Source organism: Denticeps clupeoides, chromosome 2, assembly GCF_900700375.1.
Source record: "Denticeps clupeoides chromosome 2, fDenClu1.1, whole genome shotgun sequence".
Lineage (NCBI taxonomy): Eukaryota > Metazoa > Chordata > Actinopteri > Clupeiformes > Denticipitidae > Denticeps > Denticeps clupeoides.
Window position 1 is genome coordinate 35509606 of NC_041708.1, and position 67141 is coordinate 35576746.

Sequence of the window (67141 nt, forward strand, 5' to 3'; positions counted from 1 at the left end):
ACACACCTCACGCGACTTTGTGGTTAAATAATGTGTTACCGCCATCACCACTATGGGGGTGGAAGCAGTCTAGCGGGCCACACACTCTGGCCACGACGTCACCGGTTCGAGCCCCACTTTCGTGCCACCGTGTCCCTGAAGCAAGACACCTAACTGTCCCCTCGCGTCCCTGCAAATAATGACGTCACGTCTCTCCGGATGAAGGGCGTCTGACGAGCGCATTTTGTAAATTGCATTTCGTGCAGGAGCGACGAGCGGCCGGCGTCCGTTCAGCCCCGCACCTGGTCGTGAGCGCGGCGGAGGCGTTTATTTCCATGCCCCGCGGGATCCGGGAGAGGGAGGAGGTGATGAAGGCTCGAACGTAAAAAAAAAAAAAAAAAAAATTAATAATAATAATATCCCCGCTCCGGCTAAATAACCGGGAACTGCGAGCCGCGCGGAAGGAACACGGACTACCGGCCAGCGGCGGCCGAGGGTCCCGACGTCGGTCCGATGCCGAGCGCGGCGCCGCGTGTGTTAAGAGCCGCAAATAAGAGCCGCGAGGTGCGCAGTCGACTTTCGAGTCGCATTTCGGGACGAAATTCGGGCCACGGCGCACGTACGCACGGCGGGGGCGAAGAAAAAAGCGACGATTCGGCAACGGCGAGCCCGGGAAAACGCACCCGACCGCGGGAGGGACCGCGCCGGCTCTAAAACGCGACATAGGCGGCCATCCGAGGGGCGCGGACTCACCATGGTACAAAAAGAGGCAAATTTGGAAACTGTCATTAGGATTTCCATTCGCCCAGCGCCATCTTCCAGCCGACCACGGCGCGGAGGCGTGCAGGACTCCCCCGTGAGGACGGATCGCTCGGTCGGCCGCGGAGTGTAAAAAAACGTGGTCCGGGCGCCGTAACCTACATCGGACAAAAATGATCTCGCAGCCAGCGCCGCACAAATGGCACCATTATTAACGCCGAAAGCGACGGGCCGTGAGCTGAGAAAAACGAACAAGCAAATCCTGCGCCAGCCCTTTTACTTTTGGAACTCTTTTCTATGCTTATGAAGGTCCGAAGACACGCCCTCAGCATGAACAAAATTTATATATATATTTATATATATTTTTTTTCCCAGACTGAAATTCACCCTACATTGTCCAACATTTCACACAATATTTTACGAGCAGCTTGAATGAATATAATTATCAATGCACTCCGTGACTATTCTGGCCGTTTGTTTTTGTTTTTTTTTTTTTTACGTGCAACGCAGTTTTTTTTTTTTATTTAATACCTCAGATTGCAGATACAGTGAACTAATTTACGAAGCGCCGGTTTTCACGGAGAAATAACTTCAAAGCTCTTTACTGCGCCGCGCCGGCCATTTTCAATCAGGCGAGATTTCACGGCGCCTATACTCCGCCTGAGAAAGGGCGCTGCGAGGACCCCGGCGCTCTCTTTCCGCCCGACCCGCCATCTTCCGAGCACACGGGGTGAGAACGTCTCCGCGTGTCGCGCTGGAAACCTTGAAATTCCGACCGAATATATGCGCCCCTCCGAGCCTCCGTGTACTTAAAGCACCCCTCCGACGCTTCCCGCAGCGCTCGGCGGCGTTGCTGTCGGTATGCGGGCCGTACGTCGGGCGGATTGTCGCTGAAGATGTTCGCGCGGCGCTCCATGCGGGCCGAGCGTGAAAAGCGAGCGGCTCGACAATCCGTAAACGACGCCGACAAAAACCTTCAATAGCGCGTTTGTTACCTCATGTACATAGAAGACAAGGTTTATCCGACGCCCGCTACCACGTTCTGTCGGACGATGCACTTGCAGCTACTTTTTTTGTTACGGCTAATGTTGGCGCACCGAGTTCGATTCTTATGGTGTGAAATGTCAGAAATAATTTTTTCCCCCCTCCCGTGTCGTGACTGGCTTTGCTCTTCGCTCTGTTGACAGTAATCTGCCGAAATGACGAACACCAGAGGCAAGAGGAGGGGAACTAGGTACATGTTCGCCCGTCCCTTCCGTAAGCATGGTAAGTATCGCGGGTTTCGCGTCCTTCGGTTTAATTTGCATTCCTGCCACGCTTGATAGCAGATTTAAAAATGTATTTTTTTATTTGCAAAATCGTTTGATTTCCACAGGCCCTGTTCCTCTGTCAACATACATGCGTATCTACAAGAAGGGAGACATCGTTGACATCAAGGTACTTTCATCTTCATGTATTTGGTGGCGTCTCTTTGGAACGCGACTTGATTTCATGGCTGGAATCCTCAGGGCACAGGAACCGTTCAGAAGGGCATGCCGCACAAGTGTTACCATGGCAAGACCGGCCGTGTCTACAATGTCACTCAGCACGCTGTGGGCATCATAGTCAACAAACAGGTCAAGTAAGTACAACTGGGGCATTTGTGTAGTTGGATGGCAGAAATTTTCAGTCACATTCCAGAATAAGGTTTCAGACTTGTGTGTTTTGGGCTTTTGGATGAACCCCATTTTCACTTTGCCATAAGGGCTGCACGATGCCCTCTGTGGTCATTCATTGGGGAAAAGCAACCATCCTTCAGACTCCCCGTCGGACGGCTCGGTGTTTGAACTGGGTTTCTCTGTTAAAGGGCACATTGCAATACACAGCGCGTTCATCTGACTCGTTGCCCCTTTTTAGGGGCAAGATCCTGGCCAAGAGAATCAATGTGCGCATCGAGCACATCAAGCACTCGAAGAGCAGAGACAGCTTCCTGCAGCGTGTCAAGGAGAACGAGAAGAGAAAGATTGAGGCCAAGCAGAATGGCACATGGATTGAGCTGAAGCGCCAGGTATGTAGTGACAGGGTTGCCACCTCTGAAGAGGTTTTAATTAAGAATTTAAGTATTTCTTGGGGTTTGGTAAGAATGTGTACCATTTGTAATTGGAACTACTGACTCCCAGCAATCCTCTATTATAGTCTCAATTTTGCATGACCAGAAACAACATTTTAATTAAGTTAATGACTAGTTCTAAAACTTTTATCTTGTTTATATGATATTAAATTGCTTTATATGTGTGGTTTGTGTGTTACAGCCTGCTGCACCTCGCCCAGCCCACTTTGTCAGCACCAAGAAAAATGAGCCACAGCTCTTGGAGCCCATCCCATACGAATTCATGGCCTAGATTTGCTGATTGAATAAAACTGTTTATACCCACAACATGACTCAAGATTCCTTTTTATTGTGATACAACAGATATGCAATTATGCTTCAGGTAGATGTATTTGCTGTGGATGAGAATACGCTTATAAATGTCTTAATTTTTTATTTTTTTATTGTGGCTTTGTTTTTAAGAGTAAATGTTTCAACCCAGTTTGTCCGTCAATGGGTGCTTGGTGGAACCATTTAAGTATAATATGTGGTCTGCTAAAATGTGTGATAATCTGGAATAAGTTTGACACTATTCAAACATGGAAAAACAGACTTTTCTATTAATATTTTTTTTTTTTTTTTCAGGACTGACTCTTTCAAGGGTTATGGTGGTGGTGACATAATACAGTCCAATCTGTAATTGTTTATTATGATTGTGATGTAAAAGAACACCTGAGAAAAATGAAGCATATTGGTCTCTGCCCTAACATATAAAGTGTCATTGAAAGTAAGGTGCGGTGGTACACTGAGAGTGGATGGGCACGCCCCTCACTAAAAGCTGTCTCCAGTAAAATAAAAAGACAAGTGGAGGGGGTGGGCAGGTTTGGGTAAGTCAAGTAGGAGTAAGCAAACTAGATCAATAGGTAGAAAAATTAATTTATATTGTATGGGGCATGGTTTAGGTTAGTCATTTACTCGGTCGCTTCAAAAGAATTTTGATCACCATGCCAATCATAAAATTAGGCCTTCCTTATTAATTTAGTTCCATTCGTAAATGAGCTGGGTAGTCATTAGCTCTCTATGAATACATCACAACCCCACCCCCCCGCATCAGGTTGTGTGCTGTGTGTCCTTGTGGTTGTAGCTCAGAACGGACGCTAGTGGGCACTGTTGCTCTGTAAACGGCGCTGTGGTTCGGACATGCCAGGCCAATAAATAATATTACCTTCGGTTCTGTGGCACTTTCAGCTCATAATGCTGAGAGTAACGTGCCAAATATAGAAACTACAATTAAAAAAAGTATATTTGTTAAAATATACAAGGAGACACAATTGAATATTGCTGCTTCTTTACTTCTGCTGTAGAAGTAAAGTAACTTGAAAAGACATTTAAAAACACCCCGAGTTAATTATTTTACATTCAATAATGTGTATTTTCACCAATTTAAGTCCCCTAATGGAAGCAGGGCTTGTAATTTAGGGTGTCAATTGGCTGATTGTACGACATGCAAATACTCCCTACTGCCATCGTGAGTGGAATATTAATGGCGGAACGCACCATATTCGCACAAGTTATCTTTACTACATGGAGACAGACAAGTGACTCACAGTTACATAAACCACATTTTCCTGGCCGCACTTGGGGGTCGTTGCTCCACCGTGTTAGGCACGTCAGGCTTGCCGAGCGGCATGGTGTGAGTGTAATGTCCGACAACCCCCCCCCCTCAGCCTACCGTGGCGTGGTGTTTAGTTTAGGGAAGCTGAATGGCTGAGTGGATGCCTGACAAATATGTTATCTCATCCCACCTCAACTCTTTAACCAATATTTGCTTCAATTAGGCACGGCGTGAGATAGAAGGAGCAGCAGGTGTGTGTGTGTGTGTGTGTGTGTGTGAAAAGAAAACATGTAATCTCTTGTTATTTTTAATTACTACCCTGTTAACTAACATGCATGCAGTGATTAGATTGTAATGCAGTTCATGTTAATCGGGGGTTTTCTTCACTGATCATCTCAAAGCTTTTGCCCAAACCCACTATAATCTCAAGGTAAATGTTACAAAAACCTGTCCTGGTATGAAATATATATCATTACATTGCCTCAGATTTTCTATGGCGCAAACACATCGTCATAACATATTCTTTCTGTGAGCAGTTTGTACAGGGGACACAGACACATACACTTTGTCCCTTTTGAGCAGAGGACACGGTCACGTGTGCCAGCCAGCCATGCCATGGTTTAGAGAGTTTAACAGCCCGGATGAATGTGATTAGGCATCGCGAAGGTCAGGATCAATGCAATCAATCAAAAAGGTGACACGCGTGGCCCTGTTAATCGATCACTATGGACACAAAAGAGGAGCACTAATTTTGAACCCAGCGCTGATGGGGCACCGGCCCAGGGACGTCAAAGCTTAACGTCTCCCATCCAGCGCGGCTCAGCGAGTGTCCCCTTCAGCGTCACTCCCTTCATTAAGCGGTCCCTCCGGCGCTCCGGGGAGGCGTTCTCACGCCGAGCAGGCCTCCGCCCGGAGCCCGCCGCGGCGGCGCGAAGCGCTGACTCACGGGAGTTACTGATTGAACGGGGGAGAGAGTAAACACGCCGGGCGAGCGCGGACGGACGGAGCGGGCCCGGGCCGGATAAAAGCCGGGCTGCGGCGCGAGCTCCTCAATCACGGCCGCTTGACACCCGCAGATTGAGGCCGTCAACCCGCGCGGCGGCCATATCGACCGGGCCTGTTACACATTAACCCCCCCCCACCCCCCCGCCGCCAAGGAGCGGAGCAGATAGTGCAAACACTGGACGCGGTGATAGGGAGACAAGGCAGGGTTCTAGTCTGGCTCTCCCCAATCCACCCTGCCTGTCAGACACGGTTTCACTCTCACCGTGACCCCAAAAAAAAAAAAAAAAACCCCGAAGAGGTGAGAAGCGACCGGGAGCAAAGAAATAGAAGCGAGGGCTGATGTCCCACAACAAACACGGAGCCCCCGCCGTATCGCCCGGAGATTGTGTTTGTCTTGTTAGCTTGTTGGCACTTATCGGGGCAGACCATTGCCATACAGATAGGGCGACGGCGGTATCGATCCTGCCCCCGAAACAGGAAGGGCCGAGGCGGCACGGAGACCGGATGAGGAGGCGGGAGGTTGGCAACGAGGCGACAAGGGGTCAGACCAACGAGCCGCTGGAAAGGCAAAAGGGGCTTGGCTCGGGGCTCTCTTTTATCGACTTGTGTTTTCCTTATCGCTTTCCTCCCCTTTCCTCGGGCTGGAGAGAATTTCCCAACTGTGGATGAGCGCTCCGCATCTACAGGCCCGGTTTTGGTGTAACAGAGCGAAGACGGCCTTCTGCCGTGTTTGGGAACATCTTGAGATTAGATATGGTTTACAAGAACACACCAACTCCGTCTTTCCCGTCAACTACACACCGTGTACGTACTTTACGGCACATCCTGGACTCAAGCTTGACCAGATTACGAGACGTCACCCTTTTGCGGTTATTCTTGAAAAATCCCCACAATATTAGATGCTACATCTGCTAGATTTTTTTTTGATTTACCATGGAGTAAGTAAACGTTGCCTTCAATATGTACCGAATCATCAAATGTATTCTTACTTATTAAGACTGTAATGTTATATTTGGACTTTTCCTTGGCAACAATATTGTAATGTAACATCATGAATTGTGATGATCACAAACACCCCGAAGGCAAACTATTTCCCCTATGAAACTTGGATTACACAATGAGAGCATAAATATACACCGGCAAAATCAGATTTACTACGCCAGACATACACATGGCAGACACAACCCCTTCAATTGGAAATACTTTAGTAAACTTGAGACACACAAAACGCCTAGTTAAGAACATTAACAAATTACGTTGACTTCATTGCTTCCCATAAATGAGTGTTTATTTACACTGGACAATTGACTGCGGAAAAGCAATATGAATATAATTTCATATTAATGTAATTTTTGGTAAGGAGTCATTTTCCCCTTCACCATTGGACCTAGTGTCATCTACTGACCATATTTTCGCATCTATTACGAGTAAAATGACTATGATCTGAATGGAGAGCGTGGATGCTGTAAGATATGGAAAGGTGGTATTTATTCGTGCATTGAGCAAGCTGGATCACCTTGGGACAGGCCGTGGAAGAGCATTGGATTCTGGTTAGCAGTAAATCACGCCTATCAGTAAAACGCATAAGCGTTGTTGATAAGCCCTGATTACGGCCGTAAATTCCGTGTGATGGAGACGGATTGTCTCTCCAACTCGCAACAAAAGTCCCCGTGTACAAACATGCCGGAAGGAGCCACCGTGGCTCCAGTCTCTGTCGAAACGGAGTGAAAGATCATGCCTTTACATATCAATACAATATTGATATACTCTCGCCAGCCACATTGTTTAAAAGGTCGTGGGTCACAACCTTGGTGATTGGGGGGGTGATGTGATTCTCATCCGACGCAACACGATCCATCCTGTAATAAGGAACCGGCCGCAGGATGAAAGCCAGCAGCCACTTTCAACCGGCTCGTCCAGATCAAGGTGGAGCTGGTCACATGATAGCAGCTGCACTATATTCTCTAAATCTAAACCCAATACGTGATTTAATACCAGGCTTTACAAATCTCATATATATTTATATACAGTACAGGCCAAAAGTTTGGACACCTTCTCATTCAATGTGTTGTATTTATTTTCATGACCATTTATGTTGGTAGATTCTCACTGAAGGCATCAAAACTATGAATGAACACGTGTGGAGTTCTGTACTTAACCAAAAAAGGTGAAATAACTGAAAGCATGTTTTATATTCTAGTTTCTTTGCTCTGATTACTGCTTTGCACACTCTTGGCATTCTCTCGATGAGCTTCAAGAGGTCGTCACCTGAAATGCTTCTCCAACAGTCTTGAAGGAGTTCCCAGAGGTGTTTAGCACTTGTTGGTCCAGCTCATCCCAAACCATCTGGACTGGGTTCAGGTCCGGTGACTGTGGAGTCCAGGTCTCCACTTTTTGTTAAGTACATAACTCCACATGTGTTCATTCATAGTTCTGATGCCTTCAGTGAGAATCTACCAACATAAATGGTCATGAAAGTAAAGAAAACACGTTGAATGAGAAGGTGTCCTGTACTGTACACACACATAATAACTCTTCATAGGTCATGTCTGATGCGTGTTGGGTGACAGGGGGACCCCCCCACCCACAGGAAGGAGCCAAATCGGAAATGTGGCCACATGGAAGCCGTAGTCAAAAATCGGTGCATTTTGCCGCAGTAAATGTGTTTTTCATTGTTGTACGCTGTTGTTTTTTTTGTTTGTTCCTTCTGAAAGAGGAACGTTGAGAACGTAGTTTTCGGGAGGGTTCCCCGGTGTCCTCTGGCGGTAGTACCTTCCACTACGGATAAAACCAGAACGCAGGCGGCACGTAACTCCTGCTAGACACAAAATACGATTAAAACAAAACACCATAAAACCATGGGAGAGAAGTTGCACGATCCGCGCAAGAACTTTGTTTGCTCTTTCCTGAACTGCAAAGCGTCTTATACCAAAGCGTGGAAGCTGGACGCGCATCTGTGCAAACACACCGGACTGGTGAGTAGCGTTCTGCGCGCGTCCGGCGGCGACTCCGCGTCGCTCAGGTGTCCCTCAGGTGTCCCTCAAGTGTCCCTTCCTCCTGGCGACAGAGGCCGTTCGCCTGCGAGGACTGCGACAGGAGCTTCTGCGCCCGGCGCCAGCTCGCCCGCCACCGGCTGACGCACGGCGGAGAGCGGCCTTGCGTGTGAGACGAGCGTCGGCGTCCCGTCCCCCCTCACCTCGGGTCCCCGGGTCCCTCACGGTTCTCCCCTCTGCCCTCCAGGTGCTCGGCCGCCGCCGGCATGAAGAGCCACGTCGCCCAGGCCCACCAACGCAGCAAGCGTTACAAGGTCGGACCTCCAGGACCAGCCTTTGCACCTCTCGTTTAATAGCCCAGTTGTTGTTTTTAATGGACTTGTACAAAGCTCACAAGTTCATTCCTAGTTCATAATTAGGCGTTTTCAGCTGCAACAAAACACAATAAAATGTCCTGGACGTTTTACATTTTTCTTTCCCCTCCAGTGTGATCATGAGGGTTGTACCAAGGACTTCCACAAACGAGGCCAGCTGAAGGGCCACAAAATCGTGCACGTTCAACTTTTCGATGTACAGTGAGTACGACGTGCTGTGCTGGGCCCTCAGCCGGAGTTGCCAGATACAGCTCCATATCCCCCCAAAAAAGAGTCTGAGGTTTTGTTCTCTCAAGTTTAAGTAATAGATGTTTCAACCACGGTCTTAAATGGCCGACACATGGGTCTCATAAATCAAATGCGGCCTTCTCGCTACAAAACTCTGCCACTGGACTACCAGCGGCTTGCAACACAGCCCAATGGCCATTTTTTTACATCATGCATTCTTCAGCTATGCTGTGTAGTCTTTGCCTTCCCTCAGTTTATAGCCGAGCTCCTTTTCGTTTGGGGCTCCTGGGTAGTGAAATGTGTTCATGTAAGATCTGGGGGCTTCAGCGGCCCAATCTGGCAACGTTTGTTGCTTTTTTTTTTTTTTTTTTTTTTAATCTATTTTATGTGAACTTCTGAAGATGCAGTTTTGAGGGGTGTGGCCGGAGCTTCACTACGTCCAAACTCATGACACACCATCTGAAGGTCCACAAAGGTGACGTCACATGCTCTTCAATATGCACACTTACTGCTGAAGATTTGAGGGGCAGCGGTGGCCTAGCGGTTAAGGAGGCAGCCCCGTAATCAGAAGGTTGCCTCTTCGAATCCCGAGGTGCCACTGAGCAAAGCACTGTCCCCACACACTGCTCCCCAGGCGCCGGTCATGGCTGGGTGGCAAGGGCGATTGGTTACATGCAGAGGACCCATTTCGTTGTCACCGTGTGCTCTGCTGCACTGTTTCACAATGACAATCACTTCATGTTTAAGTTGATATTTATTTATTTCATTTAAAAAAAATTTTTAGGCTACCCTTGTGGAGAAGAGGACTGTTCTTTTCAAGGGAAAACCTGGACCGAATATCAAAGCCACAAGAAGCTGGAGCACAGATGTAAATGTCCTTTTCTTTTAAATTAAATCTGATAATCTAGGCTCTCCTCTCCTCCTCTTTTATTTTATTTATTTATTTATTTTTATAACTACCTCCCCCAGTGAACCTGCAGTGTGACCAGTGTAAAAGGGTGTTCCACAAGGCCTGTTTCTTGCATGCGCACCAGAAGCGCGTTCACTCGGGTGAGCGTTGCGTGTTCAGGTGCACCACGGAAGGATGCCAGCAGAGCTACACGACCCGCTTCAACCTGCAGAATCACGTGCGGTCCTTCCACGAGGGCACGCGGCCCTTCTCCTGCCCACATGCAGGCTGCGGAAAGGCCTTTGCCATGGAGGTAGGTGCATCATTCAACCCTAGAACAGATGGAATAATTTCACCTGGTGTGTTACACAGATGGACGTGTAATGTGGCCGGGGTCAGTCTGCCAAATATGTCGAAACGTGACTGGTCTCACGGGATTGATTTTTAAAAGCAGACTAGTTTAATTAGTGGAACGCTTAAACCTGGGAGTTTGTTCTGACTTTGCTACTGTTTATCCTGAACCTGCAGGAAAGTCTCAAGCGACACTCAGTAGTCCATGACCCGGAGAGGAAGAAAATTGAGGTAAACTGGATGTCTTGGCTCCCTCTATAGCCCCCTCCTCCATCTCATGGAGGTTAGACTTGCCTACCTCCTCAACCCGCAAATGAGGGACTCTTTATATTAGTCAGCAGCTCAGCGCTGATAAATAGCCCCCACGGCACCGCAGTACGTACCAAGGATTCTAAAGAGATTCTAAATATTTAGTTTTATATGCATTATCAGTATCGCCGATACAAGCCTGAGTTTTACTTTGTATAGCACGTCCTTAGTGGAAGTTGCTCCTGTACAGATTCTGCTGCAGTGTTAAAAAAAATCGCGTTCAGCAAGGCAAACTGACTCACTGCATTATGGGATCTGTAGTTTGTGTAACCAGCGCTTCATATTGCCGGCCCATAATAATTGATCTATATAAAGTTATCTTGAGTTTGACACCTTTTTGCAAATTTTTATTTTTGCCATGCTTACATTAGTCTATTATTGGCTGACTAAGCTACGTTTTTGATGCTGTCGTGGAAGGGCCAAATTAAAATCGGCCACAATTCGGGACCGTTTGCAACCCTAGGTGAGGTGTAGCCACCGTCTGTTTTGCAGAGTAAACTCATGCACTGACTTGGTTTTGTCACCTTGACCCAGAAAAAAACCAAACCAAAGCAGGAGCCTTCCGGTAGAGCCAAGGTTTCCGATGCTGCTAAGCTAGCAGTCCGTCTACAGAACTTCAAGTTGAACCCGGAGGCACAAAACGAAGTGTAGCCTTTCAGCTCATCTCAAGACCAGCCCCTTTTACATCCAGTTTTTTTTTTTTTGTTACAACCTGATCACTTTAATAAACCATTTTTTTTCTGCAGTACTTTCAGTGTGTGTTCATTATCTGCTGGAACTGAGGTTCCTTGTGAGGAACCCACTTGGGTGGGTGGGAGCTCTGTGTTTTACAACTTTAATTCCCTTCCTGTGGTAGACCATGAATCCATCATCTAGATGGCCACCAAATTGGGGACAGAATACTTAGTGGTAAGATTAATTTGTTTGGGGGTTAGGATAATAAGTGTTGTGGTAGGACACCTTTACTTCTATTTCCTTACACCATATTGTTGAGGGAAAACCGTGCTGTATGGCTGCTCTAACATCTGCTGTAAACCATGTGTCCACCCCTCACATTTAATATCACAAAGGTGACCTGGGTTTTTATCTTGCTGTGGGTGGGGTGTACATTAGGCAGCAAGTCCAGGAAGCTTTGTCATTAATATTAGTGTTAACGGGGGGGGGCATTGACTAGTGTAAGAAGTCAAGACTAAAACATAACTGGTCCAATGAAGGGAAATCGGGACCGTTTACCCTCACCTAACACACCTGACCTGATCCTTGCTACCACCCAAGCTGTGCAGAGCAGTGAACTATGGCCATGACACATCATGTGGCTGTAGCGAGAAGGAAAGTTGGTGAAGGCATGCTTTGGGCAATGATCTACTTTGTGGCAGGACACACCTCGCTGGAAGCGGTATTCCCCGATGCCACTGTCCCTTTACAGCAGGATAATGTGTTCTGCTAAATGGGAAAACCACGTCTCTACCATCACCAAATCATGGAATTTGTAACCAAGCATACAACAGAAGCCTGAATTTCACCGCTGTGGGAAAGATTTATTAAACAAATATTTTAACACACACATACAGACACACACACACAAATATAAAACCCCCCCAAATACATTGGACCGCTGGTTGTCATGGTAATGGAAAGACCTTAAGGCTGCGCTCATGGGGGTGAGGCCACACGGGCGTGGCAGGGTTACTAAGGCCTGTTTTTTTTTTTTCTTTCCTGGCATCGAGTGAAGCAAATCAAGTTCTGAGACCCACGTTTACAGTAACGGCACATCCGTGGCGACGCATTACAAAAACGGGAGCGTTAAAAACACAGATGTAAGTAGAGTCTGAGGGGCGAGCTACGCCAGGCTGCCAGGCCAAGACACCACTGTGAGCGCCACCCGACTCCGCTGCTCCTTCAACATGGGCACCAGGGCGGAGTGGCTCATGCCAGCAGTCGGCAGCCCGTTTACGGCAATGATCATGTCCCCGCACCTACAGAAAAGCAAGAAGAGGTTCACCATAACTGCGCACGCAGAACGTTTTATGCCTGAACTGAATGGAATAAGTAAAAAGGAATGGAAAAACGTTTTTGAACACTGGTATCTCTTGCAAAAAAAATTACCTTATTTTCGGCTCACATGTACTGTGAGTATTATTCTCCAAAAAAAATACTGCATTTTTGGACAGGGCTGCCTGTGTCGCATGCATGTGCTCCATGTCATCCTAGCAGGACATTATACAGGGTGGGCCTTTTATATGGACACACCTTAATAAAATGGGAATGGTTGGTGATATTAACGTGGCACATTAGTATATGTGAGGGGGCAAACTTTTCAAGATGGGTAGTGACCATAGTGGCCATTTTGGATCCAACTTTTGTTTTTTCAATAGGAAGAGGGTCATGTGACATCAAATTTATTAGTAATTTCAAAAAACAATGGTGTGCTTGGTTTTAACGTAACTTTATTCTTTCATGAGTTATTTACAAGTTTCTGACCACTTATAAAATGTGTTCAATGTCACCAACCATTCCCATTTTATTAAGGTGTATCCATATAAATGGCCCACCCTGTACATTGTGATTACACCAACTTACACATAGACGGGTATATATTTTAAGAGGACATTTAGCATGTCAGGAGTGCTCACGAAAGTGTCATGATCTGTTAATGGCCTTCTCAATATATTAAGGCAGGTCTTCCTGGTCTAAAAAGAGGACATGTCTTGGGAAAACAGGACGTCAGGTCACCCTAGATAATCTATCTGCATGTTTGGTTTGATAGCAGATGAGGTGCTGAGTCGACTAACAGAGATTGTGCTTGGCCCTGTGTACAATGAGTATTAAGATCAAAGAAACAGAGGAGGAAGCAATGAGAAAGGGATCTACAGTGCTATACTTGCATATGATTTAATGAAGCATTAAGGTGAGACAGAGTGTCATTTTTAGCGCCACAAAAACTGGGTCCTTCTGGTCTCTGTTGTTCCAGCACAGTCAAATGGAATCTTAAAATCAGGTAAATTAACTGACAGTTAAACATTTTACCCGCTAAACTACAGTAGCAAAAAAAAGTTAGTGAACCCTTTTGAATTTCATGATTTTCTGCATTCAATTTTATAAAATGTCAAGGGTAATGACAAATGTTTGCCCAAAATTATGATTTTTTTTTCTTTATTTGGTGGCCTAGCGGATAAGGAAGCAGACCCATACTTGGAAAGTTGCGGGTTCAAATCACAAACCGGCCAAAGGTGCCACTGAGCAAGGCAACGTCCCAAAACAGTGCTCCTTGGACACCTTTCATGGCTCCACACTGCTCACTAAGGGTGATGGACTAAATGGAGAGGACACATTTCTTTGTGTCACCGTGTGCTGTGCCTTGTTTCACAATGACAATCACTTCACTTTAACTATTAAGAACAACCACAAAGGAAAAAGTATGAGAACCCTTGAGTTAATAACCTCATAAAAGCTAACTGAAGTAAGGTGTTAGCATAGCTGGAGGCTTGTTAAGAGAATTAGAAGTGTGGCCCAGAGCCACTTTGACATTCAAACCCTTTGAGATTGCTTCAGTTGAATATTTTGTGAGATCACGGCTTGCCAAAAAGAGCTTTCAGATTATCTGTGATCAAGAACTGTTTTTACTGGAAAGGGTTGCATAGTAATTTCAAAGAATTCAGGGTAGTAGTAGCCTAGTGGGTAACACACTCGCCAATGAACCAGAAGGTTCTGTATGTATGTATGAGGGGGCTATGGGTCAGGAAGGAGGTTGGGCTAATACATCAGCATTTTCACAAAAATAGACACTTTGCCGTCTCCAGAAATACGCAGAAAAGAGAAATTGAGTCTGGAACTTGTTTAAGAAAATTGCCATTCTGGGAAATGCTATCTGGATGCAAGGCCAGATCAGATGAAACTTTTCCTGTTTTAGAGCAAAACGTTCTTGTGTAGACAGGGACTAAGACTGAACTATTTGGGAAGAAGATGCAGCACTCAATCTGGCATAAAAAGAGCAGTGCACATCATCATGAAATCGTCAACCCTGTAGTAAGCTGGGTGATTTGGATTTGTTGCATCAGTGACTGGCTGTCTTGCAATCACTGGGGGGAAGATGAATTCCCAATCCCACCCGTTTCCAAATTTCTCCAGGATAACGTCAGAGTGTCTATATGTCAGCTGGAACTCTGTAGACATTGGGTGATGCAACAGGACAATGGCCCAACGCATGGATGGCTTCAGTGGCCCAAAAGAGATGCCATTGAATGAAGAGAACCATGCACCTGGTGTGTCCTAAGAATGTGACTGAGCTGAAGCAGTTCTGCCATAAAAAAATTGGCTAATATTCTTCCTGAAGCTACAGCTACAGGAAGCCGCTGGTTCGGTTTATAACTGCCAAGGGGGGTTCAACCAATTCAACAAGCAATAGGAGTTGTTTATGGTTGTTCTCAATAACAACTTGAAATATCTTTTTTTTTTTGTGAACATTATATTTGTCAATATCCTTCACTTTTTATTACAAATGAATGCAGAAAACCATGACATTCCAAAAGGGTTCAAACACCTTTTCTTGCCATTGTCCTACCACCGTTGGATAAAGGATAACAGAGGCACGTCTGACCACTCACTTCAGTCGTCCATCATAATATGCCGGTGTTCCTAGTACAATGGTCTTGATGAAGAATGCCTGGTTGCCATGGGTTTCCTCATAACCCCCAACGATGCTGAAGCCCCAGCTGCCTGGGTGATTCCTGCGTAGTACAATCTCGTGGCTGCTGTGCAGGTAGCTGGGAGGGATGGAGAGATGGAGAAAAAGATGAACCAGGACAGCAGTCAGGGGACGGGGGAGAGTGGTGGTGTTAGAAAGTCAGTGTTTGATGCTGACCAGTCCCTCATGCTGCTAATCCAGGGAGTGATTGAGCCAGATGCCCCTGTGTTGGTCAACAGCGATGTCAGCATCAGAAGTCAAACATATTTCTGCTGGCGTTAGTTGACATTCCGTAGAACTGAAACAAAAACTGCAGTTTGGAAGGATGGTGCTACCCCATGTCTGTACTTTGAAGGCCAGCCTTAGTGTTTGGATCTGATGTGGGCAGCTACTGGGAGCCAGTGGAGTAAGGTGGTGTAGGAGAAAACCAGCTGTGAGGCTGCATTCTGTATCAGTTGTAGAGGTTGGATGGCCCTCAGAGGTAGACCAGCTAGAAGGTATTTACAGTATTCCAGTCGTGAGAGTACTAGAGACCGAACAAGTATCTGGGTGGCCTGTGTTGATAGACAATGGCGGATCCATCTGATATTGTAGAGATGGATCCTACATGAGCGGGAAAGATTGCTAATGTGAGCTGAGGAAGGAAAGTTGGTTGTCTACAGTTACTCCAAAGTTGTGTGCACTCCAAGGTTGTGTGCAGTTGCAGAAGGAGAGATCTATGAATTGTCCAGGTAGATAGCAAGATCCTGATGTGGTGAAGATTCTACCGGAACCAGTGAAATGTCCGTTAGACATGCATAGATCTTGAAGGAAGCAGAGTTGTGAAGACCCTGAAGATGAGTTGTGTGTCATCAGCATAGCAGTGGTAGGAGAACCCATGTTGTGAACACACACAGACAAACAGAACAGTCTGTCTCTGGGCTCTTTGGGTCAGGAAGTGGGTCAGGATTGTCGGGCTCCTGCGCTTTCTTCCCCATTCAGTCCTCAGTCTTGTCTGATGTTATCATGCGTGTTCTGTTCTTTGTTTGTAAAAAAAAATCTCCCTTTTTGTGTAAAGTCGTGCAAATGATCTCCAATGACGGAATAATCATGGACAGCAGTAGGCAGAGGTACAGTCTAAAAATAGAATTAACGTTGGACCGTCGGCTTAACTCACCTGGGCAAACCAAGCCACATGACCCATGAAGGTGACCAGCTGGCGTCATAGTCGTTGTTGTCATGATGAGGGAGGAAGTCCTCTTCCTGTTCCTGCTCTGCCACCATGCTAACCTCCAGCGCTCTCAGCTGGACTGAAGAGGAGGCAGCGCTGGCCTTCAGTGTCCCCACTGCCTCGCTGTGACTCAGGCACGTCAGGTCCTGCCCGTTGATGCTAAGCAACACGTCACCTGACACACCGACGTGCCACGGTCAAATGCAGGTCACCTTGGACAGCAAATGCTGTATGCATGCAGGTTACAGAGCCAGAGCCTCTCTCACCTCGTTTGATGCGTCCGTCTCGCGCCAGACAGCCATGGGGCTGGACACTGGTTACGAAGATCGGCAGCTCGCCACTCTTGCTGCCTCGGCCTCCTGCCACGGTCATGCCCAGTGACTCCTGTGGCTCCTTCTTCACGGTGATCTGCTTCTCCTTACAGGTGACGCACTGAGAGAGGTCCTGCAACACAACAATGCACACACACCCCCCCACTGTGAGACTGACCACGGCCCCAAACTCCCCCCAGAGACGCACTACTCATCCATATTTACAGGCGCTAAGCGCATAATTAAAAGCACCGTGTAAAGGCTCATTTACAAAAAAAAGGTCAATTTCACAATGTTTCCAACCTTCCAATAACCACAAGCATGGTCATAATAACACCTTTATTAAGAAGTGACATTTGATGTATTCAACAGTGCATCATCTAGCATCTAACCCTTCCTGGAAAACTTCATCAGTTTCTCCCTTGCGATTCTCTTGAGCTCCACAAGCTTTCAGAAAAATGTGCACAAATAAGGATGTGCACATGGTGTCCATCCTAATGGTGCCATGAGAGAACATTGTTCGACACAAAAGGCAGGAGGCAGCAGACTGACCCTGTGAGTGCTGGCCCGCACCGTTTGCAGGCTGGGCACTGGGCTTGGTGCTGCCGTGTGGGGGAGGGGTGTGGCGTTGTCATGGCACCAGCTCTCTCTGACGGCATTCAGGCTCACTGGGATGGGTGTGGTTTGCTTGTTTGACCGGCCAATCAGGAGGTGGACTCTCTCTCCACTCGTCTGGAGGGAGGACAAAGAGCGGGACAGAGACCATATTGGAGAGAATAGTAAAAAAAAAAAAAAAATTCAGAGATCTCAAGCCGTAGACTTCCACATCTCTTTTAGCACCCAACCCTTCAGCCGAGAGAAGTCTCTGGAACGTCACAACTAATTAACCTTGACACCACTTCTCAGGTCTCCCTGGAGACATCTGTCAGGATGTCTGGTGAGAGTCGTATGGAATGGCTACATGATTTAACAGACAACCACTAACAAGCCAATGAAACGTGATGAGTGTGTTTTACAGAGGCACACACACACACACACACACACATACACAGATGCACCAAAACGCACAGTATAAAGTTATGCAGAATCACACAAGCAATCTCATCAAAGCAAAAATGCAATAAGTAAAGTGAAGTGATTGTCACTTGTGATACACAGCAGCACAGCATACGGTGCACACAGTGAAATTTGTCCTCTGCATTTAACCCATCACCCTGAGTGAGCAGTGGGCAGCCATGACAGGCGCCCGGGGAGCAGTGTGTGGGGACGGTACTTTGCTCAGTGGCAACTCGGCAGATCGGGATTCGAACCGGCAACCTTCTGATTACGGGGCCGCTTCCTTAACCGCTAGGCCACCACTGCCCCAATTCCGTCCATATTCTTGCATTTTTTTTTACACAGAACTGATATTTTTGGTTCCTCTACTTTTTCTGAAACAACAGAAGAATTCTAGAATAAGGGTGGGAACGTATGGAATCTTCTCAAACCAGGTTTCCTGCGCGTACCTGTATGATCTGCGCGGCTTGTTCTGGTGTCCCGTTCCTCAGGTCATGTTCGTTCACTGCCAGCACGCGGTCGTTGCTACACAGTCGCCCGTCCTTGGCTGCCAGACCGCCCTCCAACAGGTCCAGGACAAACACTCCCGCCTCATCGGTGCGGCGCACCAGCTTGATGCCCAGCTGCTCACTGGAGTTGCGCTTCAGCAGGGTGATGCGCAGGCTGTTGGGGCTACCCTCCGGCGTGGCGGGGCCGGGCGGCCGGGCAGCGCAGCGGCGCTCTCTCAGCACTGTCAGCTGCAGGGTGGCGCAGGGGCGTGCGAGGGTTGCCCGGGCAACGTTATGGGGGACATTACTGATGTCCACATTGTTCACCTGGAGCAGTCAGAAAAGTAACAGAACAAGGAACGATAACAGACAAGACTGCTGTGGGATGTCCAGAAATATCAATTAATACTACAAAAAGGGAAGTTTGTGAACAAACTACATGTTGGCTGATCAATCCGCTTGATGAAAGAAGATTAATATTAAATTTAAGATTAAAAGTAGGTAAATGTGTTAATTTGTTTCTAAAATGCATTGCATTGAGAGGAGAGAAGGTGTGAGGAACGCTTATTTTAATTGTTAAAGGTCCCCTATTATGAATATTTCACTTTGTGAGATTATTTAACATTAATATCCCCTCCCCTAGGCTGGTTACGGTCCTGCAGTGGCTAAAAATGGTGAAATGTATAAAGCGTGCTTTGGCCATTTTGCTTCGCCATTCAGAGAGTGGCAGCTCAGCACGAGATCACTTGGTGAGGTCATTTCCTCACATGGATTATACTACCACCGCTATGCTGACGACACACAACTCCTCTTCTCCTTTCCTCCCTCTGATCTTCATGCTGCTTCCAAAATCTCTGCATGTCTAACAGACATCTCGCCTTGGATGACAGCCCATCACCTCCAACTCAATCCCACCAAAACTGAACTAATATTCATTCCAGCAGATTCACCACACCAGGATCTTGCTATTTACCTAGACAACTCGCAGCTCTCTCCTTCTGCAACAGCCCGCAACCTTGGCGTAACAATAGACAACCAACTCTCCTTCTCAACTCACATCAGCAATCTTTCCCGCTCATGTAGATTCCTTCTCTACAATATCAGACAAATCCGCCCTTATCTGTCAACCCAGGCCACCCAACTACTGGTCCAGTCCTTAGTAATCTCACGACTGGACTACTGCAACTCCCTTCTAGCGAGTCTACCACTATGCACCATCCGACCTCTTCAACTCATACAAAATGCAGCAGCACGACTGATCTTCAACCTTCCCAAATTCTCCCACACCGCCCCTCTGCTACGTTCCCTCCACTGGCTCCCAGTAGCTGCACGCATCAGGTTCAAAATACTGATGCTGGCCTACAAAGCCAAACATGCAGCAGCACCATCCTACCTCACAGACCTTATTACACCTCGCACTGCACCTCGTATACTCCGAGCCTCCAGTACTGCTCGCCTGGTCCCTCCATCTCTGAAGGTAAAAGGAAGACGCTCATCTAGACTCTTCTCCGTCTTGGCCCCTCGGTGATGGAATGAACTTCCCCTCGAGGTCAGAACAGCTCAGTCACTGAGCACCTTCAAACGACAGCTCAAGACCTTCCTCTTTAAAGAATATTTAGATTAAATTGTAATTTTCTTGTTGTCGAACTTTGTGTACAGAATCTACAACAGAGTGAATTAAATAGATGTTTTCATAGTTGGGGTCCTAGTGAACCGGAATTGATCTCTTCATCGATGGTAACTTGAAAGCACGTTGTAAGTCGCTCTGGATAAGGGTGTCTGCCAAATGCCATAAATGTAAATGTAAAATGTAAAGCTCAGGCGGTTAGATCTGGAATTTCTCCCCTTATGTCATCATAAGGGGAAAGGTTACCTCCCCTTTCTCAAGCCTTGTCTGCCCAGAGAATGTCTCCTCTAAAAAAGTAACTCCACCAGCCGTCATGGCATGAAAACGTGTGAAGCATTGCAGTTGCTTGGTGACTGAATGTAAAAATGAGCACAAATCAATATTTTTAGTTCCATTACGTGGGCCTCTGAAGAACCAGTGTGGTGTTCCGCAAATGCCTGCTAACATCTATAGGCTGCTCTCCTCCTCATTATGCCTCTACCCTCCTCATTTGTTTTTAAAGCAACACACACCGGAACGGCGAATCCTGGGGAAATCTAATTGTGTGACTGGCTAAAAGTGGCAGTAATTCTGCACCACGGCTGAATTTGGAAAGAGAATTTTTTTGCCTGAGCTGTGCTAGGTGCTGGGTTCACTGAATACTACAGGCCTGGTGGACTGTAGACTGAATTTACAAAAAAGAACGTTATTAACCATGTTTCTATATACAGGGCGGGCCATTTATATGGATACACCTTAATAAAATGGCAATGGTTGGTGATATTGAACACATTTTATAAGTGGTCACAAACTTGTAAATAACTCATGAAAGAATAAAGTTACATTAAAAAACAAAGCACACTATGTTTTTTTCTTGTGAAATTACCAATAAATTTGATGTGTCACATGACCCTCTTCCTATTGAAAAAACAAAAGTTGGATCCAATGGCCGACTTCAAAATGGCCACTATGGTCACCACCCATCCTGAAAAGTTTGCCCCCTCACATATACTAATGTGCCACAAACAGGACGTTAATATCACCAACCATCCCCATTTTATTAAGGTGTATCCATATAAATGGCCCACCCTGTAGTTCTAACCAGTTAATATTTCGATGACAGGCTTTGGAAAACATTGGAATGGAACAGAAAATGACTACATCAGTGCCACCGCTGTGTCAGAAAATGTCTCCTCAATAATATTTGGTCAGAAAGAGACCTTTGATGTACCACTGAACCTAAAGATGCAGACATGGGATGTCGGAAATGTGTCATAAGATTGCCATCTTCTTTTGTTCTGTAGTGCTTTACCTGTAATATCTGGTCCCCAGCGAGCAGTCTCCCATCCCGGGCGATGACCCCATCACGATAAACCTCCTGTATCACCACATTGATCAGCGGGGTCTCATTACCCCCAACAATGCTGATGCCCAGCTCCACGTAGGGGTTGCTGCGATGGACCTCGATGGTAGTGATCTCCCCTTCAGGAAGGGAGGGCAACTTCACACACCCTGAAGGGAAGAGACAGAAATAACAATTGCAGAAGCTGCAGACCTCAGGCCAGATAGACAAAACTCAGCACCTTGGCTCACATTTTTAGACATGAAGCAAAGCTCTTTTTATCCGCTGTAAGCTGCCTGAGGAATAGAGTGGATATTATTAGACAGCCAGCTAACACCACATTTCCTCTGAAGCCGAAATACTGATCGATACGGGAGTACAATATCCTGATGACAACGGGTCTGACTTCCATCTAACATTCACAACTGGGTCGGGTATTAAATCTTGCACTCTTGCTTATTTTTTTTTAGCAGTCTGGTGTTGTTATATGTGCAATCTGGACTCCTATTATAAGTGGGTGGTGTCTGGTGTCATTGTGAGGCTCCACCTTCTTCTGCTGAAAGGGGTGGAGACTCAGCACAGTCCCACCCAGAGGAGACGGAGCTGCCGGTGCGCAGGAGATGAATGCAGGGGTTGCTGAGGGGCCGCTTTACCCGGGGAGGAGCACATTCCAGTCCAACGACACCTACAGGAAAAGTAGCCACACCCCTTCAGCTTCAATAACACACCGACTGTTGACATGTGCACACACACACACACACACACACACACACACACATATATATATATATATATATATATTTTTTTTTTAATATACAAGTTTATCCAGGCCAATAACTCACTGTCTTCTTCTGTGCTCTCTTCAAAGGCAGGGTTATCGACACCGGGCTCATCGGTCCACATGGGTACTGTGCTGCTGCAGGCGTTGGAGCCAGCGGTGGGTGACGGCGTGGCATCCCTCAGGACAGTCTGAGTTGATTGGGGTGGGTCGGTCACCATGGCCCTCTCCTCCCCTTCCCCACAGTCCTGCCGGGGGGCTTCAAGGGCAGCTCTCTGGCTCTGTGTTCCTGGACACCTGCATGGGAACAAAGACATTATGTACACTCACCGGCCATTTTTTTTTTTTTTTTGTGGGGTCGGGGGGGTTAGGAACCATTGCTGACTACTTGCTTTTTGTATTCTTACCTGCAGTCACCAGCTGTACCCACTATCAGCTGCGACCATATTACAAATACATTCAAGATATTAAACAATCATCATACATTACATCAGCAGTCAAATTTTTGGACATTTATGGACCTTCTCAAAACTATGGCATAACACACGTGAGACAAAATAACAAGCAAACAACAAAATGCTTCAAAGTAGCACATCTTGCTTTTTCTCAACCACCTTAAGTTAGAAAATGAGGATGGTTAAATATCCTTCAAAAGGGCACTTTTCATTCACGCAAGTTAATGATCGTTTCAAGAAACATGATGATGCTTAATTATGTTGATGACAATGTACATGAAGAGGTGTTTCATGAGAATGTGATTCATGATACATGTCCCCTTAACTAGATTCTTCAAAACAGCCTCTGCCATAGTCTCCATTGCCTCCATAAAGTAGGTGTAACTGGCGGTGTCCCAGACCAACTTACAATCACTAGTTACATCAACAGATCTTGTGTCTTGTTCAGGGACACAATGGCAGCATGTGAGGTTCAAACCTGCAACTTTATCCGATTCACAGGCAAGTTTGAGACCCACTAGGCTACTCTACTACCATCTTACACCCTGTATTCACAAACTGAAGGGCTCTGAGAGCTACTGGTGGTACAATACAGTGAATTTTTATGTGCAGAGGTAACCGAGAAAATAGCACATGAATAGCATGGTTTTCAACAGTGTGTATTTCCTCATCTTGTTGGTGGGATCTTGGTGGTAGTGGCCTAGTGGGTAACACACTCGCCTATGAACCAGAAGACCCAGTCCAAACCCCACCAATCCCCACCATCGTGTCCCTGAGCAAGACGCTTAACCCTGAGTGTCTCCAGTGGGGGACTGTCCCTGTCACTACTGATTGTAAGTCGCTCTGGATAAATGCTGTAAATGGAAAATCTTAACTCCAAATTACAGAACCAAAATCCAAAGAGGGGCATTTCTCTTCTCAAACAAAAAGTAGATCAATTCTATGGCCTCTGCTATGAGGCTCCTGCAGATAAATGGATTTAAGGATCTCTACTGCTTAGTAGCACCTGATTCTGCCGGTCATCCAATTAATAGCTTCAATTAAGAGCCCAATGGGATTAAAGCATGCTAAACATGCGGACTGCTGTGGATGTCTCTGGGTTCTCCCAAGCCAGACCTCGGCCACTGCAAATATCAGTGCTTCCTCGTGGCTCTGCATCTCAAAGCTGGCAGCCGGTCATTGAAGCTGTCACATAAGGGCAGGCTCAGTTTATCTGCGGCCCTGGTACTCGACAGTGCCAGCATGGTAAGAATAGACGAGGCTAGACAGTGGCCTTTAGAAGTCATGTTGTCATCATAGGTGATCCAACCGAACAATGAGTTACACCAAAGCAATACACCGTCTGTGTTTAACCTAATTAAACACAGAGTTCAAACTGAGGTACTTTCCTCACAAAGCTCCATCAAACCAACCAGTAATCTGGAAATCACTCACCATAGGCCTGGGTTTCCTTTGGCAGTCTCACAGAAGAAATGATTGAACAGGTTTCTGGAGTTAAAGTTTCCCAGCATGGCTGAAGGGGAATATGCCGAGCTGCCACCGGTTTGCACATGACGCTGGACCCAGAGCAACTAATCTCCCATCACATGACTAAGGGGCAATAATCCCCTGATGGGATGTCAGATCTGCTCTCCTTTTGCCAGTGGTGGTACAGAGAGCGAGCGATGGGTCTCATCGATCAAGGGAAGGGACAGATGTCCACAACGATCTCAGAGCTGAGAAGCTTCCTTCGTCGGATCTCTTGACCCACAGCTAGTGCTTAAGCACATACAGGTCCACATTAAAAATACCAACAAATTACAGCCTTTTAATCCATTGTAAATCTATTTTTGATTGATCACAGGCAATAGTTTGAGATGCTCAGCCATAATCCTACAAAAATATAAATAACTTTTACCTATTATTAATTTAGCATATATGAAGGTTTACCTTATTATATAATTTTTCATTTACTACTTCTTATCTATCCAGATGAAATTTGTTCCCTGTTTATAACCCACAAAAAAAACCTGTCCTACAAATCAACCAGACATAATAAGAGAGCAACATGAGATAAATGTAAATGGACAGATGGGTGACAAATAAAAGACAATAACATCTCCAGTCTCCACTCGACTGAATATGTGAAGGTTTCGTTAATTTTTTTATGAGATTTGATGGTGGTTGAGATTCACTTCGAGGGGTTGAAAAGTCTATTCAAAACCTCAAATGTGTGTTGAGTTGTTTTGAGATCTGGTGACTGAAGGTCATGTATAATATAATTTACAGAGATGCTTTTAGAGATTTTTAGAGATGCTTGAGTCCTGTGAATGGGGGGAGGGGGTCAAACTCCTGGAAGCCAGTACTCCCATCATGATAGGACCCCTTTATTAGTTTTATTCCTTTAACTTGTCACCTATCTGTAAGTTCTGTATGAAGGGCTGTATTAGTGTGTGTCCTATATGTACCTGTGCTTGAGATGAGCTTCCAGGTCACAGCGGGGCATGCTGAGCTCACACAAGGGTGCCAGCGGGCACGAAACAGACAGCTTGTCCAACAGTTTGTGGACGAGGATGCTGGAGCGCCGACACACCTGCAGTTGCAGCCTCGCTCGGTCCAGCGGGCAGAAGTCCTTTTCCTGCAGGAAGCTCTGCAGGCAGCGGGCACAGAAGGTGTGTCCACAGGGCGTGTCCAGCGGCTGCACCAGCGGCTGCAGGCAGATGTGGCAGACCAGGTCGTCGTCCACCTCCAGCCGGTAGTTGTAGAGGTGGTTCTCCCAGGCCCGGTGGATCTGCCCACATTCTGGGCACAGCGCATCCAGGACCGCCTGGCTCACTGCCACCGGGTCCACGCCCTCGCCCAGGCTACCCATCGCTTAGCAGAACTGAGCCTTCTCCGGCACTACTACTAGTCTCCTAGGTGATGGGGTCGTACACCACCATCTGCGTCAGCGGGTATGGGAGTCACGCGGCATCCGGAGTCCAGACAGTACCCATGGGAGCCATCCCTCCAGATATCTGGGGAGGGAAAGAACACATGCTTTTACTTTTCAGAAACTTTGCCGTGTGTGTGTGTGTGTGTGTGTGTGTGTGTGCGTGTGTGTGTGGTTCTGCACAGCTGCAGTGAGGGGCAGCTCTCCTTCACTAATCTGACAGTGTAATCTCCCTCTCTCTCGCCTGTTGCAATCTTCCAATCCAACCAGGAGGGAATTATCTGGGATTGAAGCAATGAGCGGCATGCTAAGTGGTGTGTGTGTGTGTGTGTGCATTAGGGAGAAAGAGTTGCAAGTGAGAAAACTGCATAAGGCTGCCTTAATTAATAATGAATAACCATCAGTACCACATGAACACACTTTAAATATAAACCGCCAGGGACAAGCCTATAGATAGTTTATTAGAGCACCACAGTGTCCAGTGTCCAGATGAACCCGCACATGCCTTTAAGAGGCGCAGACAGGGCAAGAGCACATGGTTGCCAACTCTCACGCATCTCTTGCTCGCACAATAATTCTCGCATAATTCTCGCGTAATAAGTGTATTGCCATTATGATTTTTTATTTACTCCAATCACTCGCGTATGTTTTTGATCGCTAGAATAGACCAGAGAGTATTGTTTCTGAGGGAAAGGAAAGAAGCTCTCCGACTGTACCTGGGCTCTTAATAGACTTATCAGCACACTTTTATCTGATTATTGATTAATGCTGTAAACCTTTGCATCCATTACATCAGATGTGTGTAAAAGGATGAGAAAAGTTCAGAGCTATGTTGCCAGATTTTGAGGTGTTCATGTTTTGCAGTTTGGCACCTAAATTATTTCTGCTAATTTGGCACAAACCTCCAGAATGAATCAACTCTGGACTTTGAGAAGAAACCTTTCCATTCCATTAGTCCAATAAATCCAAATGAAATTATTTCAGTGAATCAAGGTAAGAAAAGTTACATGCAAATACGTGTGCCTGTATGCATGTTGCACACAACAAAATGTGTCCTCTGCTTTTAACCATCAGCAGCCATGACAGGCACCCTGTGCCTGTGTGGAGACGGTGCTTTGCTCAGTGGCACCTCGGTGGTTCGGGATTCGAACAGATTACGGGTCCTCTTCTTCACCCGCTAGGCCACCACTGACCCACATGTGTATGGAGACAGGATGTTGCCAACTGGACAAAGTTGGCAACCACGCAGGCACAGTTCAGCTGCCAGCCTCAATTCAAATGCTGCTACCAGGGTTCACGGTGCGAAGCCATCCGTGATTCTGGACTTGCAATTTCTTTGAACATCCCCTGAACTGCCAGAAGCGCCACCTCCGACCTCCAATCACCACCTTCTGCCATGTCTGTGACAACGTGCTGGCTTCTCTCTGAAAGCCCGCTTCTGTCACCGTGACTACCTGCTTCTGTGTCCGTGTCTTGCAGCTGTAGATGAATAATTCATGTGAACACAAGGCTCCTCTGTTCCCCTAACAAAGCACTGTCATCATGTCATCACACACACACACACACACACACCGCTGTCTTTCTCTCACATGCACACATCACCACGCTGCATCAACATGCAACATGCACACACATGCATACAAACTAACTCCTCTAGCTACACATCCATCTCCAAAACCACCTCAAGTCAATAGGGGGGGAAATTGCATTACATAAGGCTCTGGCATTTGAATAGCTTTTGGGAACTGCGGAGGAGAATCTGTTGCAGCACTTGTAATCTTTTTTTGTAAAGTGTGTGGAGATGAGTGTGTGTGGGGGAGCCGTGGCACGGACCGCTTCAAGGCCACTGTATTATTCCACGTCTTCGTCTCTCTCTCTCTCTCTCTCTCTCTCTCTCTATTCTTTTCTTCTCGATAAGATCTCGCCTGTTCGACTTTACGCGTGTGTACAGACAACCGCGCCGTGAAATGCGCCCACGGCACTCTTTATTCCGCTGCAGAATGCGCATGTACCGGGAGTCGTTTATCCTTTACGAAAATGTCCGGTTTTAAAATCAAACCCAACACAAATGATTTTTTCTTCTTTAAAGGCACCGACCTCATAATAAAATCCCTTCATCCACAACTCTACTCGGACCGCTCAAACGTCGCGGCAACTAATATTACGAACATGGAAGTAACCTACCTGCACATCGCCATTTCTCATCCACAAAAGGTAAACGCAGCCAGCCTACAGGCGGCGGATGGACCACAAGGCGTCACCTACTCCCAAATATGACAGGGATGTAGGCAGACCCCCCCTTATTATTAAGGCTTGGCGGAGCCGCAAGGTAAATATCGCCGACTGTCATTTTGTTTTCGAGCCAGAAGGCTGCAGGAGCGGCGGCACACGTATTGCATTTAGAACAAAATGCGATCGTGAAATGTAAACGCCCTTCTTATAATAATGATGGGGGTGGGGGTGGGATAATAGATGCGATCGTGTTACCTGTCTCCCGCTCCTCCGCGGAGAGCTGAACTCCGGCCCCGAGAAGGGGGGACAATTGCAAATCTCGATCGCATTCACCGCAGCCCGCCTCCCTCCCGAGCCGCAGCCGCACGCCGAGCCAGTCCCCCCCCCCCGTATAATCCCGGGAGCAGCTCCGCCCCTCCCGTCCCTGCGCTGGAGGACGGCTGGGCGGGACCTCGGGCTGTCAATCTGCGGGCGTCTGGCCCGGCGCCGCCCGGTTTAAAGTGCGAGGGCTCCGGGCCGTCGTGGCTTTTAATTAGATTCACACGTGTGTCATTCGCACATACGCCCGAAGCCGTCCTCGACGTGACATTCTTTCAGACTCTGAAAGTTTCAAGTGAAACGTTTGTTTTTGTAATATGTATTCATGTTTTATATCAGGCAAATTATTGGTCGACTACTCCCGGGCCCTGAATTGGTCCTGACATCGTAAAAAAAAAAAAAAACACAAGCGGCACAGTAGAGAAGCGTTGTTGTGTTTTGTTTTTTTTACATACAAAGTAGCGATTATTGCGCTAATAAATTAGTTTTTAAACATGGGTGAAGATGACGAGCTGGAGAGGTATGTTTTCTAAAGACTAGATGGGGAAATCGGCCGGAGGTGCTTTGGAAACTGTGGTTTGCAGTTCAGTAGGTAGCCTCTCTGCTAACCACGGCTACGTTCGCGTAGTGAAAACAGTCAGGTGTTGACAGTTCTCTTTGGACAGCCGCCTCACACTTTATTTTTGGAGGTCGTCCTTTTAGGGGTGTACTTAATTAGGGAAGAATACTCGGCTGGACGTTGAATACATTGCCAAAATATATTCAACAAAATATTCCATACATAAAAGTAATTAAGTATTAAGAATACTTTAAGAACATACTTCTGAAAGTGAAGTGATTGTCATTGTGAAACACTGCAGCACAGCACACAGTGACACAAGAAAATGTGTCCTCTGCTTTTAACCATGTGAGCCGTGGGCAGCCATGACTGGTGCCTGGGGAGCAGTGTGTGGGGACAGTGCTTTGCCCAGTGGCACCTTGGCAGATAGGGATTCGAACCGGCAACCTTCTGATTACATGGCTGCTTTCTTATGTGCTAGGCCACCTCTGCCCCACAAAGATGAGTGCCCAACGTGGGGCTCAAACCCACGACCCTGAGATTAAGAGTCTCATGTTCTACCAACTGAGCTAGCCGGGCACTGGGTGATAAATTATTTGCACGTCAACATGATTTCTTATTTATTTTATTTTCATAGACATTTCATAGGGTTGCGCGGGGTAGATTGCGCTGTGATTAATATGTTGGTATTAGATCAGATACAATTTTAGTATCCATTTTTGTCAAGTCATTTACTTTTTGTGTATAGATAAAGTCAGAAAGGAACTGTGTAAAGGAAATTAAGAGAATGTGTGTCGTTTTACATATATTACAAAGGTATTGCATTATAATGTAATGAATTGTGGCATTATGCCAGTTAACATGACTTTTGCATTCAGGATTATTTCGGCGGGTGACTCTTGACACGCTTGAGACACCACTTAGCATGGCCTCACCTAATACTTTATCACTTTAAAAGTGATATCTAAGTGGTATCACAGCCTTAGAGGACTGCTGGATTCAGGTGTTGCTACACAGAAAAGTAAAAAAAGTGACAAAATATGTTTTGGTTATATTCATTCAAATTTGGCTAAATGGTTAATAACACTTTTTTCAGAACACAAATTTATTTTTTGCTGATTTACCTTGACTTAATTAAAGTGATGCTGTCTCTAACACATGCTTGTTTATAACATTGTTTTATTCCTTTTTTTGTACAGTACTGTGAAATTAAGTTAACAGCCACCCAGTATTTAAAAGTGATTCTTTCCACATTACAGACGTGCAGTGGAGGAACTCCTGCGTGAAACCAGCCGAGCAAGAGCGCGTGCAGAAACAATGGGCCCTGCTGGGTGGTTAGTCTGTTTTTCCACAGTCATTGGATGATCATGTTCTGATGTATTTTGCATCTCTTTCCACTATAACTACATAATTAGCTGATTATTACAGTTGTAGATGTAGTGGAATGGGGTAGGAATCCTTTCGAGAGACCTCCCTATATCAGCTATCTGCAAAATATGTGTTCTTATAGGATGAAGTGCCCATTAAAAAGCACCAACAAGCGTTTTCTCCTCAACACCCTTCGCTCCGCTGCATCGCAGCGGCCGTCTGGCGGCCCCGCAGCCTCACCAGGATCCACGAGAAGGAGGAGAGATGAAGATTCCAAGGGAGAGATGGCTGGAAGATGGCGAGAAAAAGAACAGACTCACAAAAGAGGCTCCCACAGAGATCGCTCTCCGGTCAGACGCCACACCTCCGAGGACTCGTCGTCATCCAGAAAACGTGCATCTTCCCGATCCAGCCCATCACGTAGGTCCTGTTCACAATCACCAGAAAATGGCAGTGAGAGAAAAGGGCATTACTGATGTATGTTCATTTGTATTTTCATCCTAAATATTGTATACAGTGTGTTTTATGGTCATGTTGAGTCTGTGTGTGTTTGTGCCCATTTCATGAGCACTCTTTGTGATTTAGTGGCTTTATCACCAATAATTTATCGGCTAAAATGTCTTAAAAACTCCAGTTTACTTTCTCCTGCTGACTCTTATTGTAATACATTGCAATGCCCAATAGGTAGTGCTAATATACTGCCTGTTTACCTGGGGTTGGGCTGAATGACTTTGTCTCCGGTGCATAGTCACCCTACTCATAATCCCCACACCCCTTCAGTTCTGAAATGCCCCGAAAAGTCTAGATGAGTGACCTCGACCGCCTAAAGCAGATCACAAGCATCGGGGTCGAGCAAAAATGAACACTTCACTACCTCCAGTGCACAGTCACACGTTGATTTGTGTTTTGTGAGCAGGATTTTAGACACCTGATTTATGGATACCTGACCAGTATTATCTTGACACAAGGCTGTCGGCTGCCGGTTGTTCCTGTACAGCATGCCGTATGATCAATGGCGCAGTCATTTCTCCCGGAAAATAAATTCTGTTTCTTATTAAAATGTCATTAGCATTCCTTTGTCGTTACTCGCTGTTAGACATGTTTGCTCAGGCCTTGGCTGTCGCCACTGGGTAAGCTTCTTTTATCGTGTCGCTCCTCGGCGCTGATATCCTATTTATGGCTGCTCAATCAAATAGGCTTTTGTCAATCAAAAACAGGGAAGGTGTCGTCTTCCCTGTTTTTCACCGTTTACTGCACCCAACATGGTTCTACTTGTATTGCAAAGCAACACGCGACTATATGACATATTGAGATATTTCCTTTGCTGGTAGATTGTCGCTTAGATGGCCTACCAGTGTTGATGTATTTATTGGAGTTTAAGTTGCACATTACAGCCCGTGTGAAACAAGCTGCCTTTTCGAAAGCAGGGAAAGCCAGCATATGTCCGGTGTCACAATCACAGAATAGCAAGGCCTGTTAACGGGCCCGGTTCGACGTGACGTACGGCTCCCGTAGGGGCAGTGGTGGCCTAGCGGTTAAGGAAGCGGCTCCGTAATCCGAAGGTTGCCGGTTCGAATCCCGATCCGCCAAGGTGCCACTGAGGTGCCACTGAGCAAAGCACCGTCCCCACACACTGCTCCCCGGGCGCCTGTCATGGCTGCCCACTGCTCACTCAGGGTGATGGGTTAAATGCAGAGGACTGCATTTCACTGTGTGCACTGTGTGCTGTATCACATGTGACAATCACTTCACTTTCCCAAAGGGTCTAATTGCGCCGAAACGCTCCAAATGGCATTGTGGAGTTTACATTTACAGCATTTATCCAGAGCGACTTAGAATCAGTAGTTACAGGGACAGTCCCCCCCTGGAGACACTCAGGGTCAAGCGTCCTGCTCAGGGACACGATGGTAGTAAGTGGGGATTTGAACCTGGGCCTTCTGGTTCACAGGCGAGTGTGTTACCGCTAGGCTAACTGGTTTATTGCAGCCAGCATTGTCTCCAAATAAACCCCCTTAATTGCAATGCGCGTCTCCACGTCTCGGCGCCTTATGTCGCACGACACTTAGGCCCGCCGATTCACGCTTCATAAAGCCCCTTCTATTCGAAGGATCGAGAGCTAACAGTTTCCTTCCGGTCCGAACGAAACGCATATATAAACACCATTAAGCGGGCCGGAATGGGTTTGCACGACCTTTACGATGTTGGGCGAGAGGCCCATTAGCATATTGCAGAAAGCGGCGTTATGACTTCTGAAGAGGTCCGGACAAACACGGGGCCGGGACGGCGCGGGGTGTCCCGCGTGTTTTACCGGCATTTTGCACGGTGGACCGACGCCTCGTATAATTGCCATTAAGGAACGGAAAGTAACGGAAACAGATGTCCGGGACATCGGCGCGGCCCCGCCCACAAGCCCGCGTCCTTAATAAAGCCATATTCCCAGAAAGTCTTCTTTTGCGTGTAAAATACAAACTTGTAAAAAAAAGCTTTCACGTTTTGCTGTGCAGCCGCTATGCTTCTTATTTACTTATTAAAAAAAAAAAAAAAACATTTTTAAGAAATTGCTTTTTTGCTGACCGGGCCCAGCTATTAAATTGTGCAAATATAATTATTGCGTGGAACTGATTCCAAAAGTCTAAAAACACATTTATGCATTGTTAAAAAGACAGACAGATGGACTTCTTTTTTTTTTTTTATCATAACAGCGTGCACCTATAATTGAGTTCTGTTCCACACTTCACGGTAATTGGTTTACGCCGAACCTTTCACTTTACTTAACCGCGACGGGGATTGTTTAATGGCGCGCTTAATGGCCGGCGTGAAAGTGAGGAGGTGGCGTGTGCGTGGGTCTGGTGGATGTCCAACAACACGTCGGGTTAAATGGAGTTAAATGGGGCATTTAATCGGCGCGGCTACGCGCGGGTTCGTATTTGCTCGAGATGGAATCCAACGTGATAATCCAGCGCTGTGGATGCATTTTTTTTTTCATTTACGTTTTATTTTATTCCTATTTGCATTGTATTTTACTGTATTCTTCTGATCTATTTCTGCCTGTCCTTTCATGCCTGTACAGCACTTTGGTGCAGTGGAACTGCGGTTAAAGAGCTTCAGAAATAAAGTTGACTTGACTTGACTTGACATTATTAAATAAATGTCGCTCTACGCCTTTTTAAAACGACACGCGGTATCGATCTTCACGTTCAATTATTGCCGAGACAGCGGCGACGCAGCCAGACCAATGGGCGGCGGCGGCTGGGTCACGTGGCGACGGGGACACACCTGTCAGGCCCTATAGCGGCGCCAGGCGCAGGTAGGGCCGAGGGTGACAGCCACAACCCGGACACAGGCACACGTGCACCTGCGTGGTCGGGCCACCATGAATCGGGACGACCACTTCTACCCCCCCGCGCCGCTCTACCAGCGACCCCCGGCCGAGGAGTACCGCCACAGCCCCCCGCCCTGCCTCTACATGGCCCGCCACGGCCAGCAGGCGTACGCCCCGGCCGCGGACGCCCTGGAGCGGCCGGGACCGGCCGACGTCGCCGCCGCCTACGGCGCGCCGTTCCGCGAGGACCACCTCCCGGCCCAGCTGGCGGGGGGCTTCGGGGAGCCCGCGGACCCGTGCGCGGAGCGGGCCCGGTACCAGCTGCCCTTCCCGTGGATGAAGTCGACCAAGTCCCACGCACACGCCTGGAAGGGCCAGTGGACAGGTGACCTTCTCTCTCCCTCCAGGATTTTATTCCTTTACTGCCGTTAAGGCCAAATTGGACAAGTGCAGGAACTGGGAAAAAGAAAATCCGGCATGTTTTATGGTGCTTTTGGTGGAAAAGTTACACGAATTGGGATCCAGGAAGCTATTTTATGTGAACTGTTATTTCGGAAGAACAGCTCACAGGGCTTCGTTGAAAAGTGTGTGTTGCTTTGTTTGTTACGTTAACAATTACTATTAACAATTAAATTCATTACAGTAATATTCGTGGCAATTGTCTGTACACATGACACTTAAAAAAGTTTCCCCTTGAAACTTTCGCCGAACTAAAATTAAAGTAAAAAAATTGACCGCGTAGCTATTATCTTAAATCAGGAGATTGTGGATTTAATTCACACATTGCCGTTCAATCGCAATCGAACGATGCCGATTCGTGATCTGAACGATATTTCTCGCGATACGAAACGGTTCGAATAGGAGGTTTATTCGGATATTTTTATTAATGAATAATAAAGGAATAAATGAAACGATAAACAGCCGACTTCTGTTATGCATATTGACCGTACCGTTTTATTTGCTTGTTAATACTATTTAGTACTGATAATAAGAGCGATCATAGTCGTAATAGACCTTTGGCTACGTGGAACGACGTGCGTGGCATTTGTGTAAAAAGTCAGGTTTGTAACCAGGAGGCTGCTGTTTCCTCTCGGCTCTGCAGGCCCGTACATGGTGGAGGCCGAGGAGAATAAACGGACGCGGACGGCCTACACCCGGGCGCAGCTCCTGGAGCTGGAGAAGGAGTTCCTCTTCAACAAGTACATCTCCCGGCCACGGCGCGTGGAGCTGGCCCTCACCCTCGGCCTCACCGAGAGGCACATCAAGATCTGGTTCCAGAACCGGCGCATGAAGTGGAAGAAGGAGGAGGACAAGCGCAGGGCGAGGGCCGCGGACCCCGAGCAGGACTCTTCCATCACCTCCGGGGACCTCAAGGACGAGCTGTGCGTCCCGGGCGCCCCGGCGGCGCCATGCCTCCCGTGACGCGCGACGATGGCGGGACGGGACAGTGATTTACACTCGCCCACGAGAACGTGCTGCAGGTCGGGTCGCGGTCCATTTTCAACGCCGAGCCTTCAGCCGAGGACTCTTGAGAACCCTGCGCCGGCCTGAGGCCACCAGTAGAGGGCGCCAGAGAGAACCAATCACACACGCTCTTATTTAAGCCCTTTAAAATCACTGAAGCAAATGTTCTCCACCTTTTTTTTGTTGTTCTTTTTCTTTGCAGAGACCATGCCACTTTATTTATATATCACCATGGGGAAAATAAAGCTTGTAATGTGAGTCGTTTTTTTAAACCCTTCTATCCTTAGGTTTGATTTTTTTTAATTACTAGAATGCTCTGAATAATTATTAGCTCAACACCAGGTTCATAGAATTGGATTCAATTTGGGTTCCAACATCACTCCATCACTCCAGTTAAAAAAATGATTGCTCTGAATAATTATATACCAGGCAGTGGTGGCAGTGGCGCAATCAAAAGTTTGATGGTTCGAATCCCGATCCGCCAAGGTGCCACTGAGCAAAGCACCGTCCCCACACACTGCTCCCCGGGCGCTTGTCATGGGTGATGGTTAAATGCACAGGACACATTCCGTTGTGTCGCAGTGCTGCTGCGTATTTACATTTACAGCATTTATCAGACGCCCTTATCCAAAATTACAATCAGTAGTTGCAGGGACAGTCCCCCCCCCTGGAGACACTCAGGGTTAAGTGTCCTGCTCAGGGACACACTGGTAGTAAGTGGGATTTGATCCTGGGCCTTCTGGTTAGTAGGCGAGTTAAAACGCTCTTCGTTTTTTCGTTCTCTTTTTCTTTTATTGCGTCGAGGCCGATCAGCAGAACGTCACGGTTCGTCGCCCGACTCCGGCAGCACGACGGCGCGCAGCCGCAGGCCGCAGATCCGCTTCACCTCGCCGAGGGCGCGCTCCCGCTCGGCGGCGCGCTCGGCGCCCAGGCGCGCGGCCAGCAGCCGCATCACGGCGGCCGCGTCGTGCAGGCGCGCGCACACGACGAACGGGAAGCCGAAGCGGCGCTTGTACTGCGCGTTGAGCCGGGCCAGGCGCGACAGCTCGTCCGCGGCCAGGGCCGCCATGCCGGCCTGCCGCTGCTCCGCCTGCGACTCCGCGGTCAGCGTGCCGCTCCGGAGCTCCCTGCCGGCCAGGTCGGGGTGGCAGCGGAGGACCCCGTCTTTACCTGGGCGGGGGGAGACAATATAGAATACAATACATTCAGCCTGGTTTAAGCTCTGTAAGTCCTTGTGTTTCTTTTAAATTACACAGATAAAAGAAATAAAAGAAAAGATGCATAATGTGTGACGACATTTTTCAAGGTAATACAGTACAGGCCAAAGGTTTGGACACCTTCTCATTCAATGTGTTTTCTTTACTTTCATGACCATTTACGTTGGTAGATTCTCACTGAGGCATCAAAACTATAAATGAACACATGTGGAGTTATGTACTTAACAGAAAGTGGAGACCTGGCCTCCACAGTCACCGGACCTGAACCCAATCCAGATGGTTTTGGGGTGAGCTGGACCAACAAGTGCTAAACACCTCTGGGAACTTCTTCAAGACGGTTGGAGAAGCATTTCAGGTGACGACCTCTTGAAGCTCATCGAGAGAATGCCAAGAGTGTGCAAAGCAGTAACCAGAGCAAAGAAACTAGAATATAACACATGTTTTCACTTATTTCACCTTTTTTTGTTAAGTTCATAACTCCACATGTGTTCATCCATAGTTTTGATGCCTTCAGTGAGAATCTACCATATAAATGGTCATGAAAATAAAGAAAACACATTGAATGAGAAGGTGTCCAAACTTTTGGCCTGTACTGTATATTAGTAGTCATCACTGATAAAAGGCCAATACGTGAGCAGCAAATTGATCTTATTTATTACGTGCTGTAGGTCTGCCAGTAAACACGAAACGACAAGAACGAACCTGACTCGGGGAGGCTGTCGAGAAACTGGTGAATGCGCCCCTCGAGTTCCGAGACGCTGGCAAAGGGGCGGCCAGACCACACAGCGGCCGCAACAAGGGGACACCTCTCCACCACGTTCCCCAAAACGTCCACGAAGTCCTCGTAAGACAGGGAATTCAACTGCGCGATGTCCATGGCCAGTGCGCGACGCTCTGGAGAGACCAGGGACCTGGAGTTCATCGGCCGCGCAAACAACATGGCGCTGCGCAAACAACAGCTTCAGAAAACCGTACGGGTTTAATTTTAACCAGTTCGCCACGATTTACGAACGACGTGCTTCTTTTTAAGCAGCGGTCAAGAGTTGGGTTCAGGAAAGCAGAAGGTCGCCGTTGAACCACGTTACTCTGGCGCCCCCTACCGCCCGCGGTATAAAACAGCAGCGCAGCGAGGAAGAAACCGGCTACAAAAACCTGCGGTTAATTTCGAACTTTATTGGAAAAAAGAAGAAGTTAAATTAGATGGTATTAGTCAACCACTTCCTCTTACATATGACATAATTCATACAAATTGTCTGCAATTAAAGAAAGTTTAAAATACCTACGTTTTCTGTCAGATGGTTAGCATTTTACACATATAGAAAATAGACTTAATACATAATTATATTGAATTGAATTATCTGAATACAACTCTTTCAACAAAAACAGACCAATTACAGTAATGCTTCTTTCTTATAAAATAAAAACATATGCATAATAAAACCTTTTTATACGATGATGATGATGTCAATCTTCTACCCTTACATTATATTAAAACCAGTTGTGATCTATTCAGTCACAGCCATATGGCACTGATAAAAGCTTCTGAAATATACATATGAACTGCAATGCATATTATATGTAAAAATTACATGATGCAAGCATTACAATATAATGTTATATGGTTATTAAATACAACATTAAAGGTAGCAGTAAGTATATGTAATGCTAATCATGATAATAAGGAGAAATCCCTGTCAACCAGTGGATTAATACATTCAATGTATCATGCTTGGGTGGCCGTTGCGGTGCCATATCTTCGTTTTATCTGATCTGCCCCATTATCCTCACGTTTACCTAATAATCCAAATCTGCCTTCTAAATCTACATTTAAATTCCCATTTTTCCCGACTCCCTTGTTGCTCATATGATGTGTTACGTGCTGAGTTAATAGATCTGTGGCCCATTTGTTTCCTTAATAAATATCTTGCAATTGTGCCTTGTGCATCTACTTAGTTTTGACAGATGGGTCTGGGAGCTTTATGAAATCTTATATTTTATATTTCAGATCTGTGAAGTGAGTAATTTTGGTATATTTGTTCTCCTTTTGGACGTTCTGCATCTGTTTCTGGCAACTGCAATGGCATGTTCTGGTTGTCTTTTGTTCCTTCAGCATTCTATAAAATGACAGAACAATATAAGCATAATGGGCCTGACAACAAAGAACAAAATATCCTGCCCAAAACCGGACAAAATTAAACAGTATGTTCATTTGGAGGTAGGACATCAACGAAAAATATAAGGTTTACCACTTCATCTTCCACAGCTTCCATCTCCTTTTCAATGAACAGCCCCAGTTTGTGGAAACTTGGCCGCTCCAGTGGATTAAGGGCCCAACACTGACGCATCATCTTATACCTGGAGAATGACATGCAGGTAAGACCAACAGTGGCTCAGTGACTGCACTGGGGGTTTCAGCAGCTCTGTTTATTTACATTCGGGGCTTCTTACGTTGACTCCTTGGCGTAGAATGGCTGCTCCATCTGAAACCCACGTTGGATCAAACTGTAAAAGTGGTTGTCCACTTTCATACCAGGGTACGGAGTCACACCTGTGGAGAGTGTTCGCATGAGAATAAAGTATTGTTTTGTCATATTGTTACATGGCCCCTGCCATTGTGCATCATAATAGAATCCAGCAGACCATGTGAAGTCAACTAGACATATAAATTGGAATCAATAAAGGGAAGTGCTGAGAGTTGCTTTACTGGCGTTATACAAGATGACACACCCAGAGAGAAGATCTCCCAAAGAAGAATGCCATATGCCCATATGTCACTCTCCATTGTATACATTCCATTAAAAATGCTCTCTGGAGCCATCCATTTTACTGGCAGTCGAACCTGAAAATGAAAGAAAGGTCTTTAAAGCACAGCACAAGGTTAAGGTGATGGTTCTGAAAGCGAATTTACCTACAAAGCACCTACATTTCCTCTCACAACATAGTTAGAATCGTTCTCAATGTCACGGGCAAGGCCAAAGTCCCCAATCTTTGCCAGTCCCTGTGCTACCAGAATGTTCCGGGCTGCAAGGTCTCGATGGATGCACTGAGGGGAAGTAGAGACGTACCATTCAGCTTGTCTTACAATATCCAGGATGTGGAAGTCATAAAAAAAAAAGCTCATTAGGCATACTATTCAGCTGAGGATCTCACATTCTTAGATGATAGGAACTCCATGCCCTTGGCCACCTGATAAGAGAAGCCGAGCAGGTCATAATAGGTCAGCACCCCATGGTCCACTTCTGGCAGGTCATCCAAATCCTCACAGAGCCACTGAGCTGAAAAAAAAAGCCCTTCAGATGAGCCGGGCAAGTCTGAAATACCAGCATTGCCACATGCTTCTAGACCAGACTTACGTTCAGAAGAATCCGTGCAGACAGAGTTCAGGCCGAGGAGAGTTTCGTCATCTTGGTTTTTTGCTGGAAACATGGGCACATACGAACTGTCGGGAGAATTGGTGCTGCGGAGAGGAATTTGTTTTATTCCCTTTGCTGCCAGAACTAATACGCCGTGTCCACGTGTCCACGCCACCAACCTGCTCTTCAGCTTAGCTTGGTAGTTGTTGTACAGGCTACTGAACTGTTCCTTTGTGAAGGCATCGCTCACAGATTTGTTGAATGTCAACCTGTTGGTTTTCAGGTAATTCAGGAGGTCCCCGTGACAGCAGTATTGGAAGATCAAATAGACGGGCCCTGTGAGTGACAAAGTCACATTATCTCCGTCAGGCTCAGTATCAGCTTTAGGATGATGCTAATGCTCATGTAAAAAAGACTTTGGTGAGCAAGTTTTATTTTATGTTCCTTCAAGTGCATCTCCTAGCTTTTCAAGTCAAAAGTTTTGACACACCCACTCATCAGATATTGGGGATGCCGACATGAGTTTGTGTGTTTTTCATCTCATGAAGCTGGTTATGATGATCAGTATACCCCTACTTTGATGGTGGGCAGCAGTGTGTGGGGAGGATTGCTTTGCTCGAACCGCCAACCTTCTGATTATGGGTCCGTTTCCATGACCGCTCGGCCAACCACTGCCCCTAGGTGTGACTGGTGGTCAAGGAAGGACCCGCTGTAGCAGTTGCTGGGAGATGACTGGCAAAAATGCTTTAATTTCAGGTAAAGTGGAAGATGTTCAATGAAACCTTGATGAAAGTGGAGGTGAAGTAGTTGTCATTGTAAAACACTGCAGCACAGCACACACAACGAAATGTGTCCTCCACTTTTAACCATCACCCTTGGCGAGCCGTGGGCAGCCATGACAGTATGTGGGAACGGTGCTTTGCTCAGTGGCACCTTCGTGGAGTTATGAAAATACACCTTTCCCTGCCATTACAGGCACCAATAAAGTTGTATTTCTTGTCCATATAAAATAATCTCACCATACCACTTTAAAACATTTTTTGTTAGAATGTTGCATTGTTTACTATGTTCAGTCTAGCACAACAAATTTGTTTTAAGTGACATTTTAATGTTATTCATGCACATTCCCGTTCACACTGCTGTTGAGAATACCTGACTCCGTACAGGCGCCCAGCAGATTCACAATGTTCATATGGCGTCCGATATATGTCAGCATCTTCAGCTCCGACATCAAGGCTTCCTTCTCCTCTGCACAGTGCTTGTCTGCATAGTAAAGTGAGAATAAGTAGTACATACATTTGTACCAGCCAGTGAACTTTTATCATAATGGAGTCTTCCAAAATTGTAATATTAATTTGGGAACCTGAAATTTTAAATATTAAAAATACTCCATAATACTCCAATTTAGTACCTAACCAGAACAGAAAAAACAGATTGCTGTGATCATTATGGTCGGAGATTTACATACTTTACATTTAATTACATTACTGATGTCATCCTCAAAGATGGGTATCAACAAAATATGTTTATCTGGTTGTCATTAAATCTTGTTAAAATGGAAGGTCAGTTTTGGTCTTGATATCCTGAGACAACATCACCCACCTTTCAGCATTTTTACTGCTACCTGCACAGAGACACTGGGTTTGGTGATCCCATAGGCTTTGGCCTGTATCACTTTACCAAAGGCCCCAGAGCCCAGCTCATTACCTTTGGGCAAATAAAAAAAAAAAAATCTGTCAGTTGGCAATAAATTCCATCATATTACTGAGTGTTACCTAATATGACCACATGGAGCAGAGCTTTCCCATTATGTGTAATTATTTCTAAAAGCCTATCACAAGGGAAAATGCTAAGTCCTATTTGTGTCTCTGATATAATAGCAGCTATTCTGAATTTGAATGGGAGTCTGAATGTATAAGTGAAATTGTTACCAAGTTCCAGGTTTTCTCGAGGAAACTCCAAATTCTTATCATACTTGAAGTCTTTAAAGTCAATGTAGACATAGTCATTATCCGAGGTTCCAACCATCTGAATGACCATGAACTGGCTCAGATCCCGCGATTTCTGAAGGAGGAAGACGTGTTGGTTGTGCGTAGTTGGAACAGTCAACAGTTGAATTATGTTTCGTGAAATGAAGTTACAATACCTTTTTCCTACAAGTGTGTTTCAGCAGAAATACAACTGCCAGAATGCATGTGAGTAAGCCTGGCACCAGTGTATACAGGTAGTTATGGTCTGGATGTGAAATTAGAAAAATAACACACATGGCTGTGCTATAATTCTGTACTTGCTGCTGTCCATATTTACATCAGGGAGGGAGACAACTACAAATTGGCTCAGGCGGTGATCTGGCTGTGGCACAACTCACTTGTATTTGCCATGGGATTCTGCATCAAAATCTTCTCACTGCAGTGGAGGCCTGCTTCATTCTCAAGGCAGCATCTGACAAGATGGTCCATGCCCTTCTGAGGCAGTGAGCTGTTTATCCTGTAGTGACAAAACTGTTCTGAATCTGAAAACTGTGAGACAGACCTCATCAGTGTCCAGGAAGAACTCTTCAGGCATCTGCAGGAGATAAACAAATATACAAAATCACATACGATGCAGATATAATGCAGATATAACGGTGGTGTAAGTAAATGTACTACAGTATTTCAGTAAGTTTAATGTATTTCACATCACTGGTCCTCTAATTTTGGGTGATCCAATCACAAAATGTCAAATGTTTGAGGATATAAAACAAAAAAATGTCGTACTGGCAGCATACATCACAAAACAGCAAACGCACCCTGCATTTGATGGGCAGATTGTCCAAGTTAGGTTCCATGGGCTTGGGCTGCTGGTTCTGCAGAGGACGTACTGGTTTAGCAGGTTAATGTCAAAACGTGGCTTTTCTGCAACAGGAAGGGCTACAGTCAAACCTACGAAAAACTCGCACTTAACTGAGTATAAATTCGCCAAAATCTCCACTCACCCATCATACAAAAGGACACGGTCTTTGTGACCGAAGTGTCACCGTTGTCTAAGTGCATGTGATATACTCCTGGGTCGGGATCACAAAGCCTAAAAATGCTGGTGAAGAAAGGAAAAAATGTCCATTAAAACCAGCAGGACAAGGAGTGTGGAACCAGTCATGCACCTACCTATTTCCCAGGAGAGGCTGCGTTCCTTGGCATTTTATTTTTGTTCCATTCGGAGTTATCCAGTGGCACTTGGCCCGGGGGTGAGACCGTACCGTGGCCACGCAGCAGTGGCCGCTCTTCTTCGCATCCAGGGTTTCATTGGCCCCGCTCAGCTCTACAATGTCAATAAATCCCTTCTCTGTGGAGAAACATTCACACGAGTAAAGGAACAGGTGGCATGAAGTGAAGTGATTGTCACATGTGATATACAGCAGCACAGCACACAGTGCACACAGTGAAATTTGTCCTCTGCATTTATCCCATCACCCTGAGTGAACAGTGGGCAGCCATGACCGGCGCCCGGGGAGCAGTGTGTGGGGACGGCGCTTTGCTCAGTGGCACCTCAGTGGCACCTTGGCGGATCGGGCGGATCGGATCGGGCAACCTTCTGATTACGGGGCCGCTTCCTTAACCGCTAGGCCACCAGATGTCCAGCTGCTCGCTGACAAAAATATTACAGGGTCGCTGCAATTTTGAGCAGATATTGTTTTAGCTCCTCAATCAGACTATAAAAAGCGGTGATTAATAAAGCAAGGAAGCTGGGTATAGTGGAAGTACACTGTACTGTACTTCCATTTTATTTCAGAAAATAATAATAATAATATCCTTCACATTTGTTGCTTTCAATTTTTAATTTTTTGATGATCTGAAACAGTTAAATGTGACTAACACAGAAAAGAAGTAAGAAACCACTGTATGTGGCACAAAATATGAAGATGCATGGGAATCTTATGAACTGTGAAACATACCAACAACCTGAACATGCACTGAAACTTCATGGCGGTCAGATCTGCAGGTGTATTCGCCACTATTGTTTACTTCGGCACGGGCCACAAACAAATATTTGATATGTATGTTGTAAATCTGGTCCACCACACTGTCCATCTACAAAGAAAAAAATTATAAGAAGATGTATTTAGAACACTTTAACACGTTATGATTACAAATTCTTTAGAATATACCTTGGAATTATTGAAAAACCAGTGAAAATCCGCCGGTAATGATGTCCTGCAGCGTAGTAGGAGACTTTGGTTTGTACTCAGTGTGACAGGAGGACGATTATGCCTTGTTGAAAGGTCTGGAAAGACAAGGAAAGATTATAGTGGCATTATGATGGTTTAGATTATTATGGTTACATGTGTTATGTAATCGTATTTATGTGCAATTTTTTTAACATAGTTTATTCTGAGAATTAGTGGTATAGGTCTTTAAGGATGAGAAGCTATTTACCAAGGTCATGAAGAAGTGAGCATTCTTCTCCATATTTGTTAGAAGCACAACACGTGATTGTTGTTTCTGCATATGTAAAGCTGCTCAACCTGCTTTCTGCAATCCGGTTATTTTTTTCAGTGATTGTTCTTATTTTCCTTCATCAGAGAAAACATGACATAACGTCCAGCGAATCAACAAACTTAATCACAAACAATTCGAATGTCTGAATTGTAAAGCATCATTGAATCAGCTTACTTAGACTTGTGCATATCAGTGTACCACGTGAGCAGGGGGGCAGGGTCACCCTCAGAAATGCATCGGAAGAACAGTCCATAGCCTGGTTCCCCATTCACAATGCTAAGACGTGGTTTTGAAGGGCTACCTAAAAAAAAAATAAAAATCACATATCGAAACACTGTTCTCAACACAATACACACCATCAAAGCCCCAGACAGGTGAAGTGAATGACATATCTTCTCATAGTGGCATCTATCATGTGATGAGATATACATGGCAGCAAGTACACGGTCGGTGACAAGAACCAGACTGTCACGGCTGAATACACTGGGCAAGATCAGTACTCTTGCTGTCCACTGAAAATGTGGGGTTGTCTGGTGACCTGGGTGCATGTCCATAATTTACCTGGGATAAGTAGAGGAGGCAGTGTGATGAGCTACGTTCCGATGGAAAACCTTGGCCTCTGTAGCACCTGCCTTAGATTATTGCAGACTGTCCTATATTTAAACCTGACCATGTAAGATATGCATGTAAACGTAGTCCACACCTCGCAACCCACAGAACACAAAGGATCAGTTGCATTAACACTAAGTGATTTTAATGTTAATGCTAATCTGTGTAAGTTTTAAATGCTTTTTAACAAAAAGGTGCTTCACAGGAATTACACCCCCTACATTCAGGCCAGTGGTGCTGCATCAAGGACATGATGAAATCAATGTAGTTTCTAATTTATAACATAACTCTAACACAAATACAACGTAACTTTTGACTAGTATTTAACTAATCCTCGCACTTAAGTGTTACACAGTTGTATGTTTGGAACTGACTCTTTGCCACATTGATGGTGATGTTTGCTTTGTAGGTCGCAGTGCCATTGCTGCAGAGCAGGTTGTATGTGCCGCCATCATTTTCCGTTGCATCAGAGAGGAATGTCACAGTCAAACCCCTGAAAGCAGAAAACAGTGAGAGCAGCTCTTATCACACACTGTACTACACTGTTCCAGCAAGTTCTCTCATCAAAACACATAGGCACATCCATACCAGTACTGAACGCTCTCATTTCCAGGATTTCTTTTTGTCCAGTGCCAAGAACAGACATTTCTCGATATGTTCTGAACAGAAATGGTGACCGTCTGCTCAGCTTCAACATCCAGTATAAAGTCAGGGGAGCTTTGCAGATGGTCCTCATTCAAAAAGCATCTGATCTCCTATGATTTAAAAATACTTCATTAACAATTATTAAATAATTAACAAGAAAAAATTTAAAATGGCCCCAAAACATTTCCTTTTTTTTGCAACCATCCCACAATTTTGTTTTATTTGATAGTTTTAAGGGCACTCTACGTCTTAGAACAGAAAACACATTCCCCACATTAGCGCGGCCAGCTTGTGCATCTTCTGTGGTAAAAGAAACAAGTACAAGTGTCTGAGAAAGTGCTGTCACTTTCTTCCAGTTAAATACAACTATTAAGCAGTATTATTGACTGCCTGCATGAATGTTGGAGAACCTGTCCCCTGTGCTAAGACATTTTTTAAAGACAATTATAATGAATTACCTGCTATAGTTATTCAGATGAACAATTACACAGTCATGTAATATATAGATGCGCTTAAAGCTAACCCGTGTCTGACATGCAAGACGCACATCTGTACTCAGTGTGATATTACTGAGTGTGAAGAATATAAATTCCACTTCTGCGGAGAATAAACTACATGTATGTGCAATGATTAAAGGTTTTGAAGAGCCTAAAACATGACCTTCATTTGCATGAATAAACGTACATAACATAGTTATGTAGATTACTACCTTCTGAAGAGATGAACAAAAATTCCCAGGATGTTCTCCATCTTTTGCTCCCTTTCCTTTGCTTATTTGCATAAGCAATACAGCTACTGACAAAACACATAAAGATAAATACACACACACACACACACACACACAAATATACATATTAGTTTCATATAAACAACTTTCTGCTTCATTCAACTTCAGAAATAAAATTTAGTATTGCTGGTAATCATTCACGAAAAACACAATTTATAATAATAATAATAATTATTATTATCTCCTATTTATTTGTTTGCATTTTATGTGAAATGCATGTCACTTACCTATAATAAAGCACGTTTCCTGTACGATTCCGAACATCGCTGTGACTGTTGATGGCTAGAACATCACTGCCAGCACTGGGCTGCAGACAGCACCGCACTCGGGTGCTTTCGGGAGTGACGTGTGACACGCAAATAATCGCAAATTAGGAACAGGAAGTTGTCAAATTGAAATGTTTGGCCGTTTCCGTATTTGTAATTGAATAAAATATGCATGGTTTTAAGTTGTAGATCACAATGGGTAGTCTATATTCTATTACAAAATTATATTATTTACGTGACACTGTGCAATATAAAATTGTCCTCTTTTATTTGAATGCGTGTGTTTTTATTATTATAAATCTTATTATCACTATATATAGATATTATGCTATAAACCTCACGACGGCTGCGCACTGGCGGCCGAACAGGAGCCGCGGCTCCCGGGGCCCGCAGCTGAAATGAAGGGACGGCCGCCCGTTACCCACAATGCACAGCAAGTGACGACGGGAGCGGAGAACAACGGCGGCGTGATCCAGCCTCGGCGAGGCCCGCTACATGGACCGCGGCCCCCGTTCCGCAGCGGCTGCGCGACGTGAGTGGCCCCGGCGGCGGAGCACGCGTCATTCTTCGCTGGGATTCGCTTTGGGCTGCTGATTCTTTTTAATTTTTTCTTTTATTTTCTTTTGTTTTGGTGTTTTTTTTTTTTTTTTCGGTGGGGGGGCTAGCAGGCTGCCCAGGTCCCTCTATGTTTGAGTGTCTTCCGGCGGCGGCGGCGGCGGCGGTGCCATGAACAGTGGACTCCCAGCCTCAGCTGCTCCGCTCGGGGGGGTCGGAATCCCAAACGTGCCGAAGGTGAAGTTCTGCCGGTATTACGCGAAGGACAAGACGTGCTTTTATGGAGACGAGTGTCAGTTCCTGCACGAGGACCCGTCCATGGCGAGCCTGTCTTTGCACGGGGGCAGCAGCCCCGTCCCTTTATCCATGGCCGCGGGAGGCGTCGCGCCAGCGGGATACGGACTCGGCGGAGGCGCGGCGCCCAGCGGGCCGAAAAAGAGCGAGCCCCTGGCGCCCGCCGGAGCGCCTCTGGACGGACAGCTGTTGACCAGTAAGTGTTGCGCCGCGCCGCGGCTGTTGTGAAGGCCTCGCCGGGGCGGCGCCCAAATCCAGGCCGGGGACTCGGCGAGGCCCGGTCCGCCCCGGAACGTAAACACGCGCCGCCCCGCAGGCGGTCCGGTCCGGCGCGGCCGCCGTGGCGGCGGGTCTGACGGGCGTGAGCGTCGCCGGTCGCCTGCGAGCTCCGGCGTTGCGCGGGACGACGCTGTCGCGTCTACCGAGCTGAAAGTCCGCGTTGTTTTTCGTGTTACGCACAACTCGGGGTCGCTTCCTGTGTTGTTGTTTTTTTTTTTTCATTTTTATTTTTATGTATTTTTATTTGAACGGGACGCTGTGCAACACCGCGGGGTGTCGCTTGCGGCGGTTTTTGTTGCGATCGCGTTGGCACGTGCTTGTTGTTTTTGTGTTTTAGGCGATAAACAGCTTTTCGTCCCCGAAGGAGCCGACGCGGTGACGTGTGTCGCGGGGACGCGCTCTGATTGGCCGAGAGCTTGTTGTGCCCGCGCTCGCCGGCAGGGTAAACACGATGCGGCGTGTACGCGATGCAGCTGCCGTCCTTCTTTTTACACTTTACAGCGTTACGTTTCCGGTATTATCCAGAGCGACTTCCAATCAGTAGTGACAGGGACATTCTCCCCCCCCTCCTGGAGACACTTAGGGATAAGTGTCTTGCTCAGGGACACGATGGTAGTAAGTGGGGTGTCTTCTGGTTCATAGGAAAGTGTGATACCCATTTACGGCATTTATCAGACGCCCTTATCCAGAGCGACTTACAATCAGTAGTTACAGGGACAGTCCCCCTGGAGCAACTTAGGGTTAAGTGTCTTGCTCAGGGACACAATGGTAGTAAGTGGGATTCGAACCCGGGTCTTCTGGTTCATAGGCGAGTGTGTTACCCGCTGGGCTACTACCACCCTGAAAGGGACCGTTCTCAGCCGTAAACAGTGTTTAAAAACGTCGTGTTGTTGTAGGGGCGGCTGTATGGAGGGGGTACAGGCCTGCTAAACATCTTTTCCTCTGCCCCTCTTGCGAACAGTCCCTGGGATGGAGGGCGGGACCCTGACTGATGCCAATTTGACCAACTCTTACTTCAGCAGCAGCTTTATTGGGGTCAATGGGTTTGGGAGTCCTGCAGAGTCCAAATATTCTATGATGCAGGTACGTTTTCAGCATTATTCATGTTTCACTGCATTTGGTTGTAGTTTTTTTTTTTTGTTCCGCAATGATATGATGTGTCATGTTTTTTTCTTTATCAGAGAATGACCACCAGCAGTAGTTCCCCAAGCCTCCTTAATGACGGTGCCAAGAACTTCAGCCATGGTGCCCATGGTGAGACCATCTCATTAGGCGCTGACCGTTTGGCTCGACCTCTGCCGCCTTCACTGTCTTCCTCCTCTGTGCTCTCTTCAGACCCGGTGAACTCATCTACTTCATCCCTGTTCAGCGACTTCGCGGCTCTGAGCATATCACAACGGCGAAAGGTGAGCACTCGGCCATTCAAAAAAAAAAACCCCATTGTCTTTTGCTACAAAGCGGGTGTGTCCAAGTTCCCTGCTGCTTTGTTCAGGTGTTCCCGTCTTTTTGGTTCTTCACAGGCCCCAAACCCGGCAGCAAGTGAGTTCATCCCAAAAGCGGCCCCGCGAATGGCATCCATGTCTCAGGCGCCTGTCCAGTCATTCCCTTCCCCCCTCTTCGCTCACCCTGGCATGAGTGGCTCCACTGCGGCGGCCCTGGCACCAGGTGGGTAGATCAGGTTGACCCGAGGAACAGCTCTGTCGGTGACCTTTGAACCAATGTCCCTGTCAGAGCATAATCCAATTCCTGCAGCCCGAAGTGGCAAACCGATTTGTTGTCATATTACAAGCTTCACATACAAGTTGTTTTACATTAACAGCATTTGTCAGACACCCCTTAACCAGAGTGACTTTCACGCAGTAGTGCCACCCCTGTCTTGCCACAGTGACAGAAATTAGTGGCAGTAAAAATTCTCAAAACTGAGCGGGCAAATGACCTAGCCCTTTCTTCCTTATACGCAATTTAGTCATGGTTTTCATTGGAGTTACTGACCGCTCTCACGCGCCCACCGTTCTTGGTCTGAACAATATGAAGCTGTCCATGTCCGTGTCCGTCTTTCTACATCTTCTCCTGAAACCAGAAGTTCACAGACACCTCGGAACCCCCTCCCCTCCTTTATTAGTTCCACAAGTGGGAAACTTACATGGTAGAAAGAGGACCGTACAACATAAGAGCAGTGACAAGACTATGCAAACAGTATAATATAAAAAGGACACTATATAAATAAATAAATATGTATACATGTTTGTTGATTGTCAGGAAAAAAGATAATTTTATAGAGTTTTAAAATTTGTTCTTTGTATTGCGTGTTTTGGGTGTCCTTCCAGCGCCTTCTCACAATAGCTTGCTGGAATTTTGACTGAACTGGTTTGTAGGCCTTTTTGCTTGCACTTGCCTTTTCAGTTCTGCCTTTTGTCCTTTTGTTGATTTTGTTATGGCCAAACGGCACTCTTGTCCAAAAATGTTGATTTTTGTGTACTTGTTAACTGTAGAATTGTGTGAACACAAACAAGGAATTTGATTCCAGACGATGGTGTCTCATGCACGACAGTATAAACAACCAAAATATCCTATAAAGGCTACAATCTTATATATCGAAAATATAAAGATCGTAGAAATAATACCACATGTGTACATTAAGTACAGTTGCTGTGTGTGTGTGTGTGTGTGTGTTCAGCTGTTTGGGGAAAGACATTGTTGACTATCGGCTGGTCCTGGTCTGCAGTGTCCTATATCGTCTGCCAGAGGACAGCAGGTCCAAAATCTGTCCACAGTGTGAGGGATCTGGGATGATTTTCCCTGCCCTTTTCCTGGTTCTTGAGAGGGACAGGTGCTGGGTGGAGGACAGTGGGACACTGATGGTCTTTTCTGCAGGCTGCACAGTGCACAAGTCTGTTCCTGTGCTGTTTAGTTGCTGCTCCATACCAGACTGTGGTCAAGGAGCACAGGACAGACTCAGTGTAGAACTGGATGAGCAGTCCTCCTGAGGAAGACTGGACGTCTTCGGTTGTCTCAGGAAGTAGGTCCTCTGCTGGGTTGACCAACATCTCCTCCGTCCTTACTTGCCGCTTCCTGTTTGTCAGGAAGCTGGTGACCTATTGAGATTGGAGGTGGTTATATTAGGCACTATGGTGTTAAAAGGCCACAAACAGGTTCCTGGTAAAAGATGTTGCAGGTGATGGTGAAAGTGAAGTGATTGTCATTGTGAAACACAAACCGTGTCCTCTGCTTTTGACCATCACCGTTGGTGAGCAGTGGGCAGCCATGAAAGGCGCCCAGGCAGCAGTGTGTGGAGATGCTACTGGCATCCTTCTGATTACGGGTCCATTTCCTTACACGCCAGGCCAACCGCTGCCCATATAATGCAGCCTATATTCAATGCATCATCCACTGACCGGTAGCTGTCTGACCACTTGATCTGCACATTTCACGCCAAATCACATTCATGTATTATTGTTTGAATGGACGTGGGACCAATTGCACTTAGGACGAACCAGACTTACGAAGGTCCATAAATATCTTCCTGATTTCTTGGTTTATTTTCTCAGTGTTTAAAAATGTGTGTCTCCTTTTAATGCAAATGTTGTCGAGGAACCCATGAGAAGCTTCTAAAGCATTTTGGTGATCTGAAACCGTAGTATATTTTAACTCAATACTTTAATCGAAGGATTCTGAAAGCAACAATTTGCAACCATTTTCCATGATATGTTTTACATCTTAGTTAACAGTGGGGACGGCACGGACATACGTTGCATTTTTTTTTTTTTTCCATCATAGGAATGTCACTGTCTGCTGGATCCTCGCCTCTACACTCACCCAAAATCACACCCCATACCTCACCTGCTCCACGGCGGCGCAGCCACACCCCCAACCCAAATCCTGCCAATTACATGGCTCCCACCAGTGCTTCAGACCCAGGGGGAGCTCACATTATCCAAAAGGAGACTGTGGGCGGAACTACCTACTTCTACACAGACAACACGCCGGCACCTATGGCTGGAATGGTAGGGTTTGTTGTTTTTTTTTTTTTGTTTTTGAATGAGTAATTCTGTATTTTTTTTTTTTTTTTTTTTTGCTCCTGTAAAATGATTTGATTCTTTCAGTGAATGATTTTTCCTTCTCTTTCCACATTTCACCCATGCAGGTATTTCCTACCTACCACATCTACCCACCCACGGCACCTCATGTGGCGTACATGCAGCCCAAAGCCAATGCCCCGTCCTTCTTCATGACCGATGAACTCAGACAGGTTAGCTGTCATAACCTCATAGCCAGAATTGTTATTGTTCCAGTTTGAGAAAATGGTTGTAGCTGCTCATCGGCTTTACAGGAATCTTTCGCAGAAGAATTAGTTAGCAATCCTGAGAATGCAGACATTTGAGATCAGTTGTGTATAATAAAACGGTACTGCATGAGTGTGTTGATCCTAATGTGAGCTTGTACAGATTTTAATGGAGGGCTTTCAGTCAGTAGTACAGACTCCTCCATGTCCCTATAGTACTTAATCAAATTTACATTACATCATATCAGTGAAAAGTCCCCACTCCTGTCCCAGAGAATCTTGGCTCAATTTTCTCATTTCATTTGAAATGTGGAGCCAGTTTTTTTATAACACTTTTTTTTTTTTTTTTTTTTTTTTCCCCCCAGGAATTAATCAACAGGCATTTGATAACAATGGCACAGATCGATCATTCTGAGAATCCAGGTAAAATATCACACTTTACTGCCAGTCAAACCCCAAGACCACGTTTTCTGCATTAAACTAGGCTGCTGTTAAAAGCGTACTTCAGGGGCCCAGAGGCCTGCCGGCATATTGATAGCCGCGCTGTTTTTGCATTTGTTGTGTACATGCGTTGAGCACAGCAGATTCTGCAAATGTTTGAATGGTCCTGGTCTTTTCTAGATGTACCTTCTGAGGTGGACAGCTACCACAGCCTCTTCCCCCTGGAGCCTCTTCCCCCTCCAAACCGCCTCCAGAAAACAAGCAATTTCAGTTACATCACTGCTTGTTACAAGGCAGTGAACAGCAAAGACGACCTGCCTTACTGTCTGAGGAGGATACATGGTGAGCTGAGATACATGGTACCTGTAGAAATGAAGAAAACCACTCTGGCTACATACACTTGCACTATTGATTGTTTAAAGAAGTGTTTTGCCCGCCAAAGAGTCTTTACTCCGGCCCTAACTTAATTAGGCTCGGGTGTTACTTAATGGCTTAAATAATGAGTGTGGATGTTCCTCCAGGACCAGGGTTGGGGAAACACTGGTCAAAACATCAATGGCTTGATGTGCAACTAACTGCGTTGTTTGTAGGTTTCAGGCTGGTTAACACCAAGTGCATGATGTTGGTGGACATGTGGAAGAAGATCCAGCATTCCAATGCAGTCACACTCAGAGAGGTCTTCACCACCAAGGCTTTTGGAGACCACTGTAAGGATACCTTCCGGCCTTGACTGGTTTATTAAGACCTAGCAACTTTCTATGTATTTGTTTATACCTTTTCATCCTCTCTTTATCTCTCTCCGCTGTCTAATTTTATGTTTTTTTTTTTTGTTTTTTTTTTTTCTTACCCCCGTTTCACCCTCTAGCTCTGGTCTTCTCCTACGACTATCATGCTGGAGCAGAGACCATGTTTAGTAGGCACTTCAATGACCCAACGGCTGACTCTTACTTTACCAAGAGGAAGTGGGGTGAGTTGGATTGTCAATGTCACTTAACAATGTCACACACCACCTCGGCACAGTGACACAAAGTGAAAGAACACAACAGGAGTAAAGAGCAAACATGTTTCTCAAAAACCGAACAAGGGCCAAAAAGTTGCAACACTTTAGGTTAATATACCAAATGTATAAGTCTATGTTATTTCTTTTAATGATTCAAAATTGGATTAGAAATTATTCGTAGTGAGTCCACAGCACAGGAACTAGAGGAAGCAAAAATCCCTTCTGTGCAGAGTGAAACACCGTTCTGGCCAAAGTGACAATTAGGCAATGTTGTCACAGGAAGAGAGGGTCTTTTATAAATGAATAAAATATATATATATATATATATATACACACACACACACACACACACACACACACACACACACACACACACACACACACACACACACACACACACACACATATATATATTTTTTTTTTTTTTTTTTTTTTTTTAAACTGCCCTGAACTTTTTTTTCCCATTTTCTTTTTCAGTAGGTACGGAAAGTATTCAGACCCACTTAAATGTTCACTCTTTATTATATTGCAGCCATATTTCAGTTAATTTTTTCCTTGTTAATGTACACACAGCACCCCATATTAACAGAAAAACACAGAATTGTTATCTGTTTTTCTTTGTTATAAATCTGCAAAAATGGCATCACATTTTTTCTGACCCTTTGCTCAGTATTTAGTAGAAGCACCCTTTTGATATAATATAGGCATGGGTAAGCAAACTCAATGCGAGCTTTTCATGTCTTGCACTGAGGAGAGGCTTGCATCGGGCATCTCTGGAGCTCAGTAACATTGGTCACTGTATTCTTCTTTACCTCTGTCACTAAGGCTCTTCTCCCCCAATAGCTCAGTTTGGCCGGATGGCTAGCTCTAGGAAGGGTTCTGGTTGTCCCAAACATCTTCCATTTAAGGATTATGGATGCCACTGTGTTCTTAGGAACCTTAAGTGCAGCAGAAGTTTTTTTTGTAACCTTGGCCAGATCTGTGCCTTGCCACAATTCTGTCTCTGAGCTCTTCAGGCAGTTCCTTTTGACCTCATTATTCTCATCTCTGACATGCATTTCGAGCTGGAAGGTCTTATATAGACAGGGGTGTGGCTTTCTAATCAAGTCCTATCAGTATAATCAAGTGAAGGTGTAGAACCATCTCAAGGATGACCAGAAGAAATGGACAGCACCTGAATAAAATATATGAGTGTCGCAGCAAGGGTTCTGAATACCATGCAATATTTCAAGTGTCAACAATACTGTGTTTTTCTGTCAATGTGGGGTGCCATGTGTACATTTTTAGCAAATAACAATGTAACAAAGAGTGTAAAATTTACAGAACTCTGAATACTTTCCATACCCACTCTGCATATGCTGCTTTTCTCCTCTAAATAATTTATGTAAATTAAAGTGTCTGCTTTATACCTGTTCCTTCCATGTCACTCCTAGGCTCTAAAAGCACCTAACTGCTTTCCTAAAACATGTCTTCTCTCTAATATTATTTGGCGCACCTTTTTAACTTCCTTTTCCTTCATCAGATAATGCAAACTGTTTTAGAGGGTTGTAACCGGTGCAGCATGGAGCCACGCACATATACTATTTGTGTGTCACAACAGTGCACCTGTTGTATCCTGTGGAGCTAACCAGGCCTGTGTGTGAACGTGTGTGTCCCAAGCAGGCCAGCACGAGCCCCCTCCTCCGCGGCAGCATGCTGGACTGCTCCCCGAATCTCTCATCTGGGCCTACATCGTCCAGCTGAGCTCAGCGCTGCGCACCATTCATACGGCAGGCCTGGCCTGCAGGGTCATGGACCCCAGCAAGATCCTCATCACTGGAAAGACCCGGTACTAAAGTAGCACAACACTCGGCCATTCTAAAATGTGTGCATAAGAGGACTATGGACTAGCCAAGGTTTCTCATGACCCTTTATAATATTGCAAAATATAATAAAATATGAGAGTGACATCACAGAAATTGCTAACGCTGATTGGTCTTTTCTTATGGACCTAAGCACCACAATCATCTCTCTATCTGTGTCTGATTATATAAAATATACAACTAGCAGATGCCCTTGTCCAGGGAGACTTACAATGTGCTTTCAGGTTAAAGAACAAAGTTCTGCATCACTAGGACTCCAACATTTGAATACAATCAATCACTTTACATTTTACATTTACATTTACATTACTTTATGCACTCTGTTGTAGTTGTTCTTACATAAATCAGATTACAAGAAAAAGTTTACAAGTTAGTCTAAGAGGTATGTCTTATGCTTCCGCTTGAAAATACTCATTGTACTACCTAAGACAGAGAAGAGTCTATATTAGTGTCTTCCTCGTACCTTCAGCAGTGGAGGGATCAGGCAAGCAGTACTGGAGGGTCAGAGAATGCAAGATATAATAAGGGCTGTGAGGTTGGATGGTGCTACTCCATGTTTGGCTTTGTAGGCCAGCATTTTGAACCTGATGCGTGCAGCTACTGGGAGCCAGTGGAGGGAACGTAGCAGAGGGGCGGTGTGGGAGAACTTGGGAAGGTTAAAGATCAGTCGTGCTGCTGCATTTTGTATTAGTTGTAGAGGTCGGATAGTGGTAGACCAGCTGGAAGGGAGTTACAGTTCTTCCAGTCGTGAAATTACTAGGGACTGAACAAGTATCTGGGTGTCTTGTGCTGATCGGTAATGGCAGATCTGTCTGATATTGTAGAGATAGAATCTACATGAATGGGGAAAAAATGGTGAAGTGAGCAGAGAAGGAACGTTGGTTGTCTTTAGTTACCCCAAGGTATTGTGTAGTTGCACAAGGAGAGGTCTGCTCTCTTGAGCCCCCCCATGACTGCGCAGTCACATACACAAACTGATGCACTGTGTGTTCTGGCACCTTTTTATTGGACCTTTTTTAACCAACTTGAGCTACTGTTGAATTGGACAACCTAGGCCAGCCTATACTCTCCTAATGTATCAGTGTATCAGGACAAGGTATTTACTTATTTTTATAAGATGATTAATGATAGTTTACTTGTCAGTGGTTATGGTGTTCTGTCTGCCTAGTGAATACTATCTAGTCTATCAGCTTTTTTGCATCCTTCATTTTGACTTCCAACGCTTGTCTTTAATCTTCGTGTACCTGTCTCTGTATACTTACTTTAAAATTCCCTAACTAAAATGTCATTTTTCAATCTCTTTGTAGGTTACGGGTGAACTGTGTAGGCGTTTTTGATGTCTTAACGTTTGACAACAGCCAGACCAACCACCTGGCCCTCATGCCGCAGTACCAGGTGAAAACAGGCCGGCACCCTGTCCTTGGTATCTTTGTTAAAATGCTCTTTTGCTTTAAAATATTTTATGCCTGAATGGGCATGGATAAATGATAAATGATTTTTTTTTGGGGGGGTGGTGGATGATTGAAATTGAGCTGTTGGACGTGTGATTTTGACCTCTCCAACCTCTATTGCATGGTTTGGTCCCACAGCAAGCTGACCTCATCTCCCTTGGAAAGGTGGTGCTGGCGTTGGCCTGTAATTCTCTGGCTGGGATCCAGCGTGAGAACCTGCAGAAGGCCATGGAGCTGGTGTCTATCAACTACTCGTCTGACCTCAAGAATCTCATTCTGTGAGTCTCGTTCAAAACATCCCTGTGTGAGACACTTCTGATGCCAGTCTACTTGATGGCACATATTAATACGCCATCTGTGTGTTCCTTTTAAGGTACCTGCTGACTGAGCAGAGTCGCCTACGCAGTGTGAATGACATCATGCCCATGATCGGTGCTCGATTCTACACCCAGCTGGATGCGTCGCAGATGAGGAATGATGTTATTGAGGAGGATTTGGCCAAGGTACAGTTTGTCGGGACACTTGAACAAGCGCAGCGAGGGTCAGTGTAGTTTCCTTATTGTGTTATGAACATAGGGCACAAATTGGCAAATTTGAGCGAAACTACACATGTGGCAACCATGCACGAAAAGAGTGCACGTGTTCAAGTGTGAAACAAAGGTCACCAGCGAGTAAGTAGAGTGCTAGAGAAATCACTGTCTAAGCCTTATCAGGGCTCTTAGTTTGTATACTTGATATTCTATAGAAATCGAACGAGAATTGCTGGTGTCTTCCCATTGTAAGTCGCTTTGGATAAAAGCGTCTGCCAAATAAAGTAAAGTAAAGTAAAGGAAATATGGGGAAAGCTTGACCAAGACTTGAGCTTCACGTTCCCAGAAAACAAGGCTGACCGCGATATGCGGAACAAGACAGATCGTGACTTTAATGTCCATGCTCTCAGATTGATCTCATCCACTTTTCAGACGCCCTTATCCAGAGCGACTTGCAATCAGTAGTTACAGGGACAGTCCCCCCCTGTAGACGGGGGGGACTAAGTGTCTTGCTCAGGGAAACAATGCTAGTAAGTGGGTTTTGAACCTGGGTCTTCTGGTTCATAGGCGGGCGTGTTACCCACAAGGCTACTACCAACAAAATCACCAAACCACCCATGTGCAGTATAATCACAAGTAGTACGATAAATAAGAAACATGTGAGTCTGCTCGGGCTTTTGTGCTTGATTCACACTGATGATAAAATATGAACGCCTTCACACAGGAAGGACAGGATGGACAAACCTTTTTTTTTTTTATGAACATAGGTGTCAAACCACTTCACTATATTTACCATATGTAAAACACTTCATTCATACCTGATGCTTATCAGTGGTTGTTATGGTGTCATAAAGGAGTCATTAAAATTTCTTTAACTTATGTATGCATTTCTGCTGTGGATGAAGATATGGAGCTGTGCATGTGCAGTTTTGAACTGGGATTGTTGGGTTAGCCTCCGGTCTCCTGGTAATGCTGACCTGGAAATGTGGGTAAAGACGGGATGGACCGATAAAATCTAAGGAATGATTTCATGGTGCAGCTGCTTATCTCGAACCACCATTTGATCTTGTACAAACCACATGTGGTTTCATCTGTGCCTTGATGGTCTTTGCAACCATAAATGTACAATGAGAGAACATGGTTCTGTGTAATGTTTTTAAGATGGGAAATTTTTTTATAGTGGACTAGAGCTCTTTTGATTATGATTTTAACTTTTTAAAAATTTTTTATTAACTTTTTTTTTTTTAAATTTTGTGCATTAACCAAAAAAAATAATTGTATTATAAATTGTTTCTCCTTTTACTGTAAATGTATTTTGGCATATAGGAGGTCCAGAATGGACGTCTGTTTCGCCTTCTGGCTAAACTGGGAACCATCAATGAGCGACCAGAGTAAGTACAGTGTTTTTAAATGAATTGCCATATTCCTGCCCAGGGTGTTTGCTTTTCTTCATGAGAGACAACTCGCTTGTTTCGCAGTACTTTTACTGCAGAATACTGTTTGAGAGAGAAGTCACTGATAATCACTGATGCCTGTCCTGCGCAACCCTGGCATAAATAGAAAAAGCACAATATAGTTCAGAAAGGTAGCTTTGCTATCAGGGCACTGCAACATTTCGTCTGTTTTATTTCCCCTTGCAAATAAACTATTTTCAATTTCAAATCAAGCCATTGAAAACAACCACTGTCATCTCGTTGCATTAGATTATTTGAATGGGCACATATATCACATTACTGTCATTTTTGTAAATTGTTTGAGAAAGCTAAAAATAGAAATTGCGCAGCTCCATGTGTTTTCTTTTAAATGTATTTTACAGAGTGCGGTTTAACCTTGATACTATTTGCATGTATATTGTATTCATATTTTATAGTTTTCATGTATCTCAGTTAAAACAAAAAAAGCTTTAAAGTGAGTGTCTTATTAAAGACCTGCCGTATTGTGTTGTATTAATGCATTATGTTGAGCTACATGTTGAACATGCAGTGGAATTGACTCAGAAAAAAAAATTTGGCCAGGTATGCCTTGTTCATTACTTTTGTGAAAATGTGAACATTTCACACACCAGGAACTTGAACCTGCCTCTCCAGTTAGCATCGATTCAAATCTGGATGGAGGATTTTTTTTTTTTTTTTTTTTTTTTCAGAATGTGGTTCTGTGCTGTTAATAATCACTGCATGCTGTAGATTTTATTCTTTTGTTTTTGCTCTGAAGGTTCCAGAAGGACCCAACATGGTCAGAAACAGGTGACCGCTACCTGCTGAAGCTCTTCCGAGATCACCTGTTTCATCAGGTGACTGAGGCTGGGATGCCGTGGATTGACCTGAGCCACATTGTGGCATGTCTCAACAAGGTAAGAGCTGTAGCCCCTTAACCATTGAGGAGTCTGATGTGTTAAACCAATGAATGTCCATTTATCCGTTATCTAGTGTGTATTATGCGTGAACGCCATTGTGTGCCGTCTGTGCGTCTAGCTGGATGCGGGTGTACCAGAGAAGATCAGCCTGGTTTCTCGGGATGAGAAGAGTGTGCTGGTGGTGACCTACTCAGACCTGAAGCGCTGTTTCGACAGCACCTTCCAGGAGCTGCTCGCTGCTGCCAACGGATCGCTGTAGCGCTACGTCTGGGTTCAGGGTGGGACTGCCTGACTCCGAGCACATTGCACTACAGCTAAGGACGAGTCACAGGATGATGATGATGTCACAGCCAGGCGCAAAATAATGATCTCAGAGCCAGCGGCAGAACTGGCCGCTGAACTCTGTCAGATACACTGTCCTGTTCGGAAGGAAGTTGTTTTTCTAAAGCTTATTTTTTTAGTTTTCATAACCCCACAGCTGCAAAAATATGGACAACTGGAAGCTGTGATGATGATTTTTTTAGACTTGGGGGAACAAACAACATTTGGAAAAAGAAGAAAAATCTACAAAAAAAAAAAAAATCCTGCATTTATTTTAAATTTGTGGGTTTTTATTTTTTTCCTCTGGAGGATGCACTAAATTTTAGTTCCTTGTCTATTTTGTATTTTTTTTTTGGTTTTGTTTTCTTTCTTTTTTTTTTTTTTTTTTAAAGCGTATGGCCCACAGGGCGGCAAAGAGACATGAGCAAGAAACCGAAATAAAATCAGACTTTATTTTCTATATCATCTCTCTTCCTCCCAGAAACGTTTTACTGAGGCACTAAGAGATGGGACAGACCACTGGTGACCCTGGAAGAGACCATGATTCCCTTCCTTCGCACTTTCATGGGACAAACTACTGGGTTTGTGCGTGTTGGGGGGAGGGGGTGTGGAGGGTTGGAGAAGGGGCAAGCTGTTGGCACGGTGCACCGGTGGCCATGGTGGCCTGCTTATAATTTGGGTGGTCGTAAAACGAGGTAAAATGGGTGGGCATGGGATGGTAACGTCAGTAAATTTGGTGGCGCTGCCGAAAATGGGGGTGCGTTTTCCTCTGTAAGGTCTTATTTGTGGAGTTATGCAACCTCCATTGGATTATTCTCAAATGTGACAACCAGTTGGTGTGGATTTATAATTATTAGTTTTATTTTGATCACTTTTGGTCTTGAAATTAATCACAGGAAGCAAAACGGTCCTGTCTCATTGTGGAATGTTCCTTCTTTCTGTCCAGTCATTGATCGGTCCGATTTTTTTATTTTATTTTTTTTCTCCTCCTGGAATCTCTCTTTTTCTTTTGGAACTTCTGAATTTCTCTGTTTCATTACCTTACTGGTCCTTATTTCACATCTCTCACTTTGACAAAGTCGAGCTTTTATTTTGTGCCAGTTCTCATTCTTACTCAGCTGTGATGCATGATGGGGAAAACTGTAGCGCACTCTCGCCTCATAACTAAAAAAAAAAAAACTGTGGACCAATTCCAGCAGGAGGGTTGTGGGGAGGGAAGGGCGGGGCTCTTAAGGCGGGTTTTTTTTTTATTTTTTATTTTTTATTTAATTCTCGTATGACCGTTTTAAGGATAATGTCATATGAACTCGCTGGACTTTTTTTTTTTTTTTTTTTTTTTTTTTCCCCTCTCCCCCCCCCATGTGGGCTGTGACCCAGAGGTCTGTGGGGTTTGGGATGGGACTGTTGTGCTCAGAGTGCTGAGTTGGCATGGAATTCTCTCAGGAGGACTCACCACTGGATCGGCCCAATGATTGAATGTGTCTGACCTGTCGTTGGCTGCTTTTATCCAATGCGTGAGTCAAGCTGCAGTGGTATATGGTTGGACTTGAGTCACAGGTCACACCGCACTGGACAGGAAGGGGTCACAGAGGAGTGGGAGGAGTCAGGCCGTGTCTGAGGGCGCTACATGTTGGACTGTGTCTAGAATTGCGTACACATTCTCTCCTGTTTTCCTGTTTTTAGTGAAGTTGTCGGTAAGAACAGCTTGGTGAATGTGGTGCCAAGAAACCCACCTCAACACACGTGCACTCTCACTCTCCACCCTACACTCACGCAACACTAGACAGACCCACACAGACTTAATTCTCATATCATGATCCCGAGCCCTAGGACTGACACTCCAGTAATGTTTGTGCTGCCGCCCCACGCACATCTACACTGACGCTCACTTCCGGTTTTATGCCCTCTTGTGTTAAATGTCTCACATTTTTGCAATATTTGTGTGTACAGCAGTATTTTAATAAAGAATACCAAAACTGAGAAGGCGAGTGGAGTCTTTCTTCCTTAAACTGGAGGTCGTGTTTTAAGTCACGTAAGCTGTTTGCATGCAGACAGATGCAAATAGATTTGTGTGTGTGAAACAAATAAAGCAGAACCCGATCCGAAGTGATGATCGAATCGCACAGTTTTGTTTGTCCCCCAGCAACAGGCTAAAAATGAGGTACTGGTATGAGGTATAAAAGCCTTTATTCAAATTGAGGTGCTTCATTTAAAATCCGTGCCCTGCACGCTGTGGCTGGAAATATGACGATGCTTCTTTTGCACAATCCTGTCAAACGCTGCCACAAAGAAGCAAACTTGTGAGTGCGAAATTTATTATGCCGAACAGTTGAAGCTGATGAACTGCTGTTCACCACTGCCTGTCCCTGTTTATAGGCATCCATTGGTTAAGCTTGGTAAGAACTTAACTGGCTAAAAGCACAAACCCAGTGTCTCATAAATGTTTGATTTAAAAAAAAATAAATAAAAAAAGATCCTGCTATTGGTATGTTCTGCATCTTCTACCTCTTTATATTTATTTAATATATATATATATATATATAAAGGTCTGCAGCCCAGTGATTACATACTATATATCATAGTCCCATTACAGCAAATAATCTACAGAAATAGTCTCTTCCAGCATATAACGTGTCACAGTAATTAACAGCGGAGTTTATCTGAGCAAATCTAAATTCATTTACATTCAGTCTAAAATGAATATTTTGTACCAGCAGTAAAGCAGTAGCACTTAAAATTATATAGTGTATATTCAGAGCATACTTGGCTTGGTTAATAAACTGATAAGACAGCTGTTACTAATAACTCCATAATAAGTATTAATGATTTCCTGAAATTCTGGCTGTGTCGATTAATAAATGAATCACAGATGTGCAAGAGCAGCAGAAACACGTTAAAACGTTAGCTCATCAAAAGTAAAAGTGATTCCATGAAGAAATAAGAATAGTACAATCACTGTTATGAGAACTTGAGCAGAATGGCTTTTTGGTGAATGTTTTTTTTTTCATAATAAAGAGTGTAAGGCTGCGTCATGGTCACAGTCTGAGGACTTCTGATTTCTTTTCCAATCCACCTTCACCTGCGAGTCAGAATCCGGAGCCAATCATCAAACATCCTGGATTCAGATCTGATTCCCAGAGTCAGAATGAAGGGTAGTGGAAGGATAAATTGTACTCAGGTGGAGGAGAGTAACTGTCTTCAGAGTCACTGTCGCAAGGGATTATGGGATGTCTGTTCTCCCTGCAGCCTCTGGGGGAGCCGTTGACACATGGCAACACTGAAGAAGAACCCACGTCCTGCTGACACGAGTGGAGCCTAAAGAACCTGTTTGCAGAAGAGACTGTGTCACAGTGAGCACACCACACAATAGTGACATTCTTTACAATCACCCCTTAAACATTCAAACTCATCACTGGACAAAAGATTGTTTAAAAACCATCAAACATCTGTGTTCCAAATGTCTGGAAGCCATTTACACTCTAAATATGCTCTAAATTGTTCCTTTTTTTATCACTTACTTGCTCAGGCTGTCAGAGTGGATTTTGTCGCTCCATCTCAGCCTTTTCAACTCCTCAGAGGGCAGAACCATGCCACTGTCTGTCTGGTTATCCTTAATAAAGACACAAAGAACATCTCAAGAAGTTAAAAAAGCACACACACACATTCTAATGTCACAGACATAGACATTTCTCACTCGGGATCGTTTAGGCTCTTGCGAACTTACATCAGAGTTTTCCCTGTGGGGATCTTCTTCAAACGTTGTGATGGTTTCTGTCCGTCTGGTGTTTATATAGCTGGAGAAGCCAAGAGAAATAGCAATTTTCTGTCTTTTTTATGCATTATTCACATTGTGTGCAGCCAGTGGCGGACGCCATTTGTTTATAATGATTATTGTACTGCGTTACATATTATTTAAAATGGATGCTTGCCCTCTTTGGCTGGCATCTTTGTAATCCTGCCATGTAAATTCACCGTCGTCAGAGAAAGATGCGCTGAGGGGAATATAATCCTTCCCATCCTTCACAAGACAGGGGAGATTAGGGAAAACATTTTTTATGACTGTTCGGGTTCTTTCTGCATGTGATATTCTGGACCTGTGTGAGGCACTCACCTGCTGGACCTGGGCCTGCAGGAGGTCTCCCAGTGTCTTCACCAGGCCGGTGAAGGTGGGTCTATCTGCCGGGTTCTGCTCCCAGCATGCCAGCATGGTGCTGTAGCTGCAGTGACGTGTCTCAGTTCAGATTGTAGGTTCAGTGGTATCATTCATATGTTGAAAAAACACTACACATTTGAACCTCACATTTCAGGGGTGCTGTATTCAGGGGCGCGCATACGGGTGCCCTGCTTCAGCCTGTGGCAGAACTCCTCGTCTATGTTCAGTCCTGGATATGGAGAAGCTCCTACACCAATTTTAAGAAGTCATTCATCTTGACCCATTTCAGATCATTCTTTCAAGTGATCCTTCTGTCACATGGATTTTGGTATTTCCAATTTCATACCAGAATAAAATACAATAAAAATCATGAGGGGTGGGGTGGGTGCTATAGGGTTTATAAGGGGGTTATAAAATGTACAGTATATTGAAACATTACATGTTTACCTTGTTATATCCCTGTTTAAAATCCATAAAAATATTGTTGGAAAAAGTATGATGTGTTGAATGGACAAGGCATGCTTAGAAGACTGAATATAGAACATTGGCGGCAAATCTACCAGGAAAATCAAGAATGTGGGATAGCTGCTTTCTCACTTATTAACAGGGGGTGTTGTACAACAGAGCTGTGGATGAAGAAACAGAACGCACCCAGGGAAAAAATCTCCCACAGCAGAACTCCGAAAGACCACACGTCACTCTGAGTTGTGAACACCTTGTCAAAAATGGATTCCGGGGACATCCACTTCAGAGGAAGTCTTGCCTGGACAGATCAAACCACACACAAGTCATTTAGCCCAGCGCTGATCTCCTACTTAGACCTCCTGCTCGGATTCCACACAGGGATCAATGCACTTACGTCTCCCTTGCGTACGTAATCGGGGTTCCTGTAGACGTCTCGGGCCAGGCCAAAGTCACAGATCTTCACCACGTTGTTATCAGACAGCAAGATGTTTCGTGCAGCCAGGTCACGGTGGATACACTACCATTGAGAACAGTGGTCTTAGTCTTAGCAATAATACAATAAATATACAACATACAATTTCTTCATCAAACATATCATTAGCTTAATTGTTGTAAAAACTGTATAATAAGTACATACATTTAGACTTCACTTATCAGATATACACTACTGTGCAAAAGTCTTTAATGTGCACCAATACCAACCAGTGACAATAAAAGCACTGTAAATCTAAGATCCAAGCAATTTGCAAAAGCCCCATATGTCATGATCAAATATTGATTTTCCTAAACCCATTAATTGTAATCCGGCAGAGACCAACTACCAGCTCTTGTAGCACATCTCCAGATAGTTTTTCTCAAATCTTCAAATTATTTTCAATGTTTAAACCTTTAGATAGTCCTCTATCATTGGGAAGATGAAAAACCTTTAGTTAATTAGTTTCATTATCAATTGAAACTTTTGCACAGTACTGTATTTTTAAGCCAGTAAGGTTGTGCAAAGTTATGTGTAACCTTGCGTGAAGCCAGGAACTCCATTCCTTTGGCCACCTGAAAGCTGTAGGAAATTAGGTCCTCCAGCAGCAACGGGGTTTCGCTGGGAGAAATGGGGTTCACTGGCACATGGAGAGAGACAGAGTTGGGGCTAAATACCAGTTGATGAGGATGTTTGATAGTTAACGGCTAACAGTGAGGCTCTGGCTCTAACCACTGTTGTCCTCGATCTCCTCCTCGAACCCAGAGCTGGTGCTGCTTTGGTTGCTGGATGTGATCACCAGAGGCCTCTTCCCTCCATATTGTCTTCCTCGGACCTGCAGTAAGCAGGACAAAACATATCTCAGACAGTTGTAAAAGAAAATGCTCTAATCATGTTACTGGACTATTTGGCCTTATCAATGAATAATGATTTTATCTTGCCACTAGAATTTAAAGTGACACACCACAATGTGGTCTCTGCATTTAACCCATCCCCTGAGAGAGCAGTGAGCAGCCATGAAAGGGCAACAGATTGTGGGGACAGTACTTTGGCTGTTCGGGATCTTTACCTGCTAGGCCAAACACTGCCCAAGTAAAGAAATGACCAGTGCAACATGACTAAAAACACAGCTGTGTTTCATAGATATTTCCACTAAAAATGGTCGGTAGTAGCCTAGTGGGTAGCCTAGTAGTGGTAGTAGCCTAGTGGGTAACACACTCACCTATGAACCAGAAGACCCAGGTTCAAACCCCACTTACTACCATTGTGTCCCTGAGCAAGACACTTAACCCCAAGTTGCTCCAGGGGGGGACTGTCCCTGTAACTACTGATTGTAAGTCGCTCTGGATAAGGGCGTAAAGAGAAGCTACCTAAAAATATTTCCACATGAAAAACGAGCAATTATTGTGTAACATATTGTGACAATGAAGTAAATTTGCAAGGCTAAATAAATAAAACAGTAAATTTAGCTCATTCACATTTTTGACTGTGACTTATGAGCACAAAAAGTATTCCAACATTGAAATCTGGACTGTACAGTATTACAGAGAAACTAATTCCAACGTGCCGTGGTCACAGTGGTCAAAAAGAAGACCTCGCGCTTGCTCTTCAGGTAGGCTGAAAGGTTCCCATGCCTGCAGTACTCAACAATCACCATCAGAGGTCCTACAACCACACAAAAAAACAACAAAATCCAGTACAAAAAACACAAAATGCGACAAGAAAGTTGGTTGTGCGAGAGTAAGAGAGACAAAACCAGCTGATAAACACACTTTTAATTCATTGTGGTTTCACTTCTTTGTGTACAGCACAACATAATTGGTTTTGTTGGTGCCATTTAATCATCATAATCTGCAAAACCTTTTAGGACATGATGGCAACTATCACGCAAATCCCACAGTGTATGTAAAAACGCACACCTCCAGCTCTTGTGCAGGCCCCCAGTAGATTGACGACATTGAGGTGGTGCCCAATGTGGTTCAGGATTTTCAGCTCTGTCATCAGAGCTTTGTGTTCGCTGGGCGTAGCTCCCTCTGAAGGAACAAATGCAGAATGAAATGAATACTTTGTCTGGGGAAAACGTAAAAGGGCACTTGTCAGGTTTATTAAAATTTGCACCTTTCAGCATCTTGACCGCCACAGTTGTGCAGCCTGTAGCGTTATTGATGCCAAAAGCCGAGGCCTGCATCACCTTCCCAAAAGCGCCTTCTCCTAATGGCTTCTCTGAAATATTCAACATTAACAAGTGGATTAAGATATAAGAATAAGGGATAAATCGCAGATTCGAGCGACCCGGGCTGCGTAACGTACCCAGTTTTAGACGATCCCGGGGAAACTCCCACTGGGACGGGTCAAACTGGAGCCTCTCACACTGCCGGGCAAGGCTGCCCTCCCCCGGGTCCAGGACTATGGACAGATACTCTGTTTTGCCTGCTGAGGAGTTTTGCTGAGAAATGCACCAAACTGTGGGTCAACTGTGCACGATAACCTCTTAACTTCCTTTATAGTTTTGGAGGAACCCGGGTGAATTCTGACAAGATTTGATCATTCAAGTCCGTCTCACCTGTTTCAGTTTGCGAATGAGGAGTGTGATAAGCAACCAGAACAGAGTGGCAACTACACAGGTACATGCAAGAGTGGGAATCTCCATGGACAGA

The 67141-nt window shown here is 45.2% G+C and overlaps 10 protein-coding genes and 1 non-coding gene across 20 annotated transcripts in view; 5 read left to right on the plus strand and 6 right to left on the minus strand.

The window, feature by feature from the left end:
• usp12a (ubiquitin specific peptidase 12a) overlaps window positions 1-1074 on the minus strand; it is a 7377-nt gene extending 6303 nt beyond the window's left edge. Inside the window, exon 1 of the mRNA XM_028965502.1 lies at window positions 733-1074. Coding sequence (XP_028821335.1) covers window positions 733-780 — 48 coding nt within the window. The 5' untranslated portion in view covers window positions 781-1074. The remainder of the gene's footprint in view (window positions 1-732) is intronic.
• A 312-nt stretch (window positions 1075-1386) lies between these two features.
• rpl21 (ribosomal protein L21) lies at window positions 1387-3154 on the plus strand. The gene is made up of 6 exons (XM_028969911.1): window positions 1387-1468; window positions 1926-2004; window positions 2114-2175; window positions 2247-2359; window positions 2635-2785; window positions 3030-3154. The coding sequence occupies exons 2-6, from the start codon at window positions 1938-1940 to the stop codon at window positions 3117-3119; spliced, it is 483 nt and encodes a 160-aa protein (XP_028825744.1). The 5' UTR covers window positions 1387-1468; window positions 1926-1937; the 3' UTR covers window positions 3120-3154.
• A 5076-nt stretch (window positions 3155-8230) lies between these two features.
• Window positions 8231-11242, plus strand: gtf3ab (general transcription factor IIIA, b). The gene is made up of 9 exons (XM_028970013.1): window positions 8231-8401; window positions 8494-8588; window positions 8667-8733; window positions 8906-8994; window positions 9423-9496; window positions 9806-9889; window positions 9991-10223; window positions 10439-10492; window positions 11105-11242. The coding sequence occupies exons 1-9, from the start codon at window positions 8285-8287 to the stop codon at window positions 11219-11221; spliced, it is 930 nt and encodes a 309-aa protein (XP_028825846.1). The 5' UTR covers window positions 8231-8284; the 3' UTR covers window positions 11222-11242.
• An 845-nt stretch (window positions 11243-12087) lies between these two features.
• On the minus strand, window positions 12088-28031 carry lnx2a (ligand of numb-protein X 2a). Of its 3 annotated transcripts, none has more exons than XM_028970644.1 (11): window positions 27899-28031; window positions 25073-25496; window positions 22110-22342; window positions 21815-21952; window positions 21238-21437; window positions 18281-18646; window positions 17328-17507; window positions 16731-16908; window positions 16411-16639; window positions 15175-15333; window positions 12088-12546 (listed from the first exon to the last, which is right to left on the minus strand). In XM_028970644.1, the coding sequence occupies exons 2-11, from the start codon at window positions 25294-25296 to the stop codon at window positions 12411-12413; spliced, it is 2043 nt and encodes a 680-aa protein (XP_028826477.1). In that variant the 5' UTR covers window positions 25297-25496; window positions 27899-28031; the 3' UTR covers window positions 12088-12410. The 3 variants fall into 3 exon arrangements, with proteins under 3 accessions (XP_028826477.1, XP_028826475.1, XP_028826476.1); XM_028970642.1 differs by having other exon boundaries at window positions 24948-25496; XM_028970643.1 differs by lacking the exon at window positions 27899-28031 and adding an exon at window positions 27596-27810 and having other exon boundaries at window positions 24948-25496.
• A 310-nt stretch (window positions 28032-28341) lies between these two features.
• si:ch211-140b10.6 (protein POLR1D) lies at window positions 28342-30953 on the plus strand. The gene is made up of 3 exons (XM_028968544.1): window positions 28342-28481; window positions 29780-29854; window positions 30031-30953. The coding sequence occupies exons 1-3, from the start codon at window positions 28456-28458 to the stop codon at window positions 30362-30364; spliced, it is 435 nt and encodes a 144-aa protein (XP_028824377.1). The 5' UTR covers window positions 28342-28455; the 3' UTR covers window positions 30365-30953.
• Window positions 29027-29099, minus strand: trnak-cuu (transfer RNA lysine (anticodon CUU)). The gene has a single exon. It is a non-coding gene; the product is annotated as a tRNA-Lys (tRNA).
• Window positions 30954-33261: 2308 nt separating the features above from the next.
• On the plus strand, window positions 33262-34932 carry pdx1 (pancreatic and duodenal homeobox 1). Its single transcript, XM_028968542.1, has 2 exons — window positions 33262-33595; window positions 34313-34932. Exons 1-2 carry the CDS (start codon window positions 33262-33264, stop codon window positions 34630-34632), a joined length of 654 nt encoding a protein of 217 aa, XP_028824375.1. The 3' UTR covers window positions 34633-34932.
• Window positions 34933-35419: 487 nt separating this feature from the next.
• Window positions 35420-36768, minus strand: urad (ureidoimidazoline (2-oxo-4-hydroxy-4-carboxy-5-) decarboxylase). The gene is made up of 2 exons (XM_028970322.1): window positions 36594-36768; window positions 35420-35844 (listed from the first exon to the last, which is right to left on the minus strand). Exons 1-2 carry the CDS (start codon window positions 36766-36768, stop codon window positions 35495-35497), a joined length of 525 nt encoding a protein of 174 aa, XP_028826155.1. The 3' UTR covers window positions 35420-35494.
• A 276-nt stretch (window positions 36769-37044) lies between these two features.
• Window positions 37045-47100, minus strand: LOC114768378 (fms related receptor tyrosine kinase 3). Its single transcript, XM_028960627.1, has 24 exons — window positions 45988-47100; window positions 45683-45768; window positions 44917-45083; window positions 44703-44821; window positions 43894-44020; window positions 43657-43793; window positions 43389-43504; window positions 43176-43311; window positions 42388-42565; window positions 42219-42316; window positions 42033-42138; window positions 41613-41809; window positions 41391-41479; window positions 41176-41308; window positions 40847-40951; window positions 40397-40507; window positions 39424-39580; window positions 39245-39348; window positions 39042-39166; window positions 38815-38934; window positions 38619-38730; window positions 38340-38439; window positions 38138-38246; window positions 37045-38005 (listed from the first exon to the last, which is right to left on the minus strand). Exons 1-24 carry the CDS (start codon window positions 46022-46024, stop codon window positions 37886-37888), a joined length of 2889 nt encoding a protein of 962 aa, XP_028816460.1. The 5' UTR covers window positions 46025-47100; the 3' UTR covers window positions 37045-37885.
• On the plus strand, window positions 46454-59703 carry pan3 (poly(A) specific ribonuclease subunit PAN3). 7 transcript variants are annotated; one of them, XM_028960653.1, is made up of 19 exons: window positions 46468-46558; window positions 46695-47071; window positions 48116-48237; window positions 48336-48408; window positions 48490-48560; window positions 48675-48819; window positions 50932-51158; window positions 51299-51403; window positions 51802-51859; window positions 52058-52219; window positions 52468-52584; window positions 52743-52844; window positions 54537-54705; window positions 56047-56134; window positions 56329-56468; window positions 56564-56693; window positions 58047-58111; window positions 58932-59070; window positions 59192-59703. In XM_028960653.1, exons 2-19 carry the CDS (start codon window positions 46753-46755, stop codon window positions 59330-59332), a joined length of 2373 nt encoding a protein of 790 aa, XP_028816486.1. In that variant the 5' UTR covers window positions 46468-46558; window positions 46695-46752; the 3' UTR covers window positions 59333-59703. The 7 variants fall into 7 exon arrangements, with proteins under 7 accessions (XP_028816501.1, XP_028816486.1, XP_028816481.1 ...); XM_028960648.1 differs by having other exon boundaries at window positions 48336-48560; XM_028960639.1 differs by having other exon boundaries at window positions 48490-48819; window positions 54540-54705.
• A 1861-nt stretch (window positions 59704-61564) lies between these two features.
• The window catches only part of flt1 (fms related receptor tyrosine kinase 1), a 25163-nt gene continuing 19586 nt past the window's right edge, over window positions 61565-67141 (minus strand). For both annotated transcript variants that reach the window (XM_028960605.1, XM_028960597.1), the window contains exons 16-30: window positions 67048-67141; window positions 66795-66930; window positions 66603-66707; window positions 66404-66517; window positions 66052-66149; window positions 65217-65319; window positions 65024-65124; window positions 64407-64529; window positions 64199-64310; window positions 63695-63794; window positions 63506-63611; window positions 63324-63412; window positions 63119-63188; window positions 62913-63004; window positions 61565-62718 (exon numbers count right to left, since the gene is read on the minus strand). The exon at window positions 67048-67141 is cut by the window's right edge and continues 13 nt beyond it. In XM_028960605.1, coding sequence (XP_028816438.1) covers window positions 62535-62718; window positions 62913-63004; window positions 63119-63188; window positions 63324-63412; window positions 63506-63611; window positions 63695-63794; window positions 64199-64310; window positions 64407-64529; window positions 65024-65124; window positions 65217-65319; window positions 66052-66149; window positions 66404-66517; window positions 66603-66707; window positions 66795-66930; window positions 67048-67141 — 1627 coding nt within the window. In that variant the 3' untranslated portion in view covers window positions 61565-62534. The remainder of the gene's footprint in view (window positions 62719-62912; window positions 63005-63118; window positions 63189-63323; window positions 63413-63505; window positions 63612-63694; window positions 63795-64198; window positions 64311-64406; window positions 64530-65023; window positions 65125-65216; window positions 65320-66051; window positions 66150-66403; window positions 66518-66602; window positions 66708-66794; window positions 66931-67047) is intronic.

Bases quoted from the DNA above. Each gene is read 5' to 3' on its own strand.
- LOC114768378 (XM_028960627.1), bottom strand. From the start codon at position 46,024: ATGTTCGGAATCGTACAGGAAACGTGCTTTATTATAG. The intron at 44,021-44,702 runs GTCAGTTCCAAA...TTTTTTTTTTAG, and splicing joins CACCATCAATGTGGCAAAGA to GTAGCCCTTCAAAACCACGT. The intron at 39,349-39,423 runs GTTGGTGGCGTG...TCCTCTCCGCAG, and splicing joins CAAGCTAAGCTGAAGAGCAG to CACCAATTCTCCCGACAGTT.
- pan3 (XM_028960639.1), top strand. From the start codon at position 46,753: ATGAACAGTGGACTCCCAGCCTCAGCTGCTCCGCTCGGGGGGGTCGGA. The intron at 51,159-51,298 runs GTAGGGTTTGTT...TCACCCATGCAG, and splicing joins CGGCACCTATGGCTGGAATG to GTATTTCCTACCTACCACAT. The intron at 56,694-58,046 runs GTACAGTTTGTC...TTTGGCATATAG, and splicing joins TTGAGGAGGATTTGGCCAAG to GAGGTCCAGAATGGACGTCT.
- lnx2a (XM_028970642.1), bottom strand. From the start codon at position 25,351: ATGGGTAGCCTGGGCGAGGGCGTGGACCCGGTGGCAGTGAGCCAGGCG. The intron at 21,438-21,814 runs GTGGAGCCTCAC...TCTTCCCTTCAG, and splicing joins ACCCCTTTCAGCAGAAGAAG to GGTGTGTGAAGTTGCCCTCC. The intron at 12,547-15,174 runs GTGAGTGGTCAG...GCTTTTCTGTAG, and splicing joins TATTATGATGGACGACTGAA to GTGCGGGGACATGATCATTG.
- gtf3ab (XM_028970013.1), top strand. From the start codon at position 8,285: ATGGGAGAGAAGTTGCACGATCCGCGCAAGAACTTTGTTTGCTCTTTC. The intron at 8,589-8,666 runs GTGAGACGAGCG...TCTGCCCTCCAG, and splicing joins GGCGGAGAGCGGCCTTGCGT to GTGCTCGGCCGCCGCCGGCA. The intron at 8,734-8,905 runs GTCGGACCTCCA...TTTCCCCTCCAG, and splicing joins AACGCAGCAAGCGTTACAAG to TGTGATCATGAGGGTTGTAC.
- si:ch211-140b10.6 (XM_028968544.1), top strand. From the start codon at position 28,456: ATGGGTGAAGATGACGAGCTGGAGAG. The intron at 28,482-29,779 runs GTATGTTTTCTA...TCCACATTACAG, and splicing joins GAAGATGACGAGCTGGAGAG to ACGTGCAGTGGAGGAACTCC. The intron at 29,855-30,030 runs GTTAGTCTGTTT...GTGTTCTTATAG, and splicing joins ACAATGGGCCCTGCTGGGTG to GATGAAGTGCCCATTAAAAA.
- urad (XM_028970322.1), bottom strand. From the start codon at position 36,768: ATGGACATCGCGCAGTTGAATTCCCTGTCTTACGAGGACTTCGTGGAC. The intron at 35,845-36,593 runs GTTCGTTCTTGT...CCCCCCGCCCAG, and splicing joins CGACAGCCTCCCCGAGTCAG to GTAAAGACGGGGTCCTCCGC.
- pdx1 (XM_028968542.1), top strand. From the start codon at position 33,262: ATGAATCGGGACGACCACTTCTACCCCCCCGCGCCGCTCTACCAGCGA. The intron at 33,596-34,312 runs GTGACCTTCTCT...TCGGCTCTGCAG, and splicing joins CTGGAAGGGCCAGTGGACAG to GCCCGTACATGGTGGAGGCC.
- rpl21 (XM_028969911.1), top strand. From the start codon at position 1,938: ATGACGAACACCAGAGGCAAGAGGAGGGGAACTAGGTACATGTTCGCC. The intron at 2,005-2,113 runs GTAAGTATCGCG...TGATTTCCACAG, and splicing joins CCGTCCCTTCCGTAAGCATG to GCCCTGTTCCTCTGTCAACA. The intron at 2,786-3,029 runs GTATGTAGTGAC...TGTGTGTTACAG, and splicing joins GGATTGAGCTGAAGCGCCAG to CCTGCTGCACCTCGCCCAGC.